The sequence below is a fragment of the Acomys minous genome (assembly GCF_964271855.1).
Source record: "Acomys minous genome assembly, chromosome: 1".
NCBI classification, from domain to species: domain Eukaryota; kingdom Metazoa; phylum Chordata; class Mammalia; order Rodentia; family Muridae; genus Acomys; species Acomys minous.
The window spans coordinates 14,222,013-14,293,949 of NC_140483.1; the positions used below are offsets into that span (position 1 = coordinate 14,222,013).

Below are 71,937 nucleotides of genomic sequence, written 5' to 3' on the forward strand. Positions count from 1 at the left end.
AGCAACCACATGGTACCTCACAACCATCTATAATGAAATCTGGTGCCCTCTGTCCTTCCTTTGGCCACACAGATCAGCCATCTACTTAAGGAGTAGAGATGTTGGTGGGGAGCCCAAGACAGGAAGGGGTCCAGCTGTAGGAGCCCCAGCCCCGGAGGAACAGGAATTTACCTCTGTGCTGGGTGGATTAGAGCCGCCCAGCCAGCCTTTGCAGTACAGAGCACTCTTCCTCCTAGGTGGTACATGAGTTAATTGAAGAGTCTGCCCCTGACACTGCGCCAGCTTCCATTGCTACCATATCGGAGCCTGCCAATCAGGAAACTGTTCCCTTGGGTCACAGCCCCGGTGGTAATGGTTCTACTATCTCCTGTGGCACCAAACTGGGGACCAAGCCTTCTGCACACGGGGTACAGCAATTCATACCACAACAGTTCTGTAGCAGTTTTACCACTGTAGTTTTTACGGCATTCATATCCAGATCCCCTAGCTTGATGGTTGAGTAACTTGCCTGCATCTTCTATTCTGAGCCATTTTACAACTTATTTTCAATTTCTTCCAGAGAATCTGCTTATGGGCACGACAGAGGTTTTTTGTTGTTGTTTTGTTTTGTTTTGTTTTGTTTTGTTTGTTTGTTTGTTTTAAGAGACAGGGTTTCTCTGTGTAGCTTTGGCTGTCCTGTACTCGCTTTGTAGACCAGGCTGGCCTGGAATTCACAGCCATTCTCCTGCTTCTGCCTGCCAGGGTGCTGTTGACAGAGTTCATTTACTGAAAAGAAAGGTTGGCTTTGGGTTGTGGTTGTCTGGGGCATAACCTCAGCCTGGCGGAGGGAGCATTCTAGGACCAGGAGACTCCCTGCACCCAACCTGTGATACATAACAGGCCCATCTTAAGCCCCTGCAGGGTTAGAGCGTACAAGGGTTTCCAGGCCGCCTCTCCTCACTGCCTGCTGGAGGGAGCCTTGGAATGGGTACCCCATTGCCTAGGCGGCGCTTGCTGCCACAGGCCTGAGACTCGGTTTCAAGCAGGACCAGTCAGTCGCTGATGGAGGTCACACTGTAACCCAACTGGGTTCTCGGGCTGGTAGTCACCGTTGGGTCGGGTCTTGGAGAGAGGGTCCTCACAGTGGCCCCTCCACAGTGCGAGCATCATTTGGCCACCCTAGGCAGGGGCACCGGCTGGCCGGTCCCGGTCTGACCTTCCGAAGCTCGGGGTGCCTGGGTCCCCAGCCAGTGGCCGAGGGCGTTCTCCCCTCGTGACGAGGCTTCTGCGCCCTCTGGTGGCCATCTTGTGAGCCTGGGACTCAGAGTGCCCAGACCACAACAGGCGGGGTGACCCAGATCCACAAAGAGTGAGCTAGTGACTCCTTGTTTGCAGAAAAAAAGCATGCTTTATTTGACAGTTAGGTCCTGGGAAGCCAGTGGGGAACGCCTGGACCACGAAATGGGCGAAGAGTGCCCCCAGAGACCCGTGCCATGAGAGGAGCAGGCAGGGACCGCACACCCGGGGGAAATGGCAGCTATTGTGTTGGCGCCTTCCCACTCACGTGCCCGCTGAAACTGCCTCTGGATACCCGGCTCCCTGGGTGGAAAACCCGAGACTAGCAAGTCAGAGTGGAAGAGCCCCCAGTTACTGTAGGGAACACGGATGATAGCTGAGCACTCCCCCACCCACTCTGTCCCTTTCAAATCCTCCCTTGTTTACTGAGTTTGTGGGAGGCTCCAGATGAAAAAAGACTCCTTCCTGGGTTCCTACTTGGAAATGCGACCCAGATACCTCTGCCGCGCTAGCAACCTGGGAGGCCGCTCTACCCAGGCCCACCGCTGGAAACTTGCATGGGGACCCATAAGGGAGCCAGGCCCAGGTAACTCTGGCAGAGGGTGTTGGACCTAGTCCTGGTCCAGCTGGCAATCTCGAAGGAAGGGAGCTGGATGAGGAGGGAGCCTCAGGGTCCCCTCTGAAGTCCCTGCTGCCTGATGGAGTGGGTCCTTAGTTCTGGCTAGCCAGGGAGGATGAGGAGGTTCTAAGGGGCATTTTGAGTATTCAGGAACCTAAGGTCCACAGAGCAAGGAGGGTCCTTGGATGGGGCTGCAAAGAAGGCTGGTAGTTGGTGGGGAATCTGAGGAGGGTATTTCCTTGTCTGTGCTACTGTAACGAAATACCAGGGCTTAGGTAACACATAAGCAAATGAACTGTTTTCACAGTTCCGGAGGGCCTAGGGAGTATAGCTCTGTTGGCCGAGCGCCTGTCCAGCATGTAGGAAGGTCCTGCTGTTTGACCCTCAGGGTGGCAGAAATCAGCTGTGGCACCCATCTGTAATCCCAGCAGCGGGCAGGTAGAGACTAGAGGATGAGAAGAAGATCAAGGTCATTCAGAGCCACAGCGTGGGTTATGTGACCTGGTCTCCAAACCAAACGACCCACTTGTTCTGGAGAGTTGGCAGGCCAAGATCAAGGCATGGTGGGAATTAGTGTCTGGGGAGCAGCTGTGTCCCCTCCTAAGATGGCACTTGGTTGATGCATCCTCCAAGGGAGACACTGCGTGTCCTCACATGCCAGGACCTTGTCCTCAGTCCTCTCTAGCCCCTCTATAAGGACCTCAATCCTGTTGGGGAAGACTCCTTGAGCACCCACCTAATACTGTTGAGCTGGGCATTGAATGTCTTTTTTTTTTTTTTTTATGGACACCACGACTCCAGTGGCAGCCCCTCTGAGAGTGAAGATGAAGCAGCATGGAGTGACCTCTAAAATGCACTACTTGTTTGAAGTGACAGTCATGGCTGGTTAGCTTGTCCCCAGCACATGTTCATGAGGAAATGGGCTAGGGCGTGTGTCCTTTCTCCAGTTCTCCCCCAGATGTGCTTGCCAGAGGCAAGGCAGTCTCCCCATCCCCATCAGCCTGCTGCAGGGGCTGGAGCTGGTCCTTGGCTGTTGGTACTATTTGGGGAGGTAGTGGAATCTTTAGGAGGTGGGGCCTAGCTGGAGGAAGTAGGTTACTGGGGGCAGGTGTCTTTGAAAGTTAAACCAAGTTTCTGTCGCTATTTTCCATCTACCTAGAGGTAAACAACCTTGTTCCTACACACTGCCCAATGCCACACTCTGCCTCACAGCGACCCAGAATTGACAGAGGAAAGCTATAAACTACGGCCTAAAGATAAGTCCTTAGGTTTTGTTTTATTGTTGTTGTTTTGTTTTGAGACAAGGTCTCTTTTTTTTTTAATTTTTAATTCTTATTTTTTGGCTTTTTTGAGACAGGGTTTCTCTGTGTAGCCCTGGCTGTCCTGGACTCATTTTGTAGACCAGGCTGGCTTCGAACTTAGAGAGATCCACCTGCCTCTACCTCACTTGTAACATCAGGAAGGGCCACACACATGGCTTCAGCTCCCAGTGGTCCGGGCAGGGGAAAACAAATCAGACGTGGTTTGCACAGGGAACTGCTCAGCAAAGAAAGTGTGGATGGTACCAGGCATGATGGCACACACCCTTAGTCCTCAGTATTCAGGTGGATCTCTGTGAGTTCAAAGCCAGCCTGGTCTATACACTGAGTTCCAGGACACCCAAGACTATGAAGAGATACCTTGTCCAGCCTGGTCTATAAAGCAAGTCCAGGGCAGCCAAGGCTACACAGAGAAATCCTGTCTTGAAAAACAAAACAAAACAAAACAAAAACCAAGACAAAACAAAAAACCAGCTAGGTGTGGTGGTGCACACCTGTAATCCCAGAACTCAAGAGGCAGAGGCAAGCCAATTGCTGCAGAGTTCGAGGCAGCCTGGTCTACAAAGCGGGTCCAGGACAGCCAAGGCTAACACAGAGAGACCCTGTGTCAAAAAGAAAAAAAAAAAGCAACAACAAAAAGTAAGCAAACAAGAATGGAGCCATGAATTTGTTGTTGTTTGGAGGCATAGAAAGGGGAGACAGCCTGGAACTCACTGCAAGCCTGAGACTCAAAAGCAACCCTCCTGCTTTGACTTCCCGAATGCTGGGGTTACAGACGTGAGCCGCCTCGCCCAGCTCACACCGTCCTTCAGTGAGATTGGTAGAAGTTTCTCTAGTGCAGGCCTAACGTCCCACGGAATGGACACCAGCATTTGATGGGCATTTGTGCTGTTTCCCTCTGGTGCATCATGGACAATACAGACTTTCGGTAGCCCCCTGTAACCCTCCACTCAAGAGGAGGACCATGAGTTCGGGGCCAACCTGGGCTATATACTGAGACCTTGTCTCCACGAGGGAGAGAGGGAAGAGGAGAAGAGGAGGAGGAAGAGGAGGGAGGGACAGATGGAGGAAGGAAGGGCTCATCTGCTGGCCTGACCAATGAATGGACCAGTGAGCTGACTCAATAGTTAAAGCCACTTGTTGCCAACCCTGAAGGTCTGAGTAGGACGTGGAGATCCCCACGGCCCCCGTGACGGAAGAGAGAACCGTCTTTTACAAGCTGTCCTCTGACCTCCACTTATGCAGTAGTGAGCGTCCCTACCTAAGGTAAAGAAAATTTTAGAAAAGAAAACAGAGAGAGAAAGTTCAAAGGCAGAATTGGGCCAAGTAAGTCCTGGAAAGCCCGACTGTGTCCACTAGGTGGCATCAAAGCTAATAAGATCGCCTTTCCTGGAGGAATCCCAAGGAAGCGTGAATAAGGCGGGAGGACCTGGGTGAACTCTCTGGAGCCTGGCTGAGCCGCAGGCAATTCTGACAAGCTGAGACTCAGGGAGTACGATGGCCACAGATGGCCACACAGGCTGTGTTCTGGTCATAGATGGGGCTGGAAGGCGGGTTGTGGCATAGACCGCAGTGGCTTACGACTTCCTTCTAATTTGCACGGGCTCAGAAAGCACTCCCACGAGGAGGTGTAGGAAACTGCAAATCTGGGAGGTGAGGGGTGGGGACTGGGGTATGGGGTGAGGGGAGAATATGGGCACCGATGCCAGGCCCTGCAGAGGAGCCGGCTGCTGCAGAAAATGCAGGACCATCTGGAAGACACGCCATGTCAGGCGTGGAGGCTCTGGAAAACTGAAAGAGAAGCAGAAGAGTCCAATACTGGAGGCGAAGGCGCTTTGAGATCCTTGAAGTCCACTCACGTATAAGTAGCTGGACACCAGCCCAAGGCGCAGGTCCCATGAAAGTCTTCACTTACCAGGAAAGTGGGATGGAGGTGAGGACATCCTATTGGGACTCTAGGTGAGAAAAATCTAGGAGATAGGGAAATAGATGGATCCAGAGGGTCCTAGAAACCTACAAGAAGACCACTATGATGGACAGATCTGGGCCCAGGGGTTCTGCTCGATCTAAGGCACCAACCAAGGACAATACGTGCAGTCATCATCAAACCCCTACCCAGATCTAGCCAAGGGACAGAACATTCTCTCCACAGTTAAGTGGAGACTTGGGACTGACTTTCACACGAACTCTGGTGCCCCTTATTTGGCCATGTCCCCTTGATGGGGAGGCCTGATGGCACTTAGAGGAAGGATAGCAGACTACCAAGAAGAGACTTGATACCCTAGCATCATATTCAGCGGGGGGGAGGTCCCCCTCAGTCACAGTCATAGGGAAGGGGAATGGGGTGAAAGAGGGAGGGAGGGAGGAAAGGGAGGATGCACGGGATGGGATAGCAAATGAGATGTAATATGAATTATTTTATTTTTCAAAAAAATGTGTTAAAAAAGAAAAAAAGAAAGAAAGAAAGAAAGAAAGAAAGAAATCCTTGAAGTCGACACCCACATAAGGGCCAGCCCTGAATTGGCCTCACAGACTGCAAAGCCAGCCCCTCACTGCTCAGCCACCACCCCCTGCAGAGTTGGCATCTACTCTTCTAATGTCAAAAGGGTGTCTCAGGCTCCAAGTACAAGAGGCCTGATTACCTGACCCTTGATCCTCCGGAAGGTTTGCAGAGCGCCAGCGGCAGTCTCTATATTGAGCCTACACTGCATGCGCTCCTTTCACTCGAAGGCAGACCAGGAAGGAAGGAAGGAAAGAAAGAAAGAAAGAAAGAAAGAAAGAAAGAAAGAAAGAGAAAGAAGGAAAGAAAGAAAGAAAGATAGATGCTGGCCACATTGAAGCAAGTGACAGTGGCTCCTGATGACAGCAGCACCCACACTTCTGTCTCATGCCCTTCTTACAACATGGGGTGGACAGTCCTCTACAGCCCCGAGTCTGTCTCCTTTCCTTGTATCTGGGAGCTCGTGACTCACAGTTGTGTGTGAGGGTTCCTGATGGCAGGGGTCCACACCTGCAAGCCTGTCTACCTGGGAGCTCCTATGCAACTACCAGTAGCCAGAGAGACCCGCGGTCTGGTGGGGGGGACGGGGGCCTTGAACAGAAAACGGGACATGGGACCGAGCCGACTTCCAGTGCCTTTAAGCCCTTTGAGCTAACAAAGCAGCACAGAGATGAGCTGGCCCAGGCCACACGGTCGATTCATGAGCCAGCTGTGTCACTGCTGCTTTTCTCTCTGGTGGAAGCCGTTTCCCAGCACCTGAACTGGTCACTAGAGTCACCTAGGACGAAGGACTCTCAGCTGGAGAACTGCCTCTGACAGACTGACCTGTGAGGGGGTCTGTGGGACATTTTTCTGGATTAATGATTGACATGGGAGGGCTTGGCCCTCAGTGGACAGTGGCACCCCTGGGCAGGTGGGTTGTCTAAGAACAGGGGAGCCGTGGAAAGCAAGCCAGGAGGCAGTGGCTCCTCTGTTGATCTAGCTGCAGGCTCCTGCCTGGCTTCCCTTGAGCTTGGACCGTGACGTGGCCGTGTCAACCAAAGAAACCCTTAAGTTTTTCTATGTCACTTTTGGTTATGGCGTTTATCATAGCAACAAAGAGCAAATTAGACCAGAGCCTCATAAAACACATGACCCAAAGTTCCGGGTGGCAAGCCACGTCTATTTGCTTGGCACTAGATGGTTTCCGGGACAGCCGACTTCAGAGCGGGAGTGGTGGCACACGCCTGTAGTCGCAGCTCTCAGGAGGGCGGGGCAGAGCTATAGAGCAAGGCTGGTCTACCCCACCCCCAAATAAAAGACCTACAGCGACTACAATGGCAGAGCTCCAGATGAACAGCACTAGCTGGTTCAAACAAAGCAGGGTTCTCCGGTCCAAGGGTGCATCAGGGGCACGTGGGGGCTTGCAAAACCACAGAGTTGATAGCAGGCAGGTGTCCTACCCCCAGAGTTTCTGGTTGGATCAAGGGTGGTGTTGGCTACTTTGCATTCCTAACAAGCTTGCCTCTTGTTGGCTGGAGCTCGGACTTCCAGAAGGACTGGTCTCAATGCGGTACTGGGCCTGGTACCTTCAAGTTCCAAATGATGGCTGATCTCAGGGGTTGGCCCAGTGGTGTGGCTGGGAGCAGAGCACAGCAATGTCCTTTCAATGTCAACCAGGAAACATCTCAAGCCTCCCTGAAAGGCTGACTGTGCCCTATGGCAACAAGGCTGGGTCCCCTGCCCTGTGAGAGCCTGTGGTCCCATCTGCTGAGAGCTGAGAGCTAGCTGAAGTTGCCTCCGCCCTGTCAGGAGGCCGATTGCAGAGGGAAGCAGCTCTGAAGGCTTCAAGACCAGCCTGTGAGTTGTGGGGATGGAACCAAGAGCCAGGTGCATGCTGGGTACATGTACCACCATTGAACAACACTACCTGTCCTGTGCTTCCTCTTTCTCTTTGGTTTTGCTGAGATGGAATCTCATGTAGCCCAGATTGGCCTTGGACTCTGATCTTCCTGCCCCTATCTCCCAAGCCCTGGGATTACAGGTGACACAGAACCTGGCCCTAGCCTCCTTTCTAAACTGGGCAGGCTGCAGGCTGTGAATGGCATTCTTTGTTCTTTTTAGGTATCTTCAGTGGTAGAGTACTTGCATTGCAGATGTGAGGCCCTGGTTCAGTCCTCTTCCCCGCCCCTCCCCCCCCCCCAATCTGCCCCCAAACCTCTTTCTCTCCTCAAGGTCTTCTATAGTCGAGGCCTGGCTCTGAGTCAGGCACTTCTGCTGCTCTCCCAAGAGGATTGGACCAGGGAGGTCCAGGGCAGCCAAGGCTACACAGAGACCCTGTCTAGAAAACAAAACACAAACAAAAGGAAAAAGGGTAACTACAGACCAACGTGTTTGATAAGCATAGATGAAAAGTTCTTAACAAAATACTTGCTAACTGAATTCAGGAGCACATTTAGAGGACTAGACATTATGACCAAGTAGATTTCATCCCAGAATGCAAGGTTGGTTTAATATATGCGAATCAATAGGCATTACACACCATATAAGTAAGCCCAGAGAGGTTGCTGGGTCCCCTGGAACACAGCTACAGATGTTTATAAGTGATCTTGTGGGTGCTGGACCCAAACTCGGGTCCTCTGCAAGAGCAGCTCAAATGTTTGTAACCGCTGAGCTATCTTTCCAGAACCCCTCCTTTAAAAAAAATTATTATTATTTTAAGACAGGGTCTCACTATGTAGCTCTAGATGTTCTGAAACTATGTAGACCAGGTTGGCCTTGATCTCACAGAGATTTGTCTGCCTCTGGCCCCCAAGTGCTGGGATAAAGGTGTGTGCCACTACTCCTGGTTAGTGCTTGACTTTAGCTATAGCAATTAGATGAGAAAAAGACATAAAAGGATAAGAATAGGAAGGGAAGAAGCCAAAATATCCTTATTTGCAGGTTGCATGATTCTTCACTTAAGGGATCCTATTGAATCTACTAGGAAACTCTTGAACCTAGTTAAGACCTACAGTGAATTGGCCTTAGCTGGCCTGGAACTAGGTAGACCAGGCTGACCTTGAACTCATGGAGATCCACCTGCCTCTGCTACCTGAGAGTGGGATTAAAGGTGTGCATCAGCATATTCAGCAAGAATTGTAGAAGTTAAACACTAAGGAAATAAAACGCCCAATAAAAAATGCGTAAATGGCCGGGTGGTGGTGCAAACCTTTAATCCCAGCAGAGGCAGGCAGATCTCTGTGAGTTCAAGGCCAGCCTGGTGTACAAAGTGAGTCTAGGACAGGCAAGCACAGAGAAACCCTGTCTCACAAACCCCTCCCCCCAAAAAAGATAAATTAACTGAGTAGACAGTTAAAAAAAAAAACCACAAATGTCCAGAACTATTCCAAAAATATATTCAATAACCCTGGCCATCTGGGGAATGCAAATTAAAACTACTTTGAGATATTATCTCACTCTAGTCAGAGCAGCTATCATCAACAACTCTGAGAACAAGTGTTGAGAGGCCATGGAGAGAAAGTGACCCTTATTCACTGTTGGTGGGAGGTGTAAATTAACACAGCCATTGTGGAAATCAGTTTTGACTACCATATGACCCAACCATTTCAGCCCTGGGCATGCACCCAGAGAACTCCATACACTAACCACAGACATTTTTGCTATACGTGTTTGTTGCTGCTTTATTCACTCTAAGCAAAGAATTGGAATCAACCTAGTTGTCTATCAGCAGAATAATGAGAATTTGGTACATACTCCCCTACAGTAAGGTGAGAACCCTCAGACTGGCATCCAGGAACAGACTTGTACTCCCTCTCTCCAGCTCTCCTTGGTCCTTAAGAATGTCCCTTACTTGCTTTGCTGAAGGACCTGTCATCTTGTTGGTAAGCCCTCGCTGGCAAGCTGCTGGTTTCCTCCCACAATCATTGCAGGCTAAGAAGCCAGGCCAGCTCAGGAGCAAGCGCTGGCGGACGGCAGTCTTTGCATTCCAAAGCTCTTGGCATAATTTTTCACTTTTCTCCTCCTTTTATTCACTTCCCATTAAAAAAAAAAAAGTAGCTACTGTGTTAGTTCTTCTCACTTCTGAAAATAATGAATCAGGATGTCAAAACATGTTTGGATAGGTCTTCTTTAAGTAATGTGGAACTACCACGTCCTCCTAGCATATCTAAATCATTGATTTTTATTAACATTCAAGTGATCTTGAATAACAGCTACTGAAGAGCTCGGGGATTGACGTCGAAAGTGCTTTGCGCTTGTTCAGTTCGGCCTCCTAGAACACTGTGGTGTGTGCGGGCCTGGTCACAAAGGGCTAGTGACAAGTAGCGCTGCTACTCACCGGATGTAATTATGTCTTAGAAATGTACATTTGTAAACAAAAGTGCCTCATTTTAGAAACGAGTAGTGCTGACAGGCCCAGCACATGACTGTGGGGTCCAGTTGAAAATCTAGCATATCTCCCAACAGCTCACTCTCAGTTTATGTGGAGCAGGGGTCAGCCAACTTCTGTAAAAGAGCTAAGTAAATAACTCGAGACACAGCATTCTCCGTCACACAGCCATCTTCATCAATCTTCTGTTGTTGTTGTTGTTGTTGTTTTGAGGGGGGGTCTTTTATTTATTTCTTTTTAGACAGCCCAATAAAAAAGAAAAAAAAACCTGCTTTAGTTTGCAGCTACACAAAAGCAGGCCCCAGGCAGACTTGACCCATGGGCCGTTGTTGGCAGACCAGAGAATCAGCCTGGTTTTACATGAGTAAGCAAACCCTGGCGTTAGCCATGCTCCGTTATGTCATTCTGCGGTGGTTTTGTGGAGCCCTGACGCCGTGAGGCCTTTTTGAATTCTGACAGATGTCTTCGACTATGGTCTCAATAGGATTCCTTCAAAACGGCGCACATTTTTGTAAGGAGATCTTGAAATGTAAATACCGTGTTTGTGCTGTAAATTTTGTGTATTTCAAAAACTGGAGTCTCATTAAAAAAGAGTCACATTTATTGATGATTTAGGAAAAAAAGAATGTCCCTTACTCATAAGCAGGTAGGTACATTCTCCTGGGGGTCGAGACCCTTTCTTCATGGGAAAAGCCTTGCTTGTCATTCCCACCACTGTTTGGGACCACATAACCCTCCTTCATCAGCATCAGCAGCTACGTCTGTGACCATTAGCTTCTCATAGAAAATACAAAGTTGCTGAGTGGTGGTGGTGCTCGCCTTTATCCCAGCCAGGAGTTGGGAGGCAGAGGAAGGTGGTTCTCTGAATTGGGGGCCAGTCTGGAGTCCTGGTACAGCCTGGTCTACACTGAGAAAGTTAGTCTTGAAAAAAACAAAACCAACCAACCAAAAAAAAAAAAAAACTGTACAAAATTTGCATTTGTTGCCCAGTTCAACAAGTTTCTAGCTCGCCCAGTTGGCTGGGTTTCTGGCAGCCGGTGGGTGGTAAGGAGACACCATCCTCATCTTGATCCACTCCACCTTTTTGGAGGTAATGCGTTAAAGAGCCCGTGCCCAGTTTTAATAAAGTGTTACTGAATGCAACAGAGACCCTCATGCAAGCTGCACCCAAGCTGATGTCCCCAAGGCCAGCACCTAGTTACACACGCCAGGCTGAGGTGTGATCTAGTGCCTGTGTAACAGAAGGCAACGGGATGGCTGAGCCTGTGGCTCTGTGCATATACCCAGTTGATCTTGCACACGGCTTAAGCACCAGGGCAGATTGCACCCCCACTGCCACCTGTGCCAGGCCAGACCTTTTAGCAGATCACACCTTTCTGCTTACCCAGTGCCAAAGTCCACTCTACTTCCTGGTAGAGGGGAGGCCCTAGGCCCTTCTTGTTGGAAACGGAGGAGGCAGTCAGTAGTCAGGGGCACTAGTCCCTCTAATCAGTTTATTGTAGCAAGGTCCAAATGGAGAAAAGAGCCGTTGTAGCAGGGTTCTGGGGGATGCTGTATCTCAGCAGCCTACTGATGGGGTGTAAAGGCCAAATGGGTACCTTCCTACCCCATTTTAACTACTACTTTTATTGCTCACTGGCTGCCAAAGGCGTTTTACACATAGCTCCTTCAACCTGCCAGGAAAGCCTTTCAGGGATAACTCATTTTCTAATCACAAGAGGTCACAGGTCAACAGCAGCACAGAATATCCTGTGACTATGTGACAACTGTCAAGCTTTGCTGTGATGTGTGTTGCAGGATATTTGATTCCACTGTGAACCCTGAGATTGTCAACTGTAAAAACCTGTTTTTTTTTTTGGCTTGATTCAGCCCTAACACACACCTTTAGCCCAAGAACTTTCTATCTATTGTAAACAGGTGATTAAGGTGTGGTTCAGCCAGCCTTAGCATATACTTTTTTTTTTCCTTCCGAGACAGGGTTTCTCTGTGTAGCCTTAGCACACCCTTTTAATACAAGATCATTCTGTGCACAGGATTTAATAAAATTAATTCTAGGTCAAAAAACAAAACAAACTAAAAAAACCCTAGGTCAAGAAACCAGCTGACAGGGATTAAAAAGTAGGAGGCACTCTGAGTTGACTGGTTAAGACAGGTTGGCTAAGAAGAGGATCTGGGGCTTTTTGAGCTTTGAGCTAGCAAGCTCTTTGGCTTTTAGTTTTTGACTTTTCCTCCTGGGCTGTCAGCAGAGCATGTGAGTCTTGGGCTTTTTCTTCAGAGATGTGAACTGAGTAGAAAGGTCAGCTGGGTGCTTCCTCTGCCTGAGCTAGCAGGTTTTCAGCCCAGCATCCTTAATGGTAAAAGCAAGCGGTTGGAATTGTTTACTTATTTAGATACAGTCTAGGTAGCCAATGCTATCCTAGAACTCGCTATGGAAACCAGTCTGGCTTCAAATCCACTGAGGCCCATTTGTCTCTGCCTCTCTGTGATGGGATTTAAGGCATGCATCGTCATACCTTTACACGTTATTTAAAAATAATAAACTCATATACAATTACTCAACTGATAGCTCAGTGGTTGAGAGCGCTTAGTTTCCTTGCAAAGCTCAGGTCTCATTATGGCAGTTCACGACCATCTATCTGTAAGTCACTCCAGTGTATCTGACACCACCGTCTCACCTCTGTGGGCACCGTGTGCTGCACAGGCATACATTCAGGCAAAACACTCAATAATAAAACCAAAAAGTTTAATTGAGATGGGTAAAGGGCATAGGAAATTTTCAGGAGATGAAATCCAAACAATCAATACAAAGAAATGCTTTACCCTTTTGCAGTTACCAGGGAAACACAGTAGGATTTTTTTTAGAATTAAACTTTAGTGTGTGTGTGTGTGTGTGTGTGTGTGTGTGTGTGTGTGTGTGTGTGTGTGTATGTGCATAAGGGCATGTACACGCCACAGTTCAAGTGTGGAGATTAGGAGATTTTGTGGGCTATGGATTTCTCCTTCTGCTCTTACATGGGGTTCTGGGATGAACTCAGCTGGTCAAACATGCACTACAAGAAGCATTACCTGCTGAGCCACCCTGAAAATTCAAAGTTCCACACACTTCCTGAGCACTGATGCCAAGTGGAGAGAAATCTGGAACTAACCTCACCTTGAGGGCTACAGTCAAATGCAGGCAGGCTCAAAGTATTGAATAAACTTATCTTCAGGCTGTGAGTTAACATGCACATCAAACAGAAATGACCTTCATGCCCACACTCAGGTCCCAATCCCAGCATCTGTAAAAGCCTAAAACCAGACACATTTGTGGTACCAAGCATTCGGTGTATTCGTTAGTCCACCCATAGTTAGTATATGAAAAGTTTCCCAAAACAGTTTGGTTTCTTTGGTTTTGGAGACAGGGTTTCTCTATGTAGCCTTGGTTGGTTCTGGACTCTCTTTGTAGACCAGGCTGCCCTCGAACTCAAAGATCCGCCTGCCTCTGCCTCCTGAGTATTGGGATTAAAGGCATGCACCACCACGCCCGGCAACACTTAACTTTTATTCACGTCTATTCTCACAGGTGTATGGATGCCCAAGGAGGCTGGAAAAGGAGGGATATTGGATTCTTTGGAGCTTGAGTTATAGCTGAGAATAGCCCAGTGTGGGTGCTGGGAACTGAACTCAGGTCCTCTGGAAGAGCAGTACATGTTCTTAACCACTGAGCCATCTCTGCAGTCTCTAGATATGCTTTTAAAGTTTTTTTTTTTATTTTGTTTTTAAATCTTTAACCCATCACTTGGGAAGCAGAGGCAGAGGCAGGTGGATCTCTGTGTTTGAACAGAGTGAGTTCCAGGACACAGAGAAACTCTGTCTCAAAAAACAAGTTGTTTTTTTAAAAAAACATGTATAATCCAGTGTGTACATGGGTTTTGACTGCTTAGATTCTAGAGGTAATGTTCAGCCAGGTACAGTGACTCACGCCTGTGATCCTAGAACATAGGAGGCTAAGGCAGAAGGGTCAGTATGAGTCTGAGGCTAGCCTAGGCTACACAGGGAGCTCCAGGCCAGCCTGGACTATAGTGTGAGGCCCTGGCCAAAAAGAAGGGAAGTGCCAATTACATGGCAAAGCCAGCCACTTAATTTCCTGTACCAAATTAAGTACCTGATCAAATAATTCAAATAATCAACTCATGGCTCACAAGTGGCATGTAGAGGTAGTTTAGTATACCTGCATTTTATCAAAGGAAAACTGGCAAAGATAGTAAGTGCTTGGAAACTGCCAATGCAAAGAGATCAAAGCATGGCTCTGTAAGAAAGACAATCATTTACTCTTTTAAAAAAATCAGCAAGAGCCGGGCGGTGATGGCGCACGCCTTTAATCCCAGCACTTGGGAGGCAGAGGCAGGCGGATCGCTGTGAGTTCGAGGCCAGCCTGGTCTACAAAGTGAGTTCAGGACAGCCAAGGCTACACAGAGAGACTCTGTCTCGAAAAACCAAAAAAAAAAAAAAAAAAAAAAAATCAGCAAGAAAGTTGAGGATTACACCTAAGTATATGAGAGCAAAGTCCAACAACAGGACTGGGGAGATGGTTCAGCAGTTAAGAGCACTCACTGGCTGCTCTTCTAGAGGAGCTGGGGTCAATTTCCCAGCATCCACATGGCAACTCACAGCTGTCTGTAACTCCAGTTCCAGGGTGTTCAATGCTTCTTCTGGCCTTTCCATGTATTAGGTATGAATGTAGTGCACAGACATACATGTAGGCAAAACACCCATACACACAAATAGATTAATGAGAAAGCCTAGTACTGGCCGAGTGTGGTAGTACACATCTATAAATCTCAGTGCTCAGAGGGCAGAAGCAGGAAGACTAGACTCAAGGCAGCATGGCTTACACAGTGAGTCCAAGGCCAGCCTGGACCATGTAGCAACATCCTAACAGCTAATACTAATTCATACACATTTTAAAAAGTTGGTGGCTAGAAATGAGTGAAGACTTGCTCTGCCCCCAACAGATGACAGGCATACATTTTTAGGTTGTGTGTGTGTGTGTGGGAGCTTGGGAATGAAACAGACGGTGTGGATTGCTGAAGTGTCACAGCTGGCAGCTTTTATTAACTGCAAGCAGAGCTTCTCTTCCATAATGGTGACTAGACTCTGAGGCATGGCCTCAAAGAATCCTGATGTTGCACTGGCTCCCGTCACTGTCCCTAGGTTTGACTTCAAGCTACAACACACAGCACAGGTACCAAGATAACCATCTCATTCAGTCTGTCTAAATTTCAAAAAACCCTGGTACCCTACATTCAGCGTGACCTGACGCTCTGTAATCACCTGTTCCACTTAGAGGCCACACAGGGCATCTCTGGAGAACACGCTATAAGCTGGTCACCCGCAGGTTGAAAAGCCAACAGTTCCCTTCTTGCCCAGTCTGGACAATTTAAAATCCACTATGACTCATGGACAACTAGCCAATCAGAAAGAGTTTGTTTTTGTTTTTGTTTTTAACATATAAACAGAAAAGATCATTTAGACATTTCTTATCCTATCTAAATGAAAAAAAAAAAGGCAGTTAAATACTTAAGGGAACTGTATTAACAGAAACATCAACAAGTTACAGATAAACATTTTAATTGATTAAATATATTACTTTCAAGAATTTTGAAATCGCACTTGTATGGTACTAATCAACAGCCAAAGGCAATAAAAAAAGTTTAGAACCAAAAATGTGACAGGAACTGCTATGTAAAGTGACATACACTGCTCCCAAGAACAATATTTTTAGAAGATAATTTATCTTAACATGTGCAAGGACAAACTTGTAATCAAAGGCTGAGAGAAATATATATTAGTGCCTGCTTTTTAAAAGTTTATTTTACATTTTAAATACAGTATTTTTCTCATTTAAAAAAAAATCCTAACTCTGTGGTTTCTATATATACAGAAGAGCTGTGGGGCAGCCTAATGAATATTCTGGGTGTAACAGCATAGACATTTGACTACTGCTGAATGAGAATCAAAAAACACAAAATAAGCACTGGTTAACAGAAAACAATCCAGTTTCTTAACAACCAAAAAGAGAACAGAGTTAAATACCTATAAAACCAGGTATTAAAAACAGGAAAAAAATGCAGTGTATGAAAACCTCAAACAGCCTGAATGTAGTGAACTGTGCACACTGCACCTAGCCAGTGGGATCCCTGGAAGTGATCTGTGACGTAAAAAAAAAAAAAAAAAAGAAAAAAGAAAAGAAAAAAGATTTATTTATTTAATATATACGAGTGCTTTATCTGCATGTATACCTGCATGCCAGAAGAGGGCATCAGACCACATTATAGATAGTTGTGAGCCACCATGTAGTTGCTGGGAATTGAACTCAGGACCTCTGAAAGAGCAAGGCAGCGCTTTTTAACTGCTAAGCCACCTCTCCAGCCCCCTGTGATGTCAAAATTAAATCTAAGTTTTCAGCGACAAAATGATACTAGGTGTGTGCACTGTCATTTTCTACCTATACAATCCTCTCTCTAGATAATTTACCACTTATACAAATTTGAAATAATGAATGTGGGTTTGTTTTCTTAAGAAAACCAATGATGTACTTTTTCCCACCAGCAAGACATAATGCATATTGGAGCTGTAGCATTTAACCACAGCTGTGCACTTCCAATTTTCTCTAGTATGTGATTCCATACTGGGATTGTGGAATGGTTTGTACTCTTAACAACAAACAGAAAAGAAATTTGGTCTGTCTCTGGCAGTGATTTCCTTTAGTGCAAAGGTACTCCTTGAATGTCAATTATACTAAAGGGACTTTGCATATTTTAATTCACTAGATGCCAATTTGAGTTTATAAAATTCCTGGCTGTATGATTTTTACAGAAAATGATTTCAATTTGAGATGTTCCACAAAACTATGTCAAAAGAGAATCAGCTAGTTTTGTTTTGTTCCAGTGGCGGGTGGCAAACAGGAAGCCTGGGGGACCTGGCAGGAAGGACGCTGAGCTCTTCTATGAGTCTTTACACATCAATTACCTACTAGGTTTGAATATTCTACGTTTAAGATTCTCTCAGAAAATAATTCTCTGTAACATAACTAACTAATAGCTGTACCCAAAGCAAAACCAACATGGGCTACTCAGGTGAGAGCGAGCTGAGCGTTTCCTTTTCTGCTACACTCCACGAAGTCTTGAGTGTGCAGCTTCACACTGATGAGCTTCAGCCCAAGCCACCTGCACCTGAAGCCGACTTCAGCAGAGGCACTCCAGGAGGGCGGCAGCTGTGGGCTCTGGTAGACACAGAGCACACGGCAACGGACGACCACCAGCCAGATCAGGTCGATGCTGGGACCTTTATTTTGGAGACTGAATATTTAACAGGCAGCTCACGTAACTCCAGGATCACCAATGGCTCTGCTGGTCAGCACCCAAGGGCTGGATGAGTCTCTGAACTGCTGTTAATCTCAGAGCACTAATGCTTAAGAGTCTCAAGGGATCCTGGTTCCCAGCAAGAGTTCACAAACCATCAGAACACAATCGAGAAGGTAAACACTGACTCCTATGCGCCACAAAAGTCAAAAGAAACTAAATGTCATCTTTTGCCCAACCCTAGACACCAGACTCTGCACCACTGGCTTTATCTAGTGTAATACACTCTGTAGTAGACTGACTTGGACCTCCACAGAGAGTAGGAGTTATCAAACTTGAGGAGATAGACTCCCCTCCCTGGATACTGGTGACTGCCAGCATACACTTCCTCATGACAGTCCCGCCGGTACACAGGCACAATCTCATCCAGCAGAGGCTTGTTGGCATTCTTTTTGGCTTTCTCTTCGCAAGTAACGTTTTCTGTGATAAAGTGAGAAAGAACAAGTCAAATGATAGATCCAGGAAAATCACCTTGCTCATCAAACAATGAAATTGTACTCTTGGAGAAATTGTTTGTTAGGAATTCTCTTAATCAGTCTCCAACTCTGCATGCAGGCACATTTCAGCCCCTCACGTGCATTCCTGACCACTACTGTGCAAAGCTGCTGGGCTCTGGGAGTCCAGTAACAAATGCAGTTAGTAGTAACAACTGTACCCCAGCCTTCCAATTCCTAACTCCTTCCTTATATAAAAACAAACGGGCTAGAGAGATGGCTCAGTGGTTAAGAGCACTGGCTGCTCTTCCAAAGGACCCAGGTTCAATTCCCAGCAACCCACATGGCAGCTCACAACTGTCTATAATTCCAGTTCTAAGGGATCTGACACCTACATACCAATGCACATAAAATATTATTATTTTTGTTTGTTTGTTTTGTTTTTGAGACAGGGTTTCTCTGTTAGCTTTTGCTGTCCTGAGTTCATTTTGTAGACCAGGCTGGCCTCGAACTCACAGCAATCTGATTGCCTCTGCCTCCCAAGTGCTGGGATTAAAGGTGTGAGCCACCATGCCCAACAAATTATTTAAAAACAAAACAATCTTGCTTAAAGAACACCAAAGAAAATGCTGTGCTATCTCCTCTTCCACAATGAGTCAGTCCACCTTCATTTTAGGAATGGTAGAAGGTAGCCTAAGCAGACTACTGTTTCTGTATATCAAGCATAAAAACCACAAGAGAGGTAGTCAGAGGTAACTACAAATTGACTTAGTTCCACTACACTTGTTTAACAGAGATGAAACAAGTGGACAAAAAACAAGCTCTGATCACAGTCTGTCATTGTTAATGTTTTCTCTGTGTAGCCCTGGCTGTCCTGGAACTCACTCTGTAAATCAGGCTGGCCTCAAACTCACAGAGATCCCCCTGCCTCTGCCTCCCAAACCCTGGGATTAAAGGTGTGTGCTACCACCGCCTGGCTATTTTTTAAAAAGACATTATTATGATGATGATTTTTTATGATCATGGGCTTCTGACCTGTATGTGTGTATGTACAAAGAGTACATACATGGTGCCTGCCGAGGCCAGAGGCGGACACGGGTTCTTCTGGAACTACAGTTAAGGGCAGTTATAAACAACTGTGTAGGAGCTGGGAATCAAGCCTGGTCCTCTGCAAGAGGGAATGCTGTTAACTGCTGAGCCCTCTCGCCAGCCCTTTCTCCTTAGTTTTTGAGACATAGTCTCTCTTAGTAGCCCAGGCTGACCTGCAACTCACTATATAAGCAAAGCTAGCCTCAAACACATAACAATCTCCAACCTCAGCCTCCTTAGTGCTGAGATTACAGATGAAAGCAATCACATCTAGGCAGAACTAACCACTGAAAATACTTCTCAGTAAGACTCTTACACTGTGCTCAAAAAGCTCTTTCAGAAGTACACAAACTTTCCTTGTGTCTGCAAATGGTCTGAACTGAATGAGTCTCCGCTGTATGAGAAAGACCAGCACAGGCCTAGCCACTGGCTAAGGCTGCTGTGGCACTACTGGGATGCAGGTAGTGGCACCAGCTAAACTAACTATTCAGATTTTACCTTTCCTTGCCCCGTCCTCCTATTTTTGTTTTGGTGAGTATTACAGGACATGTCTTACTTTGCTGCTAGTACTCAGGAAAAAACACCATTAAAAACAAACTGCCAGCCTTTTGGCTTGGAAAAGCCCTCATGGAAGGAGCTCCAGGTAAGAGATAGGGTTTTTCTCTTGGGCTCGCCAGAACAGAGAGGAAGCTGGCAGAATAAAACAGCAGGTAAAACAGCATTATAGGAAAGAGCTAAGGTTTGGATATCTTGGGTTTGGATAACTCAAGAGAATGGTAGACTCCTAGGTAAAAGGACACAGATGCAAAGTGATTTCTAAAGAGCTAGTATTTAGTTGTAGAACCAGGCTTGTAAATACATATTTTGTGTATGGTTAAGAAAATAAAGTTACCTTGCTGAGCTAACAGGTTTTTACCTAAAACAAAACAAAAAACTGCCAAAGCCCTGGAACTGGCTTAGCAGTTGCGGTGACTTGCTCTTGGGAAGGAGCACAGTTTGATTCGCTGCACCTACATGACAGCTCACAATTCTCTCTAACTACAGTGTCGGAAGACCTGACCACCTTTCTGACCTCTGTGGTCATCAGACATGCATGTGGCACACAAACATACAAGCAGGCAAAACATCCACTCACATAAAACAAGAAGTCAATCTTTAAAAATCTTAAAAACTGGGCTGGCGAGGCTGGAGAGATGGCTCAGAGGTTAAGGGCACTGGCTGCTCTTCCAAAGGTCCTGAGTTCAATTCCCAACAACCACATGGTGACTCACAGCCATCTATAAGAACATCTGGTGTTCTCTTCTGGTGTGCAAATATACACCAGCAACCACATGGTAGCTCACAACCATCTATAATGTGATCTGAGATCTGACACCCTCTTCTGGCCTGCATGTATACATGCAAGCAGAGCACCATATACATAATAATAATTACTTAAAAAAAAAAAAGAAAGTATTAAAAAAAAATCTTAAAAACAAGCCGGGTGGTGGTGGTGCATGCCTTTAATCGCAGTACTCAGGAGGCAGAGGTAGGTAGATCTCTCTAAGTTTCAGACCAGCCTGGTCTATAGAGCAAGTTCCAAAACAAGACAGCCAGGGGTACACAGAGAAACACTGTCTTGAAAAACCCCAAAACCCCCAAACAAAAATATGTCAACCCAGTGGTGGTATGTATCTTTAAGTTCAGCATTTGGGAAGCAGTCCAGTGGGTTTCTTTGTATTTGAGGGCAGCCTGGTCTACCCAGTGAGTTCTAGGAGAGCCAGGGCAACACAGTCACACCCTGCCCCGCCCCCCAAAAAAAGCTATGCAAGAGAAAGCAGCACATGTTTTGATATTACCAGCTCAAACCTGGACCTATGATGTAAGTAAGGATTTTAACCTTCTGGAATGACAGTCAGTCTCCACGACGTACTGAAATCCTTGGGACACTCTGATGGTTTATATAGAAAATGGTACAGAGCCGGGCGTAGTGGCAGCACTCAGGAGGCAGAGAGAGGTGGATCTCTGTAAGCTCGAGGCCAGCCTGGTCTACAAAGCCAGTCCAGGACAGCCAAGGATACACAGAGAAACCTTATTTCAGAAAACTAAAAACCAAAACCAAACCAAACCAACCAAACAAAACAAAACAAAAATGGTATGGAACAAAACGTGTCTTTTGTTCCATCTGAAAAACAGATGACTAGTATGAAATTCCAATTGTTAAACTACATATTAAATGAATTTCAGGAAATGCTTATGGTCTAAGTGCTCTATATGCTCCCGTATGTGGTGTCAAGTGTGGCAATGTGATTCAAGAATGCTCTATTTCTAAAGTCAAATGGACTCATGTTCACTCCATGCACTTCCAAGAACAGTTCTGAAACCTGCCTTAACACCGCTGCCACGAGACACTATAGTACTCTGAACAAGAACTAGGACTTCCTATGAGCCACCTGGCAGGTCAGTTAGCCCTGAGAAGTGGAACCAAGGCTAGCGCCACAGTACAGAGTCTGTTTCATTCTAGCTTACTTGGCTTGTATAAATGTCCTGAGTTCTAGCTTTTCCAGCTAACAAAATTCGGGAGAGCAGGTGCTCAAAGATTAATCCATCTTTTAACTTAGACCAAGATAGTTCACTAAGGTCTTTCAAAATGCTTGGTTCCGTGTACTGAGAAGTCACGTTCTTGTAAAACAGTGGTTTGCAAAGACAAGAATGACTGGAATTTGTCTTTTTAAAAATATATATTTTATTTAATTTTAATTTATGTGCGTTGGTGTGAGGGTGTCAGACCTTGGAGCTACAAACAGTTGTGAGCTGCCGTGTGGTTGCTGGGAATTGAGCCCAGGGCCTCTGGAAGAGCAGGCAGTGCTCTTAACCACTGAGCCATCTCTCCAGCCCCCTGGGATTTGTCTTAAGTGCGGTATTCTGGTGAGTTTTCATTATTTACACATAACTTTGTTGTTGTTTGGTTTTTTGAGACAGGGTTTCTCTATGTAATAGCCCTGGGTGTCCTGGACTCACTATGTAGAGCAGATGGTCATCAACTAAAAGAGATCCTCCTGCCTCTGCCTCCTGGGTGAAGCGTGTGCCACCACACCTGGCTATATACAACTTCTTACCCAGGACCTGGGAGGTGGAGACAGAGGCATGAAGATCAAGAGTTCAAGGCCATACTTGACTATATAGTCATTAGAGGCCAGTTTTTGCTGCATGGAACCTTGTCTCACTCTTTCTCAAAAATAAACAAAAAACAAAAAGAGCAAATGCAAGAGAGAAAAAGGCCAGCTATGGTACTATAATCTTAGCACTTGACTGAAACAGGAGGATCCTGTCTTTGGTTCTGTTTTTTGTTTTTCAAGACAAGATTTCTCTGTGTAGCCTTGGCTGCCTTGGAACTCTCTCTGTAGATCAGGTGGGCCTTGAACTCACATAGGAGGATCCTGTCTTTCAAACAAATAAAAAAGCTGCTATCAAGAAATATTAATTCCTTTGTTGACAAGGATCCCCCGACCAAGACAGGGTTTCTCTGTGTAGCCTTGGCTGTCCTGGAACTCTCTGTAGACCAGGCTGGCCTCAAACTCACCCTCTGCCTCCCCAAGTGCTGGGATTAAAGGCGTGCGCCACTACTACCAGGCTCTGACAAGAAATCTTACTTGGTCTTCCAACCTTTTCAAACTGGGGAATGGTGGCATACACTGACAGTCCCAGCTAACTAGGGAAGCTGAGGTAGAGGACTGCTTGAGTCCAGCAGTTCAAGACCAGCCAAGGCAACAAAGCAAGGTCCTGTCTCAAAAACAAACAAAATATACAATTAGCAATAATCATGCCTCGGACAAATCTCATTGGCTATGATACTGCCACTGCACAAAGCTTAAAATATACAAACAAAAGCAAACCTTAAAGTGACTTCTTCACATACTTAGCTTTCCAACACACAAGGCTATAAATAAAACAACATTCAGAAACTAATAAAATAGACTACCAAATGGACTTTCTTGTCATTTTACAGAAATTCATGTTCAAGGCCTTCTTTGTGAGAGACTGGCTTTTCTCAGAGCCTTTACAGCCAGCATGCTACTACAGAACAGAGTACTCCTGTCTACTAAGTGTTCAGCAGGAAGCGTAAGGTCAGAGAGGAATGACACACACAATGTAGCAGCTACTGAGCAAGGCCTACCTTCCTCCTCCTCGTCGTCATCACTGGACTCACTGACATGCACACTGACAGCAGCGTTTGGAGAGTCTGTCCATTCAAAATAAACCCCAAACCCAATGTCGTAACTGTCTGTAGCAAATTCCCAAAAGAGGTATGATCCTTCCTCATGGGTGGGGACTCGGACGGTAACGACTTCTCCACGGCGCACTGTGATCACAGAGTCTGCGTCCTGCCGAATCTTCTCTTTAAAGTCTTTGATCTGTGGTCTTGTCCACATGGATGGAGCTGCAATCACTGGAAGAGATTCTAAAGGCAACAGGATTTTCAAAAGCTGAAGAGAAAAGGTTCATACAGAGAATATCTTCATTGGGCTACCTCTGTTCTGACACCAAGGACAATATGGTCAGTTTAGACCAAGGATGGAGGGAAACAGAAGCCTCTCAGGTTAGTGTAATATCCAAGAAGGTCTGCGGGTGTGGTGGCACACGCCTTTAATCCCAGCACTCGGGAGGCAGAGACAGGCAGATCTCTGTGAGTTCAAGGCCAGCCTGGTCTATAAAGTGAGCCTAGGACAGGCAAGGCTACACAGAGGAAACCCTGTCTCGGAAAACAAACAAAAAACAAACAAACAAACAAACAAAACGAAAAACAAAACAAAACAAAATCCAAGGTTTACAGGTATGCAGAGGTCATCATATCTCTTCAATAAAATGGAATCCATAATTTTACAGGCCTGCCTGCCCTGGACTCACTTTGTAGACCAGGCTAGCCTCAAACTCACATCAATCCACCTGCCTCTGCCTCCGGAGTGCTGGGACTAAAGATGTGTGCTATTACGCCCAGCTGGGTTCCACAATCTTACAAGTGATTTTCCCTGCTTTCATTTCATTCTACTTGTGGAAAAGTCTTAACCTCTGAGCACCTAAAGTTCTAAGGGCTTTTCTGAAAAGAGCTAAGAAAAACAGAAAATCCTGGACAATATTAGAACCATTGGAGGAAAGCACATGGCAAGGACACCCATCTTGTTGTTATTGAGCAATTTTCCTGTGTACTGCAGAACGAGGCGGGTGTTCCTGTTAAGTTACTTAGATTCACTAACAAAATACTCCCGCTCGTTTACAGACACTAGCAGGCTGGGGATGTAGCTCCGTTGAGAGTGCTTGCCCGGCACTCACAAATCCCCGGTTCAATCATCAGCACTGCTTAAACTAGGATCTAGAATTCAAAGCCACCTTCATAGTGAGTTTAAGGGCATCCTGAGTTGTCTCACAACAAAACACAAGTTGTGGTGGTGCACACCTTTACTCCCCACACTCACTCTGGCAGCAGAGGCAGACAGATTTCTCTGAGGTGGAGACAAGCCAGGGCCACACAGTGAAATCCTGTCCCAAAAAAGAAAAAACAAACAAACAAACAAAAACCCCAGGAGCCAAGCAGGTAAAGGCACTTGCTACCAAGCTTGATTCATCAAAATCTACACAGTAGAAGGAGAGAACCAAATTTTGCAAGTTGTCTTTGATCTCTCTGTGTGCCCACATACATTACAGAGTAAATACATGTGAAACAGTTTGGTTTAAACTCTTGGCAAGACTCAGGAAGGTCTTTTCTGGAGCTTTTTGTTTTGTTTTGTTTTGTTGTTACTTGTTCTAGAAAGCCAGGGAGGACAGAATAGGTTTCAGGAATCTTTTAAGTAGGTTTGTACCAGGCACAATACTCAGAGGCTGAAGTTGGGGGTGGTGGGAGCGGGTGAGGAGAAAAAAAAGAAAAAGAAAAAGAAAAAGAACCACTTGAAGCTCTCATCCTCACCTTCAACTGCTGAAAATTAAAATTAGAAAAACTATACTTCAAAGAAACCAATGTTCCCAGAAGAATCACAAAACAGAAGCTGGGACAACAGGCACATGCCACCACACTCAGTTTCCTGTGGTGCACTAAACTGAACCCAGGGCTTTATGAACGCTAAGCAACTGCTCTCTAAACATGTCAACAGAAGCATCACCCTCAGAGTAAAGCAATGCTGGACTCACACATATCTGGGTCCTCCCCAAGCTCGTCAGGTTATCGTCCTGATTTCTACTTTTCATGACGTCTAGAGAATGACACCAGGATAACAAATACATATGCTAAACCATTACCTTTTGGTCCATTTTCCAAGGCTTCTTCTGCAGCTTCTGGCTCAAGTTCTTTTTCGGAATTATCGGTGTGGGTTTTGGCCTGTCCATTAACTGACATCATATCACTTGTTCCAGTTGCATTCACTTTTGATGACACAGGCAATGAAGCCCCAGCCACTACTCCTTCTTGTTGCTTCTGTAACGCTGCCTACAAATTGAGAAAAAGTTACCATACTCTTACCAGAAAGGCTAACATTTGCTTAAAAGTGAAGTCTGGCGTCATCATTTGCTCTGCACTAAAACATTCTAAGAAATTATTAATCAACTTTTACCAATTTTTATCATATTTGTAACAAATATTAATAACACCAACAGCTAAACAATCAATCTCAGCCAGGTGTGGCGACTCAGGTCTTTATTTATTTAATCCTAGCACTCAAACTGAGGTTGATGGCGCACACCTGTAATCTCAGCACTCAGGAGGCAGAGGCAGGCAGGTGACTGTGAGTTCGAGGCTAGCCTGGTCTACAAAGCAAGTCCAGGACTGCAAAGGCTACATCTGTCTTGGGGAAGAAAAAAAAAAAAAGAGTCCATCCTGAGTGCTTAGATTAATGGCACTGCCACCACGCACAGAAGTTATGTATGTTCTTAAAATTGAATGGAAGTAAATGTTTTGTTTTTTAACAAAATTTAACTATATGCAGGGCATGATGGCACATGCCATTAATCCCAGTACCCACCCAGGAGGCAGAGCCAGGCAGAATTTAAGGCTAGTCTGGTTTACCAGAGTGAGGCCAACCAGGGCTACGCACTGAAACCCTGTCTTTTAAACTACAGAACCGGGTATGTTGAATATGCTTGTGCCCAGCACAGCACCGAGGTGCAAAAAACAAAAACAAAAACAAAACCCACAAAACACTTAAACCTTCCCATCCTTACCTTCAGCTATCAAAAATTAAAATTAGGAAAACTATATTTCAAAGAAACAAATGGTCCCAAACATTTACAAAAACAGAAACTGTGAAATTTGACAGATGTCTAAAGTAGCAAACAAAACCCTCACACATGTGAACTATTCTAATATGGACAAAATTAATATTCACAGAAAGATTATGATCTCAAAATAAAAATAAATGGCAGGAGAGATGGCTCAGACATTAAGAGCACTGTCTGATCTTCCAGAGGTTCTGAGTTCAATTCCCAGCAACCACATGGTGGCTCACAGCCACCTGTAATGAGATCTGGTGCCCTAGCCTGGACTGAAGGCAGAACACTGTAAACATACTAAATAAGTAAATCTTTCAAAAAAAATTTTATTTAGGTTTACAGTGTTAAGAGACCAAACCCAGAGCCTAACATAAGCCCCAGCAGGTGCTCATCTACTGAATCATACCCCTGGCTCCAACAAAGAAAAAATTTTTAATAAAGTAAGTATGTATGTATGTATGTATGTATGTATATATGTATGTATTTTTAGGTTTGTTTTTTTTTTTGAGATAGGGCATCAATATCCCAGGCTAGCCTTAAACTTGTCCACCACCACATCAAGCCTAAAATTTAATAAAACTACCCATCAAGTTGTAAAGAAATGCTGGGTAGCATGGCACATGCCTATAATCTCAGCACTTGGTGAGGCAGAGGCCGGTGATCTCTGTGAGTTCAAGGCCAGTCAGGTCTCAAAGCAAATCCAGGACAGTCAAGGCTACACAGGGAAACCCTGTCTTGAAAAAAAGAAATAAGAACAACAAAAAGTTGTAAAGAGACATTGGTCTAGCTGGTTGGTGATGGTGTGTGACTTTATAGCCTTAGCACTTGGGAGGCAGAAGCAGGTGGAACTCTGTTAAGCGCCAGATCAGCCTGGTCGACATAGTAAGTTCCAAGACAGCCAGAACACACAAAGAAGCCCTGACTTGAAAAAATGAAAAACCTCCAGGACAGCAAAGGCTACACAGAGAAACCTTGTCTCCAGAAACAAAACAAAATCAACAAACCAACACCACCAACAACAACATTGATCTAAGATTTAAGGGTTATAATAATGAAGTTAGAGGTCAAAATATTTTCTCATTTAACATGTTATCCTGGTCTGGACACAGTACCGCACACCTATAATCCAGCACTTAGGAGCTGAGGCAGCAGGATCTTGAATTTGACTGATCTTCATGGCAAAGCAAAGAAAAGAAATTTGCTGGGTCCACTGGCATGTGCCAGTGACTCCAGATACTTGGAAGGTTGAGGAAAGAAGACTACAAGTTCAAGAACAGGCTGAGATATGAAATGCCAGCCTGGGCAACTTAGTGAGACCCTGTCTCAAAATATAAAGAGAGGCCTGGGAGTACAGCTCTCAGTGGTAGAGTGCCTGCCTAGCACCCAGCTTTTTAAACTGGGTTACAAATCCATATGGGGACCCCACATAACTGAATATGTGTGTGTGTGTGGGGTGTCAAGAAATCTGGCTGTACAGTACAGAGTTTCCAAATAAAGGTACACGGACTACAAATTCATTCAAAATTAAAGTATAATAAATTTGAGGTGTTTCTAACACTGCTACACTCGGCTGCATCAAGGCTGCTCCCACACAGCCTTGGTTCTGAACACAGAGCACATACACTTTGCCCATGCTGTCATGACATGCAGTAACAACAATACACCTTGGCTCATATTCAAGATTATTTTATATTATGGACTGCAGTGTTTTTATTGCACATAAAAAGTTTTCTGTGGGGCTGGAGAGATGGCTCAGTGGTTAAAGCACTGGCTGCTCTTCTAGAGATCCTGAGTTCAATTCCCAGCACCCGCATGTCAGCTCACAACTGTCTATGTAACTCCAGTTCCAGGGGATCTGACACCCTCTTACAGACATACAGGCAGGCAAAACACCAACACAAATAAAATTAATAAATCATTTAATAAAAAAGTTTTCTGTGGGCTAGAAAGATGCCTCAGCAGTTAAGAGCACTGTCTGTTGTTCCAAAGGACCCAGGTTCAATTCCCAGCACTCACATGTCAGCTCACAACTGTCTGTAATTACAGTTCCAAAGGATATGACACCCTCATACTAATGCACAAAAAAACAAAATTAAATAAATTATATAAAAAATCGTTTTCTGTACTCAAAAAAACCCAAAAACTGGAAAACAGACATAATATGTTCTCCTGTCCCTCAGCACATAAACTATCAAGTAGTGTGCATTCAGATTGGAGGAGCTGACTGGCTAATAGCACTGACTACTTTTTTTTTTTTTTTAAGTTTTTCAAGACTGGGTCTCTGTGTTAGCCTTGGATGTCCTGGACATGCTTTGTAGACCAGGCTGGCCTCGAACTCACAGCTATCCGCCTGCCTCTGCCTCCCAAGTGCTGGGATTAAAGGTGTGCGCCACCATGCCTGGCCGCACTGACTACTCTTATAGAAGACTCAGGTTGTCTCCAGCATCCACGGTGGCTCACAAATATCTGGCATTGAAGTTCCAGGGCATGCACAAGCATACATTTATATTCAGGGGAAAACACTCATACACATAAAGTAAATACATCGTCTAGAAAAAAAAGATTCCCTGCCGGGCATGGTGGCGCACACCTTTAATCCCAGCACTCGGGAGGCAGAGGCAGATGGATCTCTGTGAGTTCAAGACCAACCTGGTCTACAAAGCAAGTCCAAGACGGCCAAGGCTACACAGAGAAACCCTGTCTCCAAAAACCAAAAAAAGAAAAAAGTTTGCCTGATGGCTGGCAAGATGACTCAGCATACAAGTTAGTTCCAATTGTTAACTAGATATACCCTAGAATCTGCTAGGAAAAGTCTCAGTGAAACACTGTTTACATTAGACTGGCCTGTGGAAATGTCTGTGAGACTGTGTTTATAACATCAATTGATGGGACCCAGGCCACTGAGGGCGGCCCCACTCCCCAGACAGAGATCTTGAACTATGAGTAGAGAAACCCAGCTGAACGCACCATCTGTGCATTCCTTTCTTTCTGCTCTTGACTGTGCTGATGATGTGACCAGCTGTCTCAACCTCCTGCCACTGTGATTTTCCCAAAGTGATGACTATTAACTTGGAATTGTGAGCTCAAGTAAACTCATCTTGTCAGGGTATTTTATTACAACAACAGAAATGAATCTAGGGTAACACATAAGAGTGCTTGCTGAGGTGCGTGGTGGTGCACACCTTTATTTCCAGCACCCGGGAGGCAGAGGCAAGTGGATCACTGTGAGTTCAAGGCCAGCCTGGTCTACAAAGAGAGTCCAGGACAGCCAAGGCCAGACAAAAAGATCCTGCCTTTAAAAACCAGGGGGAAAAAAAAAAGGGACTGCTGGCAAACCTATTGACCTAAATGTGATCTCTGGAACCCATGTGATGGAGGAAAACTGGCTCCAGCAGGTTCTTGTCTGCTGTCTACGTGCACACCACGGCAAGGGTGATCCTCTCCTCCACACACACACAAAACAGACAACTTTTTTTTAATGCCCTGAATCAAAATGGGAGAGTTAAAAAAAAACACCTTTAACCCTAAAGGACACCTATTTGGAGGTATTTCCAAATCAACTAGGAGCAGGTTATCAATGCTACTTTAAACCTATTTTGTAATTTTTTTTCTTTAAAAGTATTTATTTTAGCTGGGCAGTGGTAGTGCAAGCTTTTACTCCCAGCACTCGGGAGGTAGAGGCAGCCAGCTTGGTCTATAAAAACAAGTCCAAGACAGCCAGGGCTACACAGAGAAACTCTGTCTCGAAAAAACAAGAACCAAGAAATGGTTTCATTTTTAACTATATGTATGTATATGGGTATGTCCATGTAGTATGGGTGCCTGGAGAGGCCCAAGATAAGCTTATTCAATGAGCCATTTCTCCAACTCCTTATTAACTTTTGGAGGAACTTAAAAGGGAATCCTAGTATACATGAAGAAAGCTATGTAAGTACAGTGCTTGCCTATCACACGTGCAGTCCTGTACTCATTTCCCATCACAAATGTGGTGATCTAAGCCTGTAATCCCAGCACTCTATAGAGGTGGAGGAGAAGGATAAGATGCTCAATGTCAGTCTTGGCTGCATAGTAAGTTTGAGGCAGGCCTAGGCTATATGAGACCCGATTTTAAATAGAAGTGTGCAAATCATAATAAACGACACAGCTTAATCAATTTTCATATATCAAACATATCCGTGTAACCATACCCAGAACAAGAAATTATTTATATTCCAGAGTCCTTTCTAGTGCTCTCCTCTAGAGATACCTTTTCCAACCGTATTTTCAGTTTCAGGCTTAATAACTATAGATGTGCTTTGCCTACTTTTTTTTTTCTTTCTTCAAAACAGGGGTTCTCTGAGCATCCCCGGCACTTGCTCTGTAGACCAGGTTGTCCTTGAGCTCCAAGATCCACCTGTCTCTGCCTCCGAAGTGTTGTAATTATAAAGCAATTTTGTCAGGTGGTGGTGGTGCACACTTTTACTCCCAACATGCACATCTCTGAGGTCCAGGCCAGCCTGGTCTACAGAATGAATTCTAGGACACCCCTCCCCATCTCTCTCTCTCTCTCTCTCTCTCTCTCTCTCTCTCTCTCTCACACACACACACACACACACACACACACATACACACACACACACACACACACCAATCAATTGTATAATATGGGCTTGCTTACTTTATTTATTTAATGGGTTTTTTGGCGACTCTGTCTAGAGACTGTCCAAACTCAGAGAGCTCCAACTGCCCCTGCTCTTCAGTGCTATGTTTAAACACCTTTCACTGCCACTACACAGAGCACAAGATTTTAAACTATACTCTAAGGCTTGGGTTCTAAATCTGTTCAAAGGAAAAGCAGCAACTACTCAGAAGAATGCACACACTTGAGACAAGTCATCAAATCCCCCCCCAAAAAATCACATGATGGTGCAGGAGAAGGCATTTGAAGAGGAATTTTAACTCAGAACATGGCTGCTCTGGCAAGAGAGCACATCCAAAGACCTTCTAGGTCTGTGTGATCCAGCTGGAATATAGACAAGCCTTTAATTCCGGAGACAGAGGCAAGCAGATCTGAGTTCAAGGCCAGCCTGGCATAGAACAAGTCTCAGGTAAAGAAAGCTTAGGCCCAGGCATGGCTGTATACACCTTTAATCACAAACAACGAAGGTAAAGTTAGTTTGTAGAAGGAAGCACCCATGTTTGATGCTTAAATGATGTTTAATTGAGCGGCAGAAAAAGTGACAAATCAGAGAGAGGCTTAACAGAATGTGATACGCCCAACTCTCACGAGAACAGAGAGGAAAGGGAAGCTACTCAAGGGAGCAACACAGAACGAGAGAGAGGAGGCAGTTTGACCAGGAGAGTTTTTAAACCGAGAAGTTGAATGACAGAACAGGCTGGACACAGGTCAAGACAACGAGCCAGAGAACGAGAAGGAGCCAAGCGATTAGAGCAGGCTGCTGGAGTTAGTTTGAGGCCAAGCAGAGCAATTCAGAGACCAAAAGAAAAGCCAGATTGAGTAAATCAGCTGGGAGACGAATCTGAGCCAGAACAACTGAGTTGAACCAGCCAGCTCTGAGCTCACCAAGAACAAGAAAGATTGAGTTTAAGTAGTAAGTCTCAGAGGCTTAGACTGTACCGAGGATAGTAGTTTCCAGGACTAGGCCTAGGTCAGCAGACGGAGGCAGTAAGTCTCTGAGACAACAAATGAAACAGACAAATAAAAGGCCAGCCTGGTCTACAGAGTGAGTTCTAGAACAGCCAAGGCTATACAGAGAAACCCTGTCTCAAAAAACCAAAAGCTAAAATAAAATTGCTGGGCAGTGGTGGCTCATGTTTTTAATCCCAGCACTCAGGAGGCAGAGGCAGGCAAATCTTTGTGAGTTTGAGGGTAGCCTGGTCTACAGAGTTAGTTCCAGGACAGCCAGGGCTGTTACAGAGAGAAACTCTGTCTCCAACAAAACAAAACAAAACAAAACAACCTCCCCACAAAAGAAAAGCAGAAACATTCATGAACATCTAGGCCACTATATACACAAAAGAGCAGGCCCAGCAGTTTTGTTCAGTATTTACACAAAGAGAATACTTCAGAGTAGGAGGATTCTACTCCTTCCTTCCTCTTACGTGGCTGTTAAAGAAGAACTTGAGTGGTAATGGAAGTGTGTGGCTGGATTCTCAGGTAGCCTACTGTGCCTATCTATTCCCAGAAGCAACCGAGCAGACAGCATTTGGTCACACTAATTCCAACTGCTACTTCTGATTCCATTCCATGTTACCAAACCAGACTGACGTTCCCCTCATAAAGTGACAGCAGCGTAAGGACAGGACACTGTGCGGCGGCAATATTGTTATCTCAATACTTATCAACTAAGCAAAAAAGGAGGAAGGTGGTAATATAGTAAAGCACAAAGAGGCTATACAGAAGAGGAAGAGGTATCTCTCAAAAAGTGTGGTTTAAGCCGGGCGATGGTGGCGCACGCCTTTAATGCCAGTAATTGGGAGGCAGAGGCAGGTGGATCTCTGTAAATTCAAGACCAGCCTGGTCTACACTGTATAACACTACGCTGTTATACAGAGAAACTCTGTCTCAAAAAAACAAAACAAAAAACTGCTTTAGTAGCTTCTGATCCTCTGATGGGTTATATAGAATATTTTTCTTTCTTTCTTTCATGTTTGTTTTTTCCAGACAAGGTTTCTCTATGTAGCCTTGGCTGTCCTGGAACTTGCTCTGTAGACCAGCCTGATCTTGAACTCACAGAAATCCGCCTGCTTCTGTCTCTTAAGTGTCAGCACTTAAAGGCATGTGCCATCACACCCAGCTACGTAGAACCTATGGAGCCTTTCAACATCTCAAGACAGGATTTCTCTGTGTAGCCTTGGCTCTCCTAGACCAGGCTGGCCTCGAACTCAAGAGAGATCTGCCTGCCTCTGCCTCCTGAGCGCTGGGATAACAGGATAACAGGCGTGTGCCACCAGGCACAGCTGTCATCTCATGAGGGAAGAGAGCTTATTTTATTTAAAATTTTCTACCTTCCTAAAACATATTTATTATTGTATAATGAAAAAATATGTATGTTAACTTTGTCAAAAAAAAGTCACAGCCCACTATGGTGAGCATTTATAAATCAATTAATCTTTCTTTTCTTTTTCTTCCTTCCTTCTTTCTTCCTTCCTTTCTTTCTCTCTCTCTTTTCTTACCCGCTATGTAGACCAGGCTGGCCTCAAACTCACAAAGATCCGCCTGCCTCTGCCTCCCGAGTGCTGGGATTAAAGGTGTGCGCCACCACACCTGGCTTAATTTATCTTTCTATCTCTACCCGCTCCACCCCATTTTTTACTTGGAGATGGGGTCTTCTAAGCTGCCCATCCTAGCCACCTGGTAGTTGGTATCACAGGTTTATACCACCAGCCTAGCTATCACCTGCTCTCCCTTTATAGTCCTCTGAGGTCAAAAACCTTGATCTCGTGTCTTACTCTCATAGAACAGAGAAAAGGCAGGAAATCAGAGCAGGAGTAACATGGCAGAGAATCAAATGATAATGGCAGAGCCAGGACAGAACTCAAGTGTCAGACGCTTTCCATGGCTTTCACCTAAATAATTTTCTCCTATATTTTTGGTCGTGAGTCTCCAGCTCAAACTACTTTAGCACTGAAGCAAATATTTAGGAATGGGATGTTGGAGAAGGAGTATATGCTGTCATGAATTATAACAGGTCTGGTCCAGCTTCGAGGAACCAGCCTATGGCCTATGGGAAGGGAGTCTACCCCTTGAAAGCTGCCTGACCTGACAGTGCATATTCCTACACTAAGGCTAGCTACCCAGGTCCTCACAGTTCCAGGGGCACTATTACAGTCCTACCAGACTCACTGGTATGACTCTAGACTTATTCAACTCCCACACACCTTTCTAACAATATAAACGTACATCCTCTGAGGTTCTGTACTTTCTCTTGTAACTGCCAACACAATGCTAAACAGACTGCCTAAACAATCAGCCAAAGAGTTACCTTATACCTCAGGCTAGCTAATGCAAAATTCATTCACAACTGTTGGGAAAGAACCTGGGTGCCATGGAAATGCAACACCTTCTCTAAAGCTGCCGTCATACCTGTTGCTGTGCAAGCTGGACTTGATACAACTGTTGCATGTACTGCTGATAGTGCTGCTCCTGCAGCTGGCGGATGAGAATCTGCTGCTGTTCGTAGTTCCCTGGATACTGCTGGGCGGCATACTGCTGGAACTGCACGGCAGTCTGCGAGTTTAAAGCTGCCATTATCTGCTGCCTAAAAACAGTAATAATACATGCCAGTCTGACGACAGGAGCTGCTCATAACAAAGTAAGATGTCCTTGTTTATTGCTATAGCTTATCACTTAAAAATCACTGAGCTAATAAAGTATACCAAAAGCATGTGCTCCAGGCCCAGAATATTTATGGGAAAAAAAACTGACCTCTAATTTTTTACTTAGGTTTTTCAAGAAAACTTGGAATGGAGACTACTAAGCACACCATCACCATGGACATTATTGTTAATTACTAACTCCTTCTGTATCTTCTGACAAGCCGTGAGCTGCTTAAAGCATTTCCATGTACCAACCCACTCAGTCTTTGGAGACACTATGAGGTTGTTTAGTAACTGCCCAAGGTTCTACTGCAGCTAGATTTGAGAGCCAGAACTCAAATAGAGTCTGGCAGCAGGGACGACACTAACTCACCATGATGCCACAAGACACGGACTGCCATTGGGAATGGATGGGCACTTGACTCTGACTTAGTTTTTCCACCCAAACACGCCAGAACAGCACAAGGTAAAACAGCTAAGTGATGCTACAGGCTTTGCTAAGGATGATAAAGCCAGTGACAACCCCACGATCTGCAGCATTTCATTTAATGCTGCCTTTATTAAGAAGCACTGAAGATAATAGCAGGCCACGCTGCTTGCTTGGTTTACTGCTCACATGCGCATGCGCTCTCCCTCCCACCCACCTCTCTCCCCCTTCCCTACCCTTAACACGGGGTGATATTATACAGAGCCCAGGCTGCCTCTGACTCGGCCTCTGAAGTGCTGAGAGCACAGTTGTACTCTGTCTGCATCTTGTTTGGAGACACCAATTTCTACTGAGTTAGTATAATTTTTTTTCTTTAGTGAAAACTACATGTTTCAAAATTGCTATATAACCACTTAGTAAGATGTCAAATCTATATATTAAGAAATAAGCAGGCTGAGCATGGTGGCACATGCCTTTAACCCCAGCACTAGGGAGGCAGAGGCAGGCAGATTGCTGTGAGTTTGAGATCAGCCTGGTCTACAAAGTGAGTCCAGGACAGCCAAGGCTACACAGAGAAACCCTGTCTTGAAAAAGAGAGAAAAAAGAAAAAGCTGATAAATAAAACAAAAACTACAAAGACTCCCAACTACAGCATGACACTGGGCCCACCTAAGGTATCAACTAAAAATCCAAAAGAGAATGGGATTTAAAATGTCACTTCAAAGACAAGCAGTGGTGGCACACACACTTAATCCCAGCACTCTGGAGGCAGAGGCTGACAGATCTCTGTGAGTCCGAGGCCAGCCTGGTCTATAGAGCAAGTTCTAGGACAGCCTACAGGCCACACACAGAAACCCTGTGTAGAAAAATATTTAAAAAAGAAAAAAACAAAAACAAAAAAACCCCCCACACTTCTTCGAAGGTCATGGGGTCACTTTGAGGCCAGCTACCACTGAAGGTTTTTCTGAGAAACTCGCTGGGAACAATGAGAACCCCACGTACCTCAAGTTTTCTGGAGTGACTCTTTTGCCAGCCATCCCTGGAACCCCGGGCCCTCTTGCCTGTGTTTCCCTTTTATCTCCAGCTGTCCTTTTGAGACAGGGCTAAAGGAGGAAGTTTCAGCTCCCATGTCCTGTACGAGGTTGGGAATGGCTACCTGACACACACTGAGTTAGCTAGGCTTTATATCCTCAGAATTTTAAACTGGACCTCAGATTCTAGCCGCTCTCTCAGATACATGGAAAATAGATCACAAAATTCCCGGTGAGACAGCCTTATGTAAGACAAAGCAGACAGAAACTGCGGACAGCAGTGAGAACAAAGAGACAGACTAAGAAGGTAAGAGATGGTGAGAACTTAAAAGACACTAGACCCAGGACAGCAAGTGAGCAGCCTCAGTGCTGTTCTAGTCTCTAGGTTTTACAAGCTAACTCCAAATTTCAACACAATCTTCGATAAAACCACAAATCATTGGTAAAAATGAAAAAGGAAGTAACACAAGTCTACCTCCCAGGCAGTGACAGAACACTCTAAGACACAGGCAGAGCCCAGCACACAGGGTGGAAGCCTGGTTCCCACTGGTGAGAGAGCTCACTTTTGCTGTTCTAGCCGAAGCCTCTCTTCTTCTATCCGCCTCCTCTCTTCTTCCTCCCGCCTCAGCCGCTCCTCCTCCTCTCGCCTCCGCTCCTCCTCTTCCTTCTGCAGCCGCTCTCGCTCCTCCTCTTCACGCTGCCTTCGCTCCTCCTCTGCCTTCCTACAAGGTACAGGGCAAAGAGAATCAATGCTGCAGTGAATCTTATTTCTGAATCATTTAGATTTCATTTTCCAGTGAAAAATAAGACAAAAGTCTTTTCAGAGTATAGCAACCTGTCAAAATTTGAAACACATAAACTTCCTTATGGTAAAAACTTAAAATATATAGTTTATTGTACTTATAATAATATAAATGTATTTGTAAAAAAAATTTTTTTAACTTAAAATATGGAGTCAATCTCACAACATACCTAACTGCATCAAGATTAATTATTAGATGGGTGCTTCCATAGTCTTTAATGACAAAACAAAATAAAAGCAAGAATCAAAACAGGCAACTTTCAAAGACATTACATCTGACTCAACAATGTACAAGTACACAAATGACTTTCTGTTATTCCATTTTCAGTCAGTATCTAGTCTGAGCCTAGCATGGTGGTTCTTGGAACTGGGGAGGCAGAGGCAGGCAGTTCCCTGAATTCTAAGCCAGCCAGAGATACACAGTGAAATCTTGTCTTTAAAAGGGGATTGGGGGTGCAGGGCATGGCGGTACATGCCTTTAATTCCAACAATTGAGAGGCAGAGACAGGCAGATCTCTAAGTTTGAGGCCAGCCTGGTGTACAAAGTGAGTTTCAGGACAACCAGAGCTACACAGAGAAACCCTGTCTGGAAAAAACAAAGTAACAAAACAAAACCTTCAAAATAATAATGGGGGAGGGGCAGATGAGAGGACTGGGTGGCAGCATGCCAAGCCAAGATCTAACAACAGAGAATTTCAGAAACACAGTGAGCTCTGTAGTGTCTATTCCAAATGCTGGAAAGTATTAATACGGCAAATGTATGTCCATGCAGCACAGCTAAAAAACACAAAAACGGAATAGGAATACTCTAGAAGACAGAAGCAAACGGTATGTCGGAATAGAGGACGGAATGCATTTATGGTTCAAGGTCTTTTTTTTTTTTCTTTTTTTGGTTTTTCGAGACAGGGTTTCTCTGTGTAGCCTTGCCTGCCCTGGACTCACTGTGTAGACCAGGCTGGTCTCAAACTCACAGCGATCCACTTGCCTCTGCCCCCTGAGTGCTGGGATTAAAGGCCCAGCTTAACGGTTGAACTCCTTAAAAGCTTACTGCAGCAGGACAAAAGTAGCCAGGTGCGGAGGTCCACATGCATAACCCAGCACTCTGGAGGCCACCCTGGGCTACACAATGAGACTGTCACTGCTGTGGATGGGAGGCCCATTTTAAGGGTATAATGAGAAGAAAGCAGGCCCACTTCCCTCAAAGTGTCTATGAAGACCTGCTCCCATGAGGAGTTCTTAAATAATGCAACAAAAAGTGGAAGCAAGGAACAAAAGGACGTAAGATATCTGAGCCAGCACACATGCTCCTCACAGCAAAGGCATCAGTGCACAATGGCCCCACACTGTGTGCCACCACGCCCTGTAACATCACCTTCTTTTTTCCTCTTCTTCCTTCTCTATTCTGTGGGATGCGACATATGCTGAGAGGAGAGGGCAGCACCTGTTCAGGAGCTTCACAAACTCGACCATGGCATCCTCTTTGGACATGTTTCCCAGGGCTGCCCATTCTCTCCTGCAGAGAATACAAAAGGTTACCTTCCTTCCCGCAGCAGAATGAGAATCTTATTCAATTAAAGCTACAGATGAAAAACTCAATGAGGTATGCTTTTACTAGAAACAAAAAGTTCAAAACCTCAAGTTTCAGCAAACCTATATTGATATATTAAATAAGATGCCATAAACAATCAAAATATAAACATATTTTGATTATTTACACTTGTCAAAAAGCAATCTGTATTTTATTTTCTTTATATATTATTAGCTCCAACTGAACAAAAAATATTCCATTTTTCTGGCACAATTCTGTATGTCTCTATAAGGAAATCAATAGTATGTGTTTTATTTTTTTATTTAGTTTTATGCCTATGGGCATTTTGCCTGTGTTTACTTGTGCGCCACTCATAAGCCTGGTGCCAAGTGTGCTTGGAGGACAGAAGAGGGGGCATCAGAAACTCTGAAACTCAAATTATAGCTATTTGTGGGTGCTGAGAATCAAATCCAGTTCCCGCTGGAAGAGCAGCTAGTGGTCTTACCAGATGAGCCATCTCTCTAGCCCCAGTAGCATGTGTTTTAAATGGTTGCTTTTAATATTACTTAGAGTCATGAAATTTACTTGTTTTATATTCATAACCAGATAAGTAAATGTCTTCAACAATAGGATTTTGAGCAAAATGAATGTTTCAGTTGTTATGTTGAGCTAAGAGGTTCACTACTTCTGTCTTTAACAATTACTATTACGCCTACTAAATAAGAACACACTTACCTCCTGTCATTCCCCAGCACATCAAAGAATCCAACCTCAGGGCAAGTGTCTGGGTTATACGGGCCCAAGAGAACCTGCTTATGCAGTGCCACAAACTTCAATTTTTCTTCATAAGTTGGATGAAAGGCTTTGCCACCTTTTACTGAAAGAAAAGAAATTTAAAGAAAACAATTGGTATTGGTAAAATACAGTTTCCAGCATTGGAAATGCTTTGAAGCTTTGCTATAGAGAGTATCAATAACTGCCTATAACAAAGAAAGCATGTTTATTATTAATATTAATATTATTAATAATCTTAACATATTATTTTTTTATTTACTAGATTTTAATAGTTAGGCCCTAAAATATAAATTCTTTATTGAAGATTTTCTCTTCTTCCTCCCACTCTTCATTTTTTGTCTTTAAGTCATGTGTTGGAGTATGGTCTGGTGCTTTGTATTTGTTAATTGCACCCCTGCCTCGAGATTCTTACTGTTTATGAGCAGAATGTCACGTATCCCAGGTATTGCTGTTTAACCTTGCCAAGGAAATTATTTCTGATTGGCTGATAAAAATGCCTAACCCTGGGCAGGGCAGAATGGGGTAGGTATGGCCAGTGTTCAAGGGCTTTGGGAGAGAAGGATCTTGACAAGGAGAGGCAGATGGGACCAGAGGAGGGAGGAGGAGCATCACCACAGGACAGGCCCTCACGTGGGCCCAGAGGAGGAACTCTCAATTTCCACATGGAAAGAAATGGCCCAGATGAACAACCTTAACATGTATTTTGGGATTATGGATGAGAGTAGTCCAAACAGAAATTATTAGAAGCAGATGGCATGGGATGGAGGCTGGGAGAACATGGAAAGTAGCTTAGGGGTTAATATCTGCCATGCCCCAGGTGATAAGGCTATGTTAAAATATATCAGGTGTCTGTGTCTTTATTGATTGTGAAGTGGGTTAAATAATACCACTGTAATAATTTTAAGCCTAATAATAAATATTTATTAGGATATGCCATTAAATTAACAGCTTTTTATGCAGCCCAGGCAGGTCTCAATTTCAGTCCTCCTGATTCAGGCCCTAAATACTGCACTGCAGGGATGTGTCACTATACCCCGCTTGACTTTGTTTTGGTTTTGGTTTTTTGAGACACAGTTTCTCTGTGTAGTCCTGACTGTTCTGGAACTCACTCTGTAGACCAGGCTGGCCTCGAACTCAGAGATTCTCTTGCCTCTGCCTCCCAACTGCTGGGATTAAAGGCATGCACCACCACCACCCAGCTCGTTTGAATTATTACTATTTTTGTTGAACAACTATCATTATTTGTGTTAAAGTTACTATAAAAAATACATCTGTCAAACTGCAGACAGGCACATCAACAGTATCATTTGGACAGTAGACATACATTGAAAAATATACATAACTTTTAAATGCTATTTTTATTGTTATTGTTTGTGAAACAAGGTCTCACTATGTAGCATTGGCTGGCCTGGGACTCATTATGCAGAGGTAGGCTGGCTAGAAACTCAAGAGATTTGCCTGCCTCTGCCACCATAAGAAGCTAAAAATGATTCTTAAAAAACAACTTTCACCCCCTTGATAAGATCATGCATTAACAAATTACATATACTTTGAAAGGCTGTATATGTACTCTACTAAGCTGTGTGATGTTTTGGCACGGGCTTCAGAATCAGATGGACAGGTTTAAATCTCATCTTAGGTACTTCTGAGCTGTGGGATGAGTTACTTCTTAGTTTAATCAATAAAAGGAAGGTTACATCGCCGTGTCAGGCTAACAGTATATTATTATTAACGCTACCTCTGTGGTTCTTTGTTTAACTTATCATTGACTCTGGTCTGCTTCAACTTGGCAATTAAGAAAGAAGGCAAAATCAAGGGTGATGACACACATCAGTAAACCCAGCTAAGGCAGAAGGATCACCATGAGTTTGAGGATAGTGAAAGCTGCACAGCCTAGACTACAGAGTGAGACTGTGTCTCTGAAAAATAAATAAAAGAAAAAAGTAAAGCAGAATAAGACAGTTTGATAAGAAGTAACTATACAAAAACTATACAACTGGGTTCCAGGTAAACAGAAAATCTTTAAGTAACCTACCCCCACTATGATATATATATTCAAAATAGTTTAAATTAATTCCAGTAAATATGGACTATCAAATTAAAAAAACCCAGCTGGCTAGATGGCTCCACAGATAATCTGACAGCCTGAGTTTGATTCATAGAGTTCACATAGTGGAAGGAAAGAGTGGACCCCCTCAAGTTGTTCTCTGACCACACATGTCATTACACTGTCCCCACTGATAATATAAGTATAAAAGTAAAGCAAATAAATATAAAGTATAAACCATGTACAAGTTTCATCCATACACATAGTAGTAATCAAAATAAAACTACTTATGAAACCCAAAAGCAAAACAAAACAAAACACACACCTTTAATCTCAGCACTCAGAAGGCAGAGACAGACAGATTTCTACCAGTTTGAAACCAGCCTGGTCTGAGTTCGAGGACAGCTAAGGCTACATAAATAAACCATGTCTCAAAACAAAAACAACAAAAAAGTAAGAACATGAATACAACTATATGAACAGGAAGCTTGGGGGGGGGGAGAGACAAAGGACACAGAGGTTGCCAATAAACATCTATAAAAGGGTATTCAACTTCACTAATCAAAGAGATTGTAAATATGCTAACATATCATCAGATTTTAAAAAGCTAGACATTATCAAGAATTGATAAGAAGGAGGCTGGAGAGATGGCTCAGTGGTTACGAGCACTGACGGCTCTTCCAGAGTCCCTGAGTTCAATTCCCAGCAACCACATGGCAGCTCACAACTGTAACTTCAAGATCCAAGACCCACACACAGATGTACATGCAGGCAAAACACAAACGCACATAAAATAAAAAAATCAAACCTATACAAATATTTCACTAATTCTAAATTCTTTTCCCCTCCTTGGCTGAGACTAGGCTGGTCTCTTACAGAGAGATATGCCTGCCTCTGCCTCCCAAGTGCTGGGATTCAAGGCATGCGCTACCACGTCCATCTACCAATTCTAAATTCTAAGTCCGCCCCCATTAACAAACAGACACACTGCACACCATCTTTAGCACTTCAATGACATGGAGTTTTATAATACACTGTACATGGATGCCCAGAAAAAGATCTCAAGAAGTCACAAAATGGAGATGAGGACTAGGAGTGGTTGGCATCTACTCCCTGTACTACTCACTGCCACAGCTGTTGAGAGGCTTCTAGAGAAGGGACTGGAAAGGGAACTTAATTACTATCTGTGTGCATGTGTGTGTTTCCTCCTTCCACCTCTATGTCAGGTCTCCAGGCATGCACAGCAAGATCTTTTACCCACAAGTAATCTCACTCAAGTCCCCTGCAACTGCCAAAACCCTGAACTTTGAAAAACGTATTCATTTTTAACTGTATGTACATGCATGTGCCTGTGTAGGTGAGAGGCTTTGGACCCCTCCCCCCCAGGAGCTGGAGTTACAAGCTGTTGGGAGGCACCTCCTCTTAGTGGCGGGAATACAGCTCTGGTCCTCTACAAGACTAGTATAGATTCTTAATCACTGAGCCATCTTTAGCACAGCCCACCAAATATTTTTTGAGAGACAAACTGTGGGGCCAAGAAGACGGCTCAGCGGTTTAGAGCATGTGCTGCTTTTCCAGAGGCCTGGAGTTCAGTTCCCTGAACCCACACTGGGCAGCTCATAACCATATGTAACTCCAGCTCCAGGGGACTCAGTGCCGCCTTCTGCATTCTGAGAACAACGTTCACAATGTTATTTTAATCAGTGAAGCTCAATACTAAGCTGTTTGTGTGTCTATGCCTGTATACATGCTCACACACATATACATGCACGTGTGGAGATTCAAAGTTGACGTTCAGTGTTTTTCCTCTATCACTCTCCACCTTATTTTTTTGGGACAGTGTCTCTGAACCTGGAACTCGGTGGCTATGTCTAGACTTACCATAGGCCATCAAGTCCCAAAGAGCCTCATGTCTTGACCTCTGCAGTGCTAGGATTATAGGCACACCTCCACACGGATACTAGGGATCTGAACTCAGGTGCTCATGCTTGCTTTGCAAACCCTTTACCAACATATCCTTTAATCCTACATAAGATCTTTTTAATATTTACTCAACTTAATAATCAGAGCCCCTGTACAGATCACCATGCTACATGCCAGCAATGTATTGCCTTTAATCCCAGCACTCAGGAGGCAGAGGTAGGCATATCTCTGTGAATTGAGGCCAGAGCTATATAATAGAGATATCCTATCTCAATAATAATAATATTATTATTATATAATATAATAACAAATGTAGTGCATGTACCACATTTGTGCCTCATACTCAACAAAGGTCAGAAGAGGACACTATACCCTCTGGACCGGGAATTGGGTAGCTGTGAAACACTACGCGCTCTACAAGAGCAACAAGCACTCTTAACTACTATGCCATTTCTCTGGTTCTGCTCACACTGATTTCTTTTAATACATTTAAATTTTTCCTTAACATGGTAATGCTTTAAAGGGCCAATGTGGAGGCTGGACAGGTGACTTAGGGTTAAATAGCACTGGCTACTCTTCCAGAGCACTCAAGTTTGATTCTCAGCACTCACATGGCAACTCAAAACCATCCGCAACTCCAATTCCAAAAGACTCGATTTCTTTTTCTGACCTCTGCAGGCACCAGGCACCAAGTGGTACACATACATACATGGCGGCATACAAGTTTAAATCAAACAAAACCAACTTGGATCTTTCCACTAGTCCTTAATATTTTCATGCCAAAAATATTCAAGAAATTAACTAGATAGCACTTCCAAGTTCTTCCCCTCAGTATATTACCAGAAAGCAGGGGTGCTATCTAGTTTCATCTTCTGCAGTGGGAAGAACTGTCTGAAACCAGACAGAGATCCAACCCTGCCACTTACAAGGACTAACTGAGTGGCCTGGGCCAGGTCCCTTAACTTAAGAGATGCAGATAACATTGAAGTCTCCTGTGTGTATACAGCTTTCATCTGACATCTAGTAAACACCTGCTCTGTAACTGCTGACCGCCTGACAACCGCTAATTTTAAATCACAAATGGATGCAACCAATCTACTAGACTAATGTAACACAGCAATTGTTAGAGAAGGAAAAATCTAAACCCTAAACAACTCAACAAAAGCAAAATATAATTCCGCAAGTTAAATCCATCCTATAATTATAAAGCTCTGGAATTCTTTAAGACCTTAACATAAAAAGCTAAGAAAGTCCAGCTTAATCTTGCTAAAATAGAATTAAGAGCACTTTTCTCTCCTCCTTGGAAAACCCTTCACTGGTTCATCTAACAAAAAGGCTAAACTATTCACAACTTCATCAAGTCCTTCCAGGATCTGAACTCAGTTTCCTCCTCTCTCCATCTCCAGGACCCATCCCTCAATTTCCTCAACCTCCACTGTGCTACAGTTGTCAACTGGCCCTTTGAGTCATCTGACTCCATGCTCATTAAGATCAAAAAGAATTGTACCATTCACACGTAATATCCTAATAGTAACCCTTACCCATAATAAGGACACAAAAATCCCTGACATTTAGATAGTAAAACACTAACTTACAGTTTGTTTCATCCTAAGAGACATTTTCATCTATTATTTTACACACCCCATCCCCTTGGGTAGAACTCAGGGCCTTTGTTATGTATGTTATGTTATGCATGGTGAGCAAACACTTTATTCCTAAGTTACATCCCCAACCCAAATCATTTCACTTTCACTCTAGCAAAAAATTAAAGCCAGGTGGTGCTAGCAAACATACCTTTAATCCCGGCCCTTGGGAGGCAGAGGCATGACCGCTGAGTTTGAGGCCAGCTTGGTCTACAGAGTGAGTCCAGGACAACCAAGATAACACAGAGAAACCCTGTCTTGAAAAACCAAAAGAAAAAAAAAAAAAAGAATTGAGCAAACTATCAATGTACTCTCCTGTAAGGCCCCTCAATATGGGCTCTCTGAAGACTCTTGCCCCTCAAAAGGCAATTTAAAACAATCTGTTTAGACCACTCATCTGTTTTGTTTTGATTTTTCAAGACAGGGTTTCTCTGCGTAGCCTGCTGTTCTCACTCTGTAGACTAGGCTGACCTCAAATTCAGAGACCCACCTGCCTCCATCTCCTCACAGCTGGGATTAAAGGCGTGCACTACCATGCCAGGTTTAAACCACTAAATCTCTTTTTTTTTTTTTAAAGATTTTATTTATTTATTGTATATGAGTGCTCTATTTGCATGTACACCTGTTATGCCAGAAGTGGACATTAGATCACATTACAGATGGTTGTGAGCCACCACGTAGTTGCCGGGAATTGAACTCAGGACCTCTGGAAGAGCAGACAGTACTCTTAACCGCTGAGCCATCTCTCCAGCCTTAAACCACTAAATCTTAAATGTGAGTCATCTAGTGTACCTAATCCAGCTTCTTCTTTATGTAGAACTTAATTCTAGCAAAGTTAGATTTCTAGGACTTTATATGCCAACAGCTATTTAGACTGAAGCTCCTGACCCAAAGCAATGCTAAAAATTTTCTTAAAAAAAAAAAAAGATTTATTTTATGTGTATGAGCACTCATGTACACCTGCATGCCCTAAGAGGGCATCAGATCCCAGTATAGATTGTTGTGAGCCAATATGGTTACCAGAAGTTGAACTCAGGACCTCTGGAAGACAGTGCTCTTAAATTTTTATTTATATTTCGTGTGCATTGGTATTCTGCCTGCATGTATGTCTGTGTGAGGATGTCTTACCCCCTGGAACTCAAGTTACAGACAGCTGTGAGCTGCCATGTGGGTGCTGGGAATTGAACCCGGGTACTATGGAAGAGCAGCCAGTGTTTTTAACTACTACTGAGCCTTCTCTCCAGCACCCCCCCCCCATTTTTAAAAATTAGTTTGTTTAGGAGTTATGTTTTGCTTTGAGACAGGCTCTCACTATATAGCTTGGGCTGTCCCAGTACTCACTATGTAGACCAGACTGGCCTCAAATTCAGAGCTCCACCTGTCTTTGCCTCCCTAGTTCTGAGATTAAAGATGTGTGACAGTATCCTTAGCGTTTTAATCTCTTAAAGCAGATACTATCATTTTCACATAAGACAGGCTCAGATGAAATTACCTTTTTGGGTTTTTTTGTTTTGTTTTGTTACCCATGCATCAAAAGCAAGGATTAAAAATTGCTTCTTCTGGGTCTGAAGCCATATCTCAGTGGTTAAGAATGAATAATGTTCTTCCCAAGGATTCCAGTTCAATTCCCAGCAAGCAAGTCAGGCAGTCCTGTGACTCCAGTTCCAGGGGATGTATACTGACACTGACACACACTGACTCTGACACACACACACACACACACTACATAGGCAGACATGAAATAATAAAAATTTTTGAGTTGGTTCATTACTTTTTTTCTTGCGGTTTATGTTACTGAAAAGCAAGTTCCAAAAATAAACTTTTAAGGGCAAGCATTGCTACATGAACTGCACAGAAACCAGTGGTCTTGTATTTATTTTCAACACTCTAAAATCGAGCCAGAGACTGGAGATAAAGTGACCCTAATTACCAACTCCCCAATTCTACTAGAACACAGCAAAGGCTCAACTCCTTGTGCAACGGCAATGAACAGTTCAAGAGTAAACTTAAAAAAAAAAGACAATGAACGTAGAGTAACCGTTTAATGTTCTGGGAATTTTCATGGAACACTAATTTGCACAATTAAAGTTATTTTAAAATAAAACTACTGCAACACGGATCACTACAATGAATAACTCAGCTTCAGCTGGTAAAATATGTACTTTGAAAGTACTTTCTCTGGGAAAACTGTCATAAATATGCTTGTTCTGGAATGCTTGTGGAACCTAGCAACCACTTTTAAAGTTTCATATCTCTCTCTCCTTTTGCTTTCCCACTCAAGACTCAAATAGCTTTAAGAATCCGACTGTTAGTCAAGCTCTTTCCTACTGACCAAATCTTGTGACTTTACCTACATGAATCACCCAATTTAAAAAAAGAAGAAAGGAGGAAAACCACCGCAAGACGCGCGCGCGCACACACACACACACACACACACACACACAGAGAGACAGAGACAGAGACAGAATGAGAAGGTTTGGGCCTTACTCTTCAGAATTCACTCACAAGGTAAAATTTCATAACCATTAAGAAGTTATTAGAACACAGTGGCCATTGTTTACTTACACAGCAAAATGGAATAAACTTTAGTATTTTAATTTATCCTTCGCCACATCCCTACCGTGGCATGACCATGCTCACGGCTTTCAAGGCTAGAAAAGGTACGTGTGGGAACCATATACAATTTTCTTCCACTTTAAGCAAGTTTTTTTTTTTAAATCGCTTTGATGTGGTATGCCACGGGGATACGGGGTTGCGGGGGGAGGGGGGTCGATAAAGAGCAACAACAAAAAAAGAGAAATCCATCCCAGAATAGGAGCCCCTGGAAGCGCGCGCTCCTTCTTCCACTCTAGCTCATGGAAACCAGAGAACTTAAGACCAGGCATAACGCCCCCAGCAACTTCAGGCGACGCGAGCTGCTAAACCGGGGTTCCGAGTCCCTCGGGGGTGTGACCAGGGGCCAGACCGGTAGTGACAAACTCCGGGTGCCACCAAGGACGGGAGCCGCGCTCCGGTCACCCCGGCCTAGCGCGGGTGGGTGGGGCACGCATGGCCGGCCCGCGGCCCCGCAGAGGCGAGTGACCCGCTCACTTTTGAAGAAGCGCAGCGCCAGGCCGTACAGCTCCTCCAGGCCGAAGCCCCAGTGCTGCTCCATCCGCCGCGCCTCCTCGGCCGCGCCCTCAGCCGCCGCCTCCCCGGGCTCCCGCCGCTGCCCCGCGGCGCCCGAGCCCTGTCCAGCCTCGGGGTGCGAGGGCGGCGGCGGCGGCGGCGGCGGCAGCAGCGGAGCACCCTCCGCGCCGGGCCGTTCCTCAGAGTCCGGGCTCAGCGTGAGGCCGTCGAGCGACACCTCGAGTTGCTCTACGTTCAGCTGCGCCGCCATCTCCGCTCGCAGCGCCTCCTCGGCGGGGGACAGGCGGCGGCCACGTATCGACTTCCTGCTGACCTCTCACCTCCGCTCGCCGACACCGGAACTTCCGCTGCCGAGGCGGCTCGGGCGTGAAAGGGCCCGGTGCCCCGCCCCCGGGCGTGTGGGTCACGCCCCTCCCGCGTCTTCTGCTTGCTAAGGGCGGCGCGCCCCTCCCTGGGCGAGCTCACCCCTGCTTTCTGCCGGGGCCCCCGCGGTCCCGCGGAGTTCGTGGCGGTCCGCGTTAGTCCCGGGCGCCTGAGGTGAACCACACTTGGGCGATCCGGGCGGTGGCTGAGCGCGCGTCCGACCCTGCAGGTCGCTGTTGGCCAGGCTATCTGCACATGGGTTACACTTGGTCGCTCCACAGTGACCGTGAGGAGATGCGGGGCAAACGGCAGTCGTTATTTTAAAGTAGAAAACGGGGTGTTCCTCCCTTGAGAGCGTTCGACCTCTCTTTCCCTTAATTTAAGGAAGGGAACGGTGGACTGCGTATTTGCTAGGTAGCTCAGGCTGGCTTTTTGTCTGTCCTCCTACCTCAGCCTCCCAAGTGCTTTGACTCCAAGTGCGTGCCACCAGGAAGGACCAGCACTAAGGACAGCCTGAGGCCAGTTCAGCTACCCTTGCTACGAAAGTATACAGGGTCAGAGGACAGAGTCTCTGCCTTGTCGGGTACAGAAAAATACGAAGGTAGTTAAGGAGAAACAGTCTGAGAGTACATAGCAGTCTCTCTGTTTACTTGTTTGTTTTTGAGACAGGGTTGAGAGCTGCATAGCCCTGGCTGTCCTGGAACTCACTACGTACATCAGAACAGGCTGGCCTCGAACTCAAGGAGATCCACCTGCCACTGCTCCCGAGGGCTGGGATTTTGGATTCTTTTTTTTTTTTTTTTTTTTTTTTAAGCTACAAACTTTTAATTTACGAGCTACATAGACCCTTGAGCAGAGAAGCTCACAAGCATTGTCTATCTTTGCAACACTGCACAGGCGCCGGGCCCAACGATCACCAGCTGCCCATTTACCAAAAAATTATGCTTCCGAAATCTCTTGATGTCGATTCTGCACGCAAAGCAATCGAGTTGCCATACATGTGCCACTCACGACAGAAGCCCTTTTTTGGGATTTTGGATTCTGTAGCAGTGTTTTAGTCGTTAAAACTGAAAAGACTGTAAGCTTCTTGTGTAGCATAGAGTGGGCACGCCCTCCAGCCTAGGAATGTTTTTTATTGAGTTGAAGTGGCAGCACACTTCAATTGCATTCAGTGGTAGGGACTACCTTGTGTATCAGGCGCTGTGGGAAATACAAAGGTGAGTAGTTGTGGTGTCCAACCTCAAGGCATCATGGTCCAGGAGGCGAGCCTATGCCAGAGCACTGTAGTAGGGCCAGGTGGCTGGGAGGTGCTTGCTGCCTCAGTGACCTTGAGCAGGTTTCCTAACTGCTGTTTCCTCTCTAGCTCTCAGGCTGGACTGATGAGCCTGTGAGGTAGTATGCTTTTCAAGAGTATTTGCGAAGTCACTAGAAGTCCCCCCAGAAGTTTCAGTCTTCTGCATAGTGCCACGCTGGGAACCCAGGCTTTAACACATGGGTTTGGGGGGACAATTCCATTCTATAGTACAGCAAAATGTAAAGCACTGAAAAAGGGGGAGCACGCCTGTAACTCTTGCACTTGGGGAGGCAGAGGCAGGGGGACCTCTGAGTTCCAGGTCAGTCAGATCTACACAGAGAAACTATGTCTTGAAACAAAACAAAAAACCAGAAGGACTTGCTGGTTGATAGCTTTTAATACAATGTGGTCACTACTCTATGCAACATTAAAAAAAAAAAAAAACCAGAGTTACCCCAAGGGGAGCTCATGAGATAGAATCTGCCCCTGGACTTGACTTGAAGAATTGGTATATCCTTTAAATCTGAATTGTTGTATACGTTAAGTTTGAACCAATTGGTACCATGTTAATCTGGAATTTTAGTGTGACATCGTCAGGTTTCTGGCTTACCATAAAAATTAAGCAATCTAAAGCAGGGCTGTGGTGGCGCACGCCTTTAATCCCAGCACTCGGGAGGCAGAGCTAGGCGGATCTCTGTGAGTTTGAGGCCAGCCTGGTCTACAAAGTGAGCCTAGGACAGCCAAGGCTACACATAGAAACGCTATCTTGAAAACAAAACAACACCACCACCACCACACACACACACACACACACACACACACACACACCAAACCAACAAAAGCAATCCAGTAACCATGGGCCTAAGACTGGTGCTTAAAGATACTAGCAGGTGCTATATAGAGCTCACAGCCGTGCCTGTCCTCTGTGGCAGACACGGTCCAAGCTGTTATCACAGGCCATAAAAATGATAGCTTGATGTTATCTGTCTGGTCACTTCTCTTAGTCTGTTTGTACACTGTAACCCATATTCTGTCAGTAACTCTAAATGGTTCACCAAGTAGGACTTTGGTGGTAGTCATACTTTGGTCTGTTGTGGGCTCCCTATCTAGGGTGAGTAGCCGTGTGTGCTGTTTCTCCCCAGGAAAAGTTTCATCACACAACACTGGTAAGGGCCACTTTCTAGTCCCTAGGCATCCATACTCTTGCTGTATTGTCACACAGTAGAAGGAAGGAACAGGGAAGCTCTTTGGGACCTCTAAATAAAGATGGTTATCTCAGTTGGGTCCTATCCTTATGAACAGTCACCTCCCCAACACTCGACGACTTTATAGTACCATTACATGAGGGTTAGATTTCAACATATGATATTGGGAGGGCATGGTATTCAGCCTAAAACACCACAGCAGAGGTAGGTGTGTGTGTGCGTGTGCGTGTGCGTGTGCGTGTGCGTGTGTCGTCTTCAGACAGAAGAAAGAGGCTGGGCACTGTGGCAAATAGCTGTAGTCCCAGCACATAGGAGATGAAGGATCAAGAGTTTAATTAAAGTCATCCTCTGCTACATACTGAGTTTGAAGCCAACCTGGGCTTCCTGAAAACTTCCTTCCTCTCTCTCATACACACACACACACATACACACATCTATCTCTTTCGTTACCTAGAAAGAGAATGCATTTCTTCCCTGTATTATCACACAGTGTCAGTAGGTTTAGATTAACATCTCTTCAGAAGTGTTCCAGAAGCTCCACAAGGTAAGTGATAAGTGTAATTTCCCAGTAGCTGGCACTGTTCCTCTCTGCCTGCATTACAGAACATCCTCCCCTCCCTCCTCCCTCCTTCCTCCCCCCTCTCCCTCCCTCTCTCTGTTATTGTTGTTAGTTTGGGGTTTGGTGTCTTCTGTTTGTTTGTTTGTTTGTCTTGAGACAGCTTTCTTGTGTATCTCAAGCTGGCTTTAAACTCACTGCATAGCCCAAGATGGTCTCCATTTAGGCAATCCTCCTGCCGTAGCCTACTGATTGCTGATGTATGTGCTACCACACCTCCACTGGCATTCACTCCTTCCCTCTTTTCCTCCAGCCCTTCCTTCTTGCTTGTTTTCTGAGACAGAACCACACGTGGCTCAGACTGGCCTAAAACTTGCTATTTATTGAAGTGTGACATTGACCTTTTTTCTTTTCTTTTTTTTGTCCTCATTTGTGTATGACATGGAGCATGTCAGGGTCAGGGGACAGCTCATTCTCTCCTTCCACCATGTGGCCTTAGTGATCCAACTCAGGTTGTCAGGCTTGGCAATAACAGCCTTTAACCACAGACCCACCTCGCTGGCCCAGCATGAAGCGCTTGATCCTCTTGTATTAAACTTGTGCCACCATAGTTGTTGGTTTTGTTTGTTTGTAAACAGTCTCATCTGTATTATCCAGGCCAGCTTCAGACTTTGGGTCTCATGTCATCCTCCTGCCTCTGCCTTTCTAGCTGGGACTACAGAGGCACAAAACATTTTTGTAGGTTCAATTTTCTTAACCAATATATTTTATGACGAACTTATTAACCAAGCACACGTTCTTTATATCCTGACTAACCGAAACAATAAGAAAAGAGGATTAAGGAATAACAAAACCGTAAGGATATCAGTTCTGAGGAGTGATTCTCCTGGTGTTGCCAACAGGATTTCTTCTGCTGGAACCTCAGCAGGAGTCAGAGCCCCGAAGCCTTCCCTCAAGCGGTTCTCTAGGAGCGTCTTGAAGTGGAGCGGTGAACAGCCAAAACTATCCCAAGTCTCCAAAAGCCCCGCCTCCAGTTCTGGGCTCATTTATATATCTCCTCCCAGAGTCTGTTCACGGGATCTTTTCAGCTGGCAACAATCAAGCTCCCGCACGAGGTGCTTTGCCTTCTAGTGGATTAACCTCACCTGTTCTCACAAGACTAGGGATATCAAAAACAGGTTTATCTCTCCTTCACATTTTGTTTGTTTTAAATTTTATTTGGTTTTGTTTTGTTTTTTCCACATAAGGTTTCTCTGTGTAGCATTAGCTGTCCTGGATGTGCTTTGTAGACTAGGCTAGCCTCTGCCTCCCAGTGCTAGGATTAAAGGTGTGCATCACCATGCCTGGCTTTTATTTTGTTTATTTATAAATTGTGTGTGTGTGTGTGTGTGTGTGTGTGTGTGTGTGTGTGTGTGTCCCTGATGAGGCCAGAAAGGGGTGTTGTATCCTTGGGTTTCCTACAGCTGGCGTTACAGGCAGTTGTGAGCTGTCTGACCTGGTTGCTGTGAACTCTGGTCCTCTGTGGAGCAGCAAGTGCTTTAGATGCTGAGCCATCTCTAAGATCTCAAAGCATTCCTAAAAGCCAGGGACCATTCCAACATTATGGATATATATAATGTTCAAAAGTAAAAGTAAAGACAGGCATTGTGGTACATTCCTTTAATCCCAGCACTCAGGAGGCAGAGGCAGGTAGATCTCTGTGAGTTAAAGGCTAGCCCATTCTACATACTAGTTCTGGGGTAGCTAGAGCTGCATAGGATACCCTGTGTCAAAACCAAAACCAAAACCAAAAAACGAAGAAGAGGGAGGGAGGGAGGAGTCGGATAAAGTCCTTTTTTCTAGGGATCCATTCAGGACAGCCCAAGGCCAGAGCATTAAGCGTCAAGGTCCCTCTGCGCCACCTGCTGCCCAGCAGTGGTAGTGTTGTATCCGTGTGGAATGGGGCTGTCAGACCTACTCCACCACCCAGTTCTGGCGGGGGAAAAAGGTAAATCTGCAAAGTGAGGTGTACTACTATGCTGTGGACATACCTGGGAGCCAAACAAGCTCAGTCAAGCACTGGTTAGCCCCAGGCAGTATTCTACGGAGGAGATGAAATTTTTCTAAATGTTCCTAGTAAGGATTAAAGTTCAACAGGACATGGTCTCATTATTTAAGCATCGTGTGTGTGTGTGTGTGTGTGTGTGTGTGTGTGTGTGTGTGTGTGTATGTGTGTGTGTGTGTTTTGTGTATGTCTGCATGTATGTATGTGTAGATAGGTGTATGTGTAGCATGCATAGGGATGTGTGCAGGGTGCACCCCCGGGAACCAGAGAAGAGCACTGAGCTCCCTCTTCTACTGTATAGCTTATTTCTTTGAGTCAGGGTCTATCACTGATCCTGGAGTTAGATTGGTAGCCAGCAGCCAGCAAGCCCCAGTATACTTCTGTATCAGTTCACACAGCACACACAACAATGCTGGTGTTACAGGGGAGTGCATGGACACACACAGGCTTGTTGTTTGGTTTTTGTTTTGCTGTGTGTGTGTGTGTGTGTGTGTGTGTGTGTGTGTGTGTGTGTTTAGACAGAGTCTCACTGGCCAGCCCTGGCTAGCCCAGAACTCCCTATGTAGACCAGGCTGGCTTTATCTGCACCCAAGAGCGTTGGGATTAAAGGCCTGCACCACCACCCAGCTTTGTTTTATTTTTTATACTTATTTTATGTGTGTATCCCTGGTGAGCTGCCATGTGGGTTTTGGGGACCAAACTCTGGTCCTCTGAAAGAGCACAAGTGCTCTCAACCTCTGAACCAATTCTAGATCCCCCAACAATATTGTAGTTCTAAGTCTATACATTTTCCTACACATTTTTAAACTCAATTTTTCTTTAGATCTAAGTAGTATTCCATTATATGTCTGTGTATACACACACACACACACACACACACACACACACACACACACACACACATACATATCCCAGATTTTTGTTATTCATTCATCTGATGGACAACTAGGTTGATTCCAATTATTTGCTTTAGTGAACAAAGTAAATTTTGTTTTATTTTGATTTTGAGACAGGGTTTTACTCTGTAGACCAGGCTGGTCTCGAACTCTGCCTGCCTCTACCTCCAAAGTATTGGGATTAAAGGCGAGTGCCCCTACTGCCTGGCTGTAATTATAGTTATTACTATTATAAATACTTATTTTAATCCCTTACATAGGAGCCAGGGAGAGGGATAAGACAGTAAAAGGCATTTGCTGCAAAGCCAAACAAGTCCAGCCTGACTTCTGGGACTCACAGATGGAAAAGAGAATGAGTTGTCCTCTGACTCCCATACACATACCAGGGCATCTGAGCGCCCCCATCAATAAATAAATACAATTTAATCCCTTATACTGCCTAATTTGTAAACTCTGCATTGCCATCGGTGTCTCTACACAGGAAAAAAGAACATTTGCAAACTTTAATTCTGCCTGGGATCTCAGGCATCTGGATAAAAGTGTAAAGGTGGTGCTATACATGGATTACTTTTTCCCCCCTAATTTTCAAGACAGAGTTTCTGTGTGTAGCCTAGGCTGTCCTGGACTTGCTGTGTAGACCAGGCTGGCCTCAAACTCCCGGAGATCCACCTGCCTCTGCCTCCCTAAGATGGACTACTTTTGAAAAATTTACTTATCAAGCCCAGCTCCTTACCCTTGCTAAGCAGGTGCACTGTCACTGAGCTACGTCCCCAGCCCTTTTCTTTTCTTTTCTTTCCCCCATTTGGATACAAGTTCTCAGTAAATTTCAAGACTGACCTTAAACTTACTTGGCAGCTACTGTGGGTCTGGAACTTGTGGTCTCTCTGCCTCTGCCTCCTGAGGATTTGAGATTACAGAGCGGCAAAAATAAGCTACTAGGCCTAGCTTGTTCTTCTTTTTTTAACCTCTTCTCTCCTTCCCAACTTTCTTCCTCTCCTTTCTTTCTCCTTTTCTTTCTTTTTTCTCCTTTCCACCCCTCTCTTCCTCATGCTCTTATTCCCTTTTTTCTCTCTAGGAGACAAAGTTTCTCCATGTAGCTAAGGCTGATCTGGAATTGCTATGTAGCCCAGGATAGCCTTCCCATCGAGGCCCTCCTGGTTCAGCTTGTAGCCCAGGATAGCCTTCCCATCGAGGTCCTCCTGGTTCAGCTTTCCATGCCCTGAGATTACAGGTCTGCGCCACCCCTGGCTTCTAATCACCTTTCTTTCTTTTTTCAAAGTCTGTGCCAATGCTGCCTCCTAGTGCTCAACACATGGTGGACACTAAATAGACACGTGTCCAGTAGATGAACAAATGCCGCCATGTAGGTTAGAACCTCTTTCGTACCCTCATTTCCTTTCTGAGAATATTTTTTTTAATTCATTGCGTCACCCCCTCAAATGTTCCTCGATTCTCAGAGAGCAGGTTAAATTACCAAATTATCCTAAACCTAATTTTAGTAACCTTTCTCTTCCCAAATTCAACAGTTTTCACCTACTCGTTTATGAATCTTACAATTTGCAAAGAACACCCCTCCACCAAATTCCTTGGAGAAAGTCATTCAACAAATTTGTGAACACATTTCAAATACAAGTACAACAGTCCCAGCATTTGAGAGGCTGAGGCCAGGGAATTACCAAGCCAGAAAGAAGAAAGAGGTGCAGAGCCTGTGGGTGGTTACTCCTCAGCGTCCCACGCTGTACGCCCAAACCAGGCTGGCCTTCAAGGTGAGAGCCTTTTCCTCGGTCTCCTGAGTGCCGGGCTCGTCAGCTGTGCCATCTAATACCTGGTTGCTCTGTGTGTGTGTGTGTGTGTGTGTGTGTGTATGTGTGTGTGTGTGTGTGTCTGTCTGAGTCTGAAGGTCTCACGACATAGCCAACTTGCTATGTGGACCAGGCTGGCTTTGAACTTCCTGTGATCTGCCTGCTTCTGCCTCCCGAATGCTGGAACTAAAGATCTGAATCATGCCTGGGCAACACCTGGGATCTTATCTTTCTTTAGAGTCTATGGCTGCGGTGCCTCCTGTTGCCTGACATATGTTCAGTGCTGAATAAACATTTGTTGTGGATTAGGCAAACAAAGTATACAGGTCATTTCCCTTCAGAGGACATTTCCTAAAGCCTCTTTGTCAAGCACATCATTTTTAGTAGCCTTTTTACCATCTCAGAGTCACCATCCAAAAGCGTATTTACACAGTGACTTTGGAAGTGTCCTGATGACAATACAAAAGGGAACTACAGAGAAAGTGCCTAAGAAAACTGTGAAATTTGAGCATGGCTACTCTGACAACAATGAAGAGGAAAGATGCTTGCCTTTCTCCATGGAAACAGCCACAGATGCTGGAAACATCAAGAAAACTTCAGCTACAGACGCACATGGACAACAGTGAGTGGTATGTTTGTGGGTGTTGCTTGAGTTTTGTTTTTTTGTTTGGGTTCAGTGGTGGTAGGGGTGGAAGCCAGCCCCACACATGCTGGGCTAGTGCTGTACCACTGAGCTATGTACTCTAGTGCAGAGATCTTTTAAATTACTAATAATCTATAAGAAAAAATTATGTATTTGACCCTTCACTGGAAATTTTGGTGCACATTAAAACTATATACAAGCTGAGGTGTGGTGTTGCACACCTTTAATCCCAGCACTTGGGAGGCAGAGACTGGCCATCTCTGAATTCGAGGGCAGCCTGGCCCACAGAGTGACTCTGTGGCTACACAGAGAAACCCTGACTGGAAAAAAACAATTGCAAACAATATCCATTTACAAGTTCTCTGTGTTGACCTGTAAAATGCAACTCCTGCTCTAAGGCCATCACAGACTGTTTTGCCCTGTGACTGGCAGAGTGAGCCAGCCTGTGCACCAGGGAGCATCTTCCACCCTCAGGACTGAGTAACACCAGTTTTCTGGCCCTAGGGAACACTCCTTGACAATGCTCAGGGACCTGGGAGAGCAAGAGGCGGCCTCTGGTCTGGCTGCCATCTCGCTGCATATCTCCTAACAGCAGGAAGTCAGACATCCAGGGGGATGTGGTGTGCAAGCATCAGTCAGGTCAGGGTGCTGGCTTCTTAGGTGTCAGACAGCAGAATTCCGGCTGGGGCAGATACAGAGGTGCTAAACAGACTGAGCGCCAATTATAAAAGACATAGAAGGTACTACAGGCATAGGCTACTGTGCCTCCCCCAACACAATCTTGTGTGCCAGGCTGCATCTCTTCATTTTCTTTTTAAAAGCAATATTGTTATTTTTGAGGGTTTTTTTTCTTTTTCTTTCATTTTATTCTAGACAAGATCTCACTAGTCTGGCCTTGAACTAACTAGGTAGCCAGGATGACCTCAAACTTCAATATTTCTAATTTAATTTATTACTTAAATTTTTGTCTTTGACAATTTTATACAGTCCTCAAACTTCTAATCCTTCTCCCTCTACCTCACAAGTACTGAGATTAGAGGCCTGTTCCACCATGCCTGGTTTTATACGGTGCTATATGATCCAGCCCAGGGCGTTACGCATGCTGGGCAAACGCTACCTATGTGCCCAGCCAGCCCAGCCATTTGTATTTTTGAGACAAAGCCTGCTATGTAGGCCTGAGACTGGTGTTCACTACGTAGCCAGGCTGGCCTCCAACTCCTAGAGGACCACACGTATAAACCACCAAGCCCGCTTTCCTCTTCTCACCTCTCTTCCCCGTCTTCCTCATCATCCTTACCGTTCTTTTCTATAAACCAGATGGGCGCTCACTAGATTACCCAGACTAGCCTCCAATCCTTGGGCCCAAGGAATTTTCCTGCCTAACCTCCCAAATAGCTGGGATAACCAGTCCCGCCACTTTGCCTGGCTCTGAGAGCCCCAGAGAACAGTGAGGGGCCAGACAAGGAAGTCAGACAATATTTTCTTCTTGTCATGTTTTTATCTCCTTTGAATTGTATTTATTCTTTTTAAAGATAACTCTTTTATTTTGTGTGCATTGGTGTTTTACCTGCATGTGTGTCTGTCTGAGGGTGTTGGATCCCCTGGAACTGGGGTTACAGACAGTTGTGAGCTGCCATGTGGTTGCTGGGAATTGAACCCAGGTCCTCTGGGAGAGCAACCAATGCTCTTAACAACTGAGCTATCTCTCCAGTCCTGAACTTTATTGATTATCAATAGTAATTATAACTAAAATGTCAAAATATTATGTATATTAATAAATATAAAAATAAAACAAAAACAAAACTAAGATTGAGGAGGTGGCTCAGTGTGTGCAGTGACTGCTGCACAAGCATAAGGCCCTGAGTTTAGCTCCAGTGCCCACGGAAAGACAAGCGCACACCTGTCGTAGCCCCAGCTGGGGAGCAGGGGCTGGCAGAGCTCTCTGGCCAGCCAGTCAAGCTGAAATGGTGAGTTCCAGATTCATGAGAGACCCTGGCTCAAAACACAGGGCAGGAGCTTCAAGCACCCTGCTGTGTGAGTTGTGAGGATGCACCCAAGCTAGACCCCAAATCCAAATCCTCTTTCTTCAACCTCTTCAATACCTGAGGTTAGAGGCGTGCATCACCACACCTAACTCAACTCTTTCCTTAAACAAATAAATGGACTTTCCTCCCACTTATGCCTTTACAAAGGTGTGTGTGTGTGTGTGTGTGTGTGTATGAGAGAGTATGGGCTTATGTGAGTGTAGTGCTTGCTGAGATTAAAAAATAAAAAGTATAGGATCTCCTGGAACTGAAGAAATATACAGTTGTCTAGTATCTCATGTGAGTGCTGGGAATCGAACTCAGGTCCTCTTAACCACCAGGCCATCGCTCCAGCCCCACAAATGCACTGTACACCCTGCTTGGCAGCTTACCCTTCATCTCACCTCTTTCCATGATAGTATATTGAAAGCACAGACTGAGTTCCAGGCTACACAGAAAACCCTGTCTCTGGGAGGTGGTAGTGCACACCTTTAATCCCAGCACTTGGGAGGCAGAGGCAGATGAATCTCTTGAGTTCAAGGCTAGCCTGGTCTACGAAGCGAGTCCAGGACAGCCAACACTACACAGAGAAACCCTGTCTTGAAAAGCAAAGCAAAGCAAAGAAGGGCTGGAGAGATGGCTCGGTGGTTAAGAGCACTGGCTGCTCTTCCAAGAGGTCCTGAGTTCAATTCCCAGCAACCACATAGTGGCTCACAACCATCTATACTGAGGTCTGGTGCCCTCTTGTGGCCTGCAGGAGAAACCTGTCTCCTGTTAAGGCAGAGGGACCCATCATGACAAGTAAGGAGACCGTCATGGAGAGCGACGGGACTTGATGCCAAATACAGCAGGGCCAATTGCAAGCCAACAGCCGTGGAGCAGAATGGAGGCAGAGGAAGCATCGGTGGATAACGGGATTCTGGCTAAACTGAGCATGCAGGTTTCTTGCTGAAGATGGACCAGTATGAACAGTCACCACCTACATGGTGGATGGAGGGAACTGAATATCTTTTTCTTTTGCTGTGACAAAATGCCTATCAAAATCAGCTTATTAAAGAAATTGGTTGGGCGTGGTGGTGCATGCCTCTAATCCCAGCACTGGAAAGGCAGAGGCAGGTGGATCTCTCTAAGTTCAAGGCCAGCCTGAACTACAAAGACAGTCCAGACCAACCAAGTCTACACAGAGAAACCCTGCCTCAAAAAAAAAAAAACAAACATGGATGGGTCTAAGAAAATGCCCTAAAACCTAGGTGAAAAATAAATAAACATCTGAGTGAGGAAGCTGGAGAGTACTTAGCAGTTAAGCATGCTTGCTGCAGCTGGAGAGATGGCTCAGTGGTTAAGAGCACTGGCTGCTCTTCCAGAGGTCCTGAGTTCAATTCCCAGCGCCCACATGGTGGCGCATAACCATCTGTATTATGATCTGATGCTTACTTTCAGTGTACATGAAGATAGCATACTCATACATAATAAATAAATATCTTTAAAAAAAGAGTGCTTTCTGCTCTTCAGGGTACTTGAGGTTAGTTCGCAGCACCCTCAGTAGATGGCTCACATCTGCCTGTAATTCCAGCTCTAGGGGATTTGAAAACCTCTTTTGGCCTGAAGGGATACTGCACACATGTGGTATACAGTTAGGTTTACACAGACACACACACACACACACGCACACACACACTAAGAGCATTGGAATACAGTGGTAGTAAAATTAGACTGTACTGTGTAAGGTAGACCTAAATTCAAGTCCAGACTTGCACACTACGCAGCTTTGATAATCGAGTTTGAGGTAAAGTCTCATCCCCAGTGTGTCAGTACCTTCATTTGAAAAGTAGAGATGCTGTCGGGAGTGGCGCACGCCTGTAATCTCAGCACCCAGGGAGCAGAGGCAGGCTGATCGCTGTGAGTTCGAGGCCAGCCTAGTCTACAAAGCGAGTCCAAGACAACCAAGGCTATACAGAGAAACCCTGTCTAGAACACACACACACACACACACACACACACACACACACACACACACGAAGAAAAAAAGGAAAAAGAAAAGTAAAGATACTGACTGTCTTAGGATAGTTAGAATAAGCAAATAAATCTGTAGAGACAGGAAGGACCAACTGTTAGCTGCGGAGAGGAAGGGGGTGTCACTGCCTAGTGGAGGTCCCCTTCACAGCTATAGTCCCAATGGATGCACAACACATGAATGTACCGAATGCCATGGTGCTGTATACATTAAAGGACAACAACTGGGGTAGGTGGCTGGGTGGCTGGGTGGGAGACAGCGTTCACTGCACAAGCTGGAGAGCGTGAGTTCAATCCCCAGAGAAGGAGAAAACCATGTCCACAAAGTTGTCCTCTGACATAGCCACACAAGGAGTGGCACCGCATGCCCCTCCATGCATGTATTATTAATTATTATCATTATTATTATTATCATCATTATTATATTATTTTAGTAGTAGTAGTAGTAGTAATTATATTTTATTACTATTACTACTACTACTATTATTATTAATTTATTTGCTTATACAGTATTCTGCCTGCATGTGAGCCAGCAGGCCAGAAGAGGGCACCAGATCTCATTATAGATGGGTGTGAGCCACCAGGTAGTTGCTAGGAATTGAACTCAGGACCTTTGGAAAAGCTGGCAGTGCTCTTAACCTCTGAGCCATCTCTCCAGCCCTTGTTTCCTCCTTTCAACTAGTTCAGTCTGTGGGCTCTTCTGGGAGCTGTCCCAAGTTACCACGTGTTTCTAAGTGTGTGGGAGAGCTTAGACCCTTAGGCAGCCTTAGAACTGGGTCCATATGAAGGGAGTGGTCGGGCCAGAGTCCACAGAAAGGACCAGATGACAGTGAGCCATTATCTCCAAACTGAGGCAGAACGGTGCTGCCTGCGCAGCTGAGGGCTACTTTCTCCCACATGTGATGTAACATTCAACTAGGATGACTCAGGCCCCCAAAGCCCCAGACGCCGGGTGAGCTAAGACTGTGGAGGAGAGAGCATCCATGCTAATAGCGGGAGAGGCAGAGCACCACGGACTTGGTATAAATGAAAGCCCAACAACAGTTTGAGCCCCCTGTCCCAGCACCAGCTACATCTCCTCAGCATGGCAAGTCCCTACTTGTCACCTAGGTGTGCAGGGCAGATCTAGAGCCTCCTCGCAGGTCTTGAACTCTGAGGAAGGGTGCTGCGAGAGGAGAGCGCCCAGCCTTCAGCTTTAAACCTCTCCCATCTGTGACAATCTAGGACTCTGTGGACAAGCTTTGCCACTCCTGGAAAACACTGACAACATCATCTGCTTGCTACTCTTCCCCCCACCCCCACCCCAAGACAGGATTTATTTTTTTGTTGTTTTGTTTTTTTCAGTAGAGGGTTTCTCTGTGTAGTCCTAGCTGTCCTGGAATTCACTCTATGGAGCAGACTGGCTTCGAACTCACAAAGAACCAACTGCCTGTGCCTCCTGAATGCTGGGATTAAAGGTGTGCACCATCACTGCCTGGCTCTCGAGAAAGATTTTCAATGTATACCCAGGCTAGCCTTGAACCCCTAACTCTATTGATCCTCGTGACTCTGCAAAGGTTAACTTTCCTGTCAAGAGTTAGTTTGCACCTTTCTTGTTTGAGGCGGGGTCTCTCTTGTTTCTGGCACTTGGGCAGGTACTCCAGGCTGACTGTCCATGACTCGGTTTCCCTGTCTGTTTCTCATGGAGGAGAGCTGAGGTTATTGCTATCCAGCTTTGATGAGGGGGTTCACAAATTCGAACTCAGGTTGTCAGGGTTATGATTACACTGCAAGAACTTTACCCACAAGCCAGGTGTGGTGGTGCATACCTTTAATACCAGCATTCGAGAGTCAGAGGCAGGTGGATCTCTGTGAGTTCAAGCCCAGCCTGGTCTACAAAGCAAGTCCAGGACAGCCAAGGCTACCCAGAGAAACCCTGTCTTAAAAAAAAAAAAAAGCACTTTTCCCTAGCCCAGCTAAATGGCTGTTTCAATAGTTGTGTGTGTGTGTGTGTATTTATATATTTATATATAATATATAAGTATATATTTATATAACATATAAATATATAAATTAAATATATAAATATTATATATTTATATTTGTATATATAATTTAATTATTTAATCAAGGGTGAATGAAACCAAACTAGTGGATTACACACATGGCTTTCAGGACTGTCTGCCATGCTTTGCCTTCTAATGTATAGTTTAGAGATAGAGATAATAACTGTGTTCTAGGGCTGGGTGTGTGGTTCAGGAGTAAAAATTTTGTCCATCATGCACTCACACACACACGTGCATGCATGCACGCTCCCAACATGCCTCTGAGTTTGGCAACAGCTGTACGCAGTCCCTCCTGTGCCTGGAAACTAAAGCTCATGGTGAAGCCGGGGCTCACTCAGGACCACTTTTTTGGTCCCCAAGCCTTGAACTCACTCAGGCCCCCTTCCCAAGGAAATGACAGATTTCATCCCGGCTAAGCACTGCTCCAGGTTTCAGCACCCTCACGCCCTAGGTGTGGCTGATGGCATGGTAATTCTCCACTGGCACCTCTCCAGGTGGCTTCACAACTACCCGGCAGCTAACCACTTCCTCCAGCCAGGGCCCCCAAGAGCCTTTCATCCCCCCACAGCCTTTCATCTGAGCCTTTTAAAGTAAGTGAAAAGTTTCAGCTACCAGAGCCCCCAGGGAAGAAGGGAAGGAAACAGACGTGCTTTCCCTAAGGGTCTAAAAGAGGCAGTCTGTGGCAGTGTCCTGTGCTCTAGACTGCAGTGCTGCAGACCCATGGCTAGGTTTCTAGTTTCTCCGAGGACCGACTAGTTGAGAGACATCTTCAGGAGCTGCGAGAAGCCCTCTGCGTCTTCTAGGAAAGTGGTGAGCCAGAGTCTCATTCTTGGATGGGCTCTGTCGGCAACTTCTGTACTAGAGCAAGCCAAGTGGGTGCTGTCCTCTCTCCCTGTGTACCCTCCTGAGTTTCAGGCCCCAGATCGTCAAACAACCGCAGCCTCAACGTCCACGTCAGACCTGCCCTGAGACACCCTGAGCCTGGAGTGCCTGCCCACCAGGAGCTCACAGACCAGATGGAAGCCCAAACTAGCACACCTGGGGGCGGGGACACCTACTTTGCAAAATAGCGAGTGGGCTTTGTACCTGAGATGTGACAGACTTGGGTAGGCTGGGTGGATACCTTGCTCCGGGCCTGACCAGGTGTCGGTCAGGGTGGGGGCGGGGGCAGGGAGGAGTTGTAGGCAGAGCCAAAGTAAGTATGAACAACTTATGCAGCATCCCACAGCATCTCACAGCAGCTTCAGTACCAGGACCTTCTCTCACAGAGAGGACCAACAACGAGCACCATAAATGGATGTGGTAACATGCAAGCGATGGCTTGCACCAGGGTGAGGGCCAGGGAAGCAGGACAGCTTAGAAAATCCCAAAGGCAGGCCCCCTAGGGCCACACCACCCCCAGGGCACACTCTGCAAGTGGGAAGCCAATGTTTTCAGAGGTCAAGGGGCTTGCTTGAGGGCTGACAACCAATAAAGGACTGCATGAAGACAAGTTCCAAACTCTGTGATGTTCATGTTAGGGAATCCTGACCTAGAGGCATAGGAGAGGCATAGGTAGGGGACAAGGTGGGCTCCGATTCTCTGGGTCCCATGAACAAGTACACAAGGAACTCTAGCCTAGTAACTCCTGTGTAGGTCAAAAGACAGAGTACCCTGCAGAAAAGAACCATCTGCTGTTGGGGAAAGGGTTGACACACCCTCACTTTCATGTGGGACAGAACCCAAGCAAGGTCAAGAACTCTGCGGATCCCCTGCATAGATGGAGCGGGAGTCACTGGGATGGAGCAGGCTCTGCACTGGGGAAGGATACACACGCGCACATTTGCTTGTGCATGTTTTCAAGCTCACATCACACACACACACACACACACACACACACACACACACACACACACACACAAAGGCTGGAGCTGTAGGCTGGTAGCAAGGGGACACCTTTAGTCTGGGGTGAATGTTCCCAGTAGGTTCATCAGCCCCTCTTCACCTGGGCCCTGGCTGCCCCTGCCCCTCAGCCTTTGGACTCCCCCACTCACAGGACCCCAAGAAACAAACACACACCTGTCCCCAAGCCAGGAGCTCCTTTAAACCTAATTCTTATCCTAGATGGCCTGGGTGGTATCTTTGGATCAAGATAGGTGGCCCCAAAGGCCACAGCACACACAACTCTTGCTTAGGGACCTGCTGGTGTGAACTTACACTGTTCACCTGATTCAGCAGCTGATGATTCCAGAGCCTGACTGGCCTGCGCGTATGCAAGGTCTTTCCAATTCCCTGGGGAATCCAGGTTCGTTTCATTGGCGTTATCTCGGCCCTTTCAAATCTAGACTATGCCTAAGATCGCATGAGTGTAAGACACAGTCTCCAATGCTTCAAAAGGAGGGAAGTGAAGTTACCTCACTCGGTCCCCTTCTCCCTGAAGATTTGCATATGTGCAGATGGGGAGTTGTGCAGTCAGAATTTTCTTTTTTGGTGTGTCTGTGTGTGTGTTTTCCAAGATGCAGTTTCTCTGTGTAACCCTGGCTATCCCAGAACTTGCTCTGTAGACCAGGCTGGCCTCAAACTCAGAGATCCACCTGCCTCCGCTTTTCAAGTGCTGGGCACAAAGGCATGGACTGCTTCCACACAGCTCAGAAATTTCTTTCAATTAATATATCAAATACACGTTAAGACTCTATTACAGATTTTGACAGTATTCTAGGCATATTAAGAGTCCCGGTATGTTGCTGCTTGAATGTGATTTGCCTTGGGAGTAGGGGGACAATCTCAGTGGTGAGCATGTGTCTAGCAGCTGTGACGTCCTGGGTTCAATCCCTAGTGCTGCAATAAATAGGCAAACAGGACTCAAAAGCTTGTTACTGTCTGTTTTGCAGGTAAGCAACTTCTTCCTTCCACATCCTAGAGATGCCGAGCCCTGGTCCCCAGTCTCTGTTCAAGGACCCCCTCAGCTACCCACAGTTGGTTTTGCACACTCCTGGTACACATGCATCTGCACTTTGGTGTATATTCATCTGTTGTTGCTTCTCACAACCCATCTGTACCTGCGCTGCATCCAGGATCAGCCCCTGTCCTCGCCACCTCCCAGAGCCTTCCCTCGCAGGCAGAGCACTACCCCTTACCAGTCAACTTCAGTGCCTTTGGGAATGGGGATGCTCTCTGCGGATGCAGCAAATGAAGTCTTGATGCTTCGGTTTCTTTTTTCTTTTTTTTTCTTTTCTTTTCTTTCTTGATGCTTCAATTTCAACAATCTCCTGCTCCTAACTGAACTAATTCAAAGCACCACCTTCCTCCTCCTCCTGGTCCATCTGGGGAGCAGGCCCCACCCCACAACTCTCGACCTCTGCCATTTCATTTTCTTTCTTTTATTTTTTTATTTTTCTGGGTTTTTGAGACAAGGGTTCTCTGTGTAGTCTTGCCTGTCCTGGACTCGCTTTGTAGACCAGTCTGGCCTCGAACTCACAGAGATGCACCTGCCTCTGCCTCCCACATGGTGTGGGCCACCACAGCACAGCATTTCCTTTGTCTCCATTTATTTTAAAGGCACTGCCTTTTTGTTGTCCTCATACTTGGGGATGGAACACATGTCCCCAACATATGGTGGATAAGTGCCCTACCCCATGTCACAACCCAGCTCTGTCTCCTCCTCCTCTTCCTCTTCCTCCTCCTCCTCTCTTCCTAGTCTTTCTCCTTCTCCATCTCCTCCTTCCTGTGGCTGAAGATTTAAGCCAGGGTCTCATATAATATTAGGCAATTGATCCCAGGCCAGACCAGTTAATTCTTTTTAAAAATTATTGTTGTTACATTGTGTGTGTGTGTGTGTGTGTGTGTGTGTGTGTGTGTGTGTCCATTCCATCCATAGAAGTCAGAGGACAATTTGCAGGAATCATCTCTTTCCTTAGTTGGTAGCAAGCTCTTTTATGTGCTGAGCCAACTTCCCTGTCCCAAATTATTTCTTTAGAGTACCTACCCGGTAGCTTGCTATTGTTTTTCCTTTCTATCCGTGTCTAAATATTCCAGGACAAAATATTTGCTGTTCCAACCTTAGAATGGGCTGTTTTCCCCTGTTACTGGGAAATGAGAGTTAGTATCCAAAGTCTCAGTGCTAATGGGCTTAATTAATCCCAAAACAAACAACTGAGTTAAAAAGGGGCCCATCTGTGGCACTGTTTGGAAAAGTAATGAGACAGAGTGAAAGTATATTTGGGGCACTTAAAAGGAGGGGGTGAGTCAGACAGAGTCCAAGGGAGATCTCTAGGGAGGGGCCAATCAGCTGAGTTACAGTGGGGTGGTTAAAGCCATCCAGTCAGTCACGCACTCAGTAGGCGTGTTCAAAAAACTTAAGTCTTAATGTCAGACAATGAATTTGAGAACCAAAAATTCTTTTTTGTTGACCTTAGAGACAGGGTCTTGCTTCAATGACAGGTGTGCACCACCATACGAGGCTTCAAATATCCCAATAGTCCTTTCAGATCTCCATTCCCAGTATTTTCGTTTCTCTGCTGTTTTCAATAGCATTAGTTAGGTGCATTAATCGGTTCTTGAAAGACTCCCTCAAAGGAGTCCTTCCTACTAAGACACATTGGCACAAATAACTTGGAGAAGGAAAGGTGCCACTCTTTTTGAAGATTCCCCATGCCAAGATCAAAAGTGATGCTGTGTTAGTCCTAAGAATTTATGCCTCCCGCCCGGAGAACACAGAAAGGCTTCTAATGGCTCGCCACGTTATGCCTTTTGGAAGGACAGGGTCGCTGACTATTGTAACCACTGACTGTGAAATAAACTTCAGAAACTGAAGGTGGGGAGCAGGGCAGAGGAAATCAAAGCGAGGCCAGGATCAAAGGGACAAAGAGGCCCTGAGATCTCAAGGGGGAAGTAGAGCCGTTGGCTCCCTGGGCTGCCTTTTCCTGGTTTCCCCTTTAATAAACACCCTGGGCTCTTCCACCAGGTCCTGGGCAGCCCAGGGAGAGGGCCCAACTCCAACAAGAAAAAGAGCAGAGGAAGGGAATACTTAGCACTTGAGGCAGGACAGGCCTCTGATATTTGGGTGTTGGGGATGGGAAAGCTGGTGAGAAACATGGACCGTGCAGATGGGAGAGTGACTCCAAGTGGCCTTGTCCATCCCAGCCTGGCTTCCCCTCAGGGCACAAGTGTGTCTGAGATTGCCTTCTATTTCACATAGTCCTCACCTGTGTCCATTATAACAGATGTTATCAACGCTAACTAGGAGTAGTGGCCTAAAGCAGTTGGCACATCTCATCATGGAGTGAACTGCCCCTGGGGTTGGAGAGGGCAAATCCACACCCTAATCTCAGCTATGGCTGTCTGAGCTAGCCTTGAAATTCAATTGCTTTTCAGTAACCAGTGCACTGGCTTGCTTCAGTTTGACAAGGTCCTTTATAGAGCCTTAAACTACACAATATATTTATTTGTGAAACGGTTGTCTCTGTCTCTGTCTCTGTCTCTGTCTCTGTCTCTCTTTCTCTTTCTGTCTCTCTCTCTCTCTTTCATATTCATACACACACATTCGATTTTTTGTTGTGTTTTGTATTTTTTTTTGAGACAGGGTCTCACTGTGTAGCAGTGGCTGTCCTGAAACTCATTCTGTAGACCACCCTGGCCTAGAACTCACAGAGATCTGCTTGCTTCTGTCTCCCAAGTGCTGGAATTAAAGGTATGTGCCACTATGCCCAGCTAATTTTAAAGATATTAAGAAGAGGGGCTCAGCTGGGTGTGGTGGTGCACGCCTTTAATCCCAGCACTCACGAGGCAGAAGCAGGTGGATCACTTTGAGTTCGAGGCCAGCCTAGCTTACAAAGCAAGTCTAGGACAGCCAAAGCTAAACAGAGAAATCTTGTCTCAAAAAGAAGAAGAAGAATGGGGGCTCTTGGGCTGGAGAAATGGCTCAGAGGTTAAGAGCACTGACTATTCTTCCAAAGGTCATGAGTTCAATTCCCAGCAACTACATGGTGGCTCACAACCATCTATAATGAGATCTGGTGCCCTCCTCTGGCTTGCAGGCAGAATACTGTATACATAATAAACAAATCTTTAAAAAAAAAAAAAAAAGAAGAAAAAGAAGAGGGGTTATTTATATTTTCCCCTTGGAGAAATGAATATGAAAGAGTTACTATTTAATATATGTTTACAGAAGAGAGACAGACAGATTTGAGTTTAATATGTATTTATGAGATTGAGTACTAGTTTGGTGGGCAAAGTGCTTTCTGTTCAGCATGGGGACCTGAGTTTGGATCATCAACATGAAATGTAAGAATCTGGCACAACAGCACACACCTGGAGTTCATGCCTGGAGTTTAAGGAACAGTTAGAGCCCAGGAACTTCATGGTCCCTCCCGCCGAATCTGTGAACTCCAGGGCTAGTAACAGACCCTGTCTCAGAACAGTAAGATGAAGGCGCCAGAGCAGTTCTAAGTGGTTAAGAACATTCACTGCTGCTCTTCCAGAGGATCCAAGTTTGTTTTTCAGCACCTATGATGGACAGCGCACAACTGCCCGTAACTCCAGCTGCAGGGATCCCAATACTGCCTTCTAGTCTCTGTCAGCACTGCGCTCACATGCATGTGTACACACACACACACACACACACACACACACACACACACACACACACAAATAAATAATCTTTTTATTAAAAAGTATGATAGCAAATTGAGAAAGACACCTTACATTACCCTTACCCTCCATGCACAGGCACACACATGCATATACATCCACACACAAATGTGCACATCTACAACATCTGCACACACATTCACCACACAAACAAAGTCCTTATTGATTTGGGGAGGGCTCTTTGCGCTATGGTACATATGTGGAAGTCAGAGGACAACTTGGTGAAGCTGCTGCTCTTCTTTAACATTTATGTGGGTTCTGGTGATCATCAGCCTTAGAACAAGCACCTTTACCCACGGAGACATTTTGTCAGCCCTCCGACAAAGAACTCATGAGAAATCCTCAAGCTTTAACTGTGCACAGGGCAGCTCTCGCAGATTCACTGCAGTGGCCTCCACCCCCCAACCTCGGTCCATGAACCAGGGGAAACTCAGATACCTCTGTACGGATACAGCACACTGCCTCCTTTGCTTTGGTTTTGTGAAAGTCAACTTTTGGTTGTTTCTTTTTGTTTTTGCTCTCCATGAACCAAATCCAGACCTTGGGCATGCTATGATGTGGGTCTTGTTAAATCAAAATTTACCTGTTTCTTTATATCACTTTTCTTTTCCAAAATCTAACCCAGAATACCATGCCACAGTTATTCATAAAAAAAAGAAAGAAAGAAAGAAAGAAAGAAAGAAAGAAAGAAAGAAAGAAATTGGCTTAATGGACCATGCCTGTATTCCCAGCACAAGAAAAATGAATCAGGAGGATCAAAAATCCCAGGCCAAGCCAGGACTGCATGCAAGACCCTGTCTCAAGAACAATAAAGCAAGAACTTCCAAATGGCTTAAATATGCGGTCATTAGCTGGAGAGAGGGCTCAGTGGTTAAGAGCACTGGCTCTATTCCCAGCACCCACACAGCAGCTCATAAGGTCTGTGACCTCAGTTCCAAGGGATTCAACACTATCAACACATATATACATATAGGCAAAACACAGATGCACGTGAAAGAAATAAATCTTTAAAAAATGCAGTCACAAACATCTGTGCACATGATTTATTTATTTTGTATTCGAGACAGGGTCTTTTATTTAAATTTTATTTATATATGAGTGCCATATGCACACCATATATGTGTGTGTGTATGGTGCAGGCCAGAAGAGGACATCAGATCCCATTATAAATGGTTGTGAACCACCATGTGGTTGCTGGGAATTCAACTCAGGTCCTCTGGAAGAGCAGCCAGTGCTTTTAACCACTGAGGCTGAAGGCCATAAATGTCTCTGTCTCTGTCTCTCTTTGTCTCTGTCTCTCTGTTTCTGTTTCTTTCTTTCTTTCTTTCTTTCTTTTTTTTTTTTTTTTTTTTTTTTTTTTTTTTTTTTTTTTGGCTTTTTGAGACAAAGTTTCTCTATGTAGCCTTGGCTGTCCTGGACTCCCTTTGTAGACCAGGCTGGCCTCAAACTCACAGCAATCCACCTGCCTCTGCTCCCCCAAGTGCTGGGATTAAAGACGTGTGCCAACACGCCCAGCTCCTTTTCTTTTCTCACAGGGTCTCTCTGTTATATAGCCCCAGCTGTCTTGAAACTTGTAGACCAGCCTAGCCTCCTCTTCTACCTCCTGAGTGCTGGGATTAAAGGTGTGGATCACCATGCCTGGCTTCCTGAGCCTTTATTTTATTTTATTTTTTATTTTTTGCACATCCAAACACACGCAAGCAAAAACTCAATTCAGAGTTAAAAGCTCAGTACTCAGTAGGTAAAGGTGCTTGCCGCCAAGGCTGATGGGCTGAGTTCAATCTCTGGACTTGCATAGTGGACAGAGAGAATCAAATTGTCCTCTGACACTTGAGTGTGTGCACATTCACAGATATGGGGGGGGGGGGAGGAAGAGGAGGAGGAGGAGGAGGAAGAGCCAAGTCTAGAGCAAAAGGAAGAGAACAGGAGGCGCTGGGCTCCTGTTCAGTAGATTGCAATATGGGACAGAGTTGAAGGAAAATGGTCAAAAGAAAATGATGCTTGCTGGTCAGTTTGGAGGCTGTGAGACCACAAATTGCTGCACACTGAGCCCTCTGGCCACTTCTTGGGATTGCTCAGCCCCACACCCCCAGCTCCCAGGAGGACACAGGCTGTCACTGTTCCCTGCCCAGTAGGGACCCTCTTGAGCAAGCCGATGGTGGCAGAGAACAGCAGTGGACAAAGGACCTGGAAGACTTCCTCATAGCAGGCTGGAGAATTCCTACAGCTCAGAAGCCCGTCTGAGTCACGCTGTCACTGGCCAGCTCCCACTGGGAGCAACAGCCACAGACCTTTGCTTTCCTCTAGCCTGGCCTCCTGATCCCTCAGGTACAGTAATGCAGCCACCACTTTGGCTGAAGGACGGCAGCTCCTAGGTGACAGAGACCAGGTCTCTCTGTCGTCCCAAGGTGACTGGAGTCCAGTGTTCCCACAGAGTCACTCCTGGGGGCCAGCTTGGCACACCATCCGTCTCAGTGTTTGGGTTTTGTCTGGATTGCAGTGTGTATTTCTTGGGGAGTAAAATGGGAACACACATA

General features: G+C 45.3%; 1 protein-coding gene and 1 long non-coding RNA gene across 2 annotated transcripts; one reads left to right on the plus strand and one right to left on the minus strand.

Annotated features, from left to right (window-relative positions):
- The first annotated feature begins 12,479 nt into the window (after window positions 1–12,479).
- LOC311604288 lies at window positions 12,480–16,524 on the plus strand. Its single transcript, XR_014781431.1, has 2 exons — window positions 12,480–14,423; window positions 14,601–16,524. It is a non-coding gene; the product is annotated as an uncharacterized lncRNA (long non-coding RNA).
- Window positions 16,525–17,395: 871 nt separating this feature from the next.
- On the minus strand, window positions 17,396–48,224 carry ACBD3 (acyl-CoA binding domain containing 3). The gene is made up of 8 exons (XM_084793876.1): window positions 47,850–48,224; window positions 39,087–39,228; window positions 38,196–38,336; window positions 36,585–36,743; window positions 34,331–34,505; window positions 25,279–25,465; window positions 23,165–23,449; window positions 17,396–17,905 (listed from the first exon to the last, which is right to left on the minus strand). Exons 1-8 carry the CDS (start codon window positions 48,136–48,138, stop codon window positions 17,694–17,696), a joined length of 1,590 nt encoding a protein of 529 aa, XP_084650002.1. The 5' UTR covers window positions 48,139–48,224; the 3' UTR covers window positions 17,396–17,693.
- Window positions 48,225–71,937: the final 23,713 nt, after the last annotated feature.

Bases quoted from the DNA above. Each gene is read 5' to 3' on its own strand.
- ACBD3 (XM_084793876.1), bottom strand. From the start codon at position 48,138: ATGGCGGCGCAGCTGAACGTAGAGCAACTCGAGGTGTCGCTCGACGGC. The intron at 39,229-47,849 runs GTGAGCGGGTCA...CTTTTCTTTCAG, and splicing joins GGCGCTGCGCTTCTTCAAAA to TAAAAGGTGGCAAAGCCTTT. The intron at 25,466-34,330 runs GTATGACGGCAG...CTCAATTTGTAG, and splicing joins TCCAGCTTGCACAGCAACAG to GCAGCGTTACAGAAGCAACA.